The following is a 72,089-nucleotide window of genomic DNA, read 5'->3' on the forward strand; positions in this document are numbered from 1 at the left end:
CTTCATCCCCAGTTACTGGCTTAGACAGAATAGAGTGATGCTCCTCATTAAGGATTTTCCCATTCCTAACAGTCTGGATATGGACAGGTGTAACAGTAGACTGAGCTCCCAAGATACTCTTAAAATAAACTTCAAAAGCATCATTGATTTCTTCTCTGGTGTTACAAATCCGCCCATCCTTGTCATATATTTGGATCACTCTATTAAAACTTCTTCTTTTTTTGATAGCAGAATGGAAGTAAGAAGTCTTATCATCACCCTCATTCTCCCATTGCACCTTAGCCTTCTGAGCTAGGAAAGATTGTCTAGCTTTATCCATTAAGCTATAATCCTTCTGAATAGCTATCTCAGCAGCAACAAGATCAGGATCAAGGGGTGATTGTCTCAGCTTCTTCTGTATATCATTAAGGGCCATCAAAAGCATACTAGAATTATTCTCAACATCATTAAACAACTCCTTATTCAACATTTTCAGATCACCTTTTAATCTTTTTAACTTGGTAGCTACTCTAAACATATGGGTCCCCATCACTGGTGAACTCCAACTCTTCTCAATAATCTCCTGAAAAGTTGGAGCTATAGCCCACATATTATAATATTTAAATGCAGCCCCTTTTCTCCTAGGTGTGCCATCAAGATGAATTACACAAGGACAGTGATCAAATGTCCCTTCAGTCATAAAATGGGCATACGCATCAGGGAAAGCTTCTAACCACTCATCATTTATCAGAGTCCTGTCAATCCTGCTGTAAACTCTAGTGGCCACCTCTTGCTTATTGTTCCAAGTAAAAAAGGATCCCACAGCTTTCATATCAGTGATCTTACAGTCATGAGTGCAATCCAAGAAAGGCTTAACCTCAGCTTGAGTGATTTTAGAACCCAACCGCTCATTAGAGAAGAGGACATTATTGAAGTCACCTCCAATAACCCAAGCATCATCCACCAAACAGCTATAGTTTCTAAGATCCCTCCACAAGGCCCTCCTCTCAGCTATCTTATTGAAGCCATACACAAAGGTAACCCAGAATTGTTTCAGATTCCCTCTAGTAGTGACCTTCAAATGGATAGTTTGATCACTCATGTTTTTAATATCAACCTGATACACAGACGGATTCCATACAACCCAATCCTACCTCCAGAATGGCAAGAATTGTTAGTACAGATGGCCCAATTATTCCAAATATTACTCCTTACATTTACCCAATTTTTATTTTTAATCCTAGTTTCCAAGATACCAAATAAACTAATATTATTCAACTGAAGAAATCTTCTAATTTCTAACTATTTATTCAACTTATTCATACCTCTAACGTTCCAGTACCCAATACTATCCATTATCACTTAGAGCATTAGGTCCACTTCCAGGCACCACATCTTCCTGACTCACATTCTGAACAGGTTGACTAAGAGATTGAGTAGTCATCTCAGCTGGTGTGACACTCATCTCAAGAACATTCTTTTTCTCTTTAGCAGGTGAATCCACTGTTCTGTCAGTCTCTGAACCATCACTCTGTTTCTTGGCAGTGTCAACAGGCACCACATGCCTACTAATTCTGCTCACAGCCTTTGCAGGGGAAGGAGGTACAGGGATCTCTCTATGACCCCCTGTCACAGGCATACTCAGAACCATATGTGAGGCTTTCTTCCTCCACACTTTAAGTGCATCCTTGACCTTGTTCCTGCAATCAGTACCTTTGTGTCCAATTCCTTTGCATTTAGCACATGTTTGGTCGGACTCTCTTGAGAGGTTTAGTTTTCGGTACTTGTCGTTAGGAGCACCTAGACCAAAACACTATTTATAACTCCACAAACAACTCTACAATTAGTAAAGAGGCAAGTAAAGGTCGGATCCCAAGGGACGGGAATTGAGATGAGATTTTCAATTGCAACTAGCGGTGTCTAGGGGTGTCACAATTTGGGGTTTCAACAGAAGATCACTAAACTAAATAACAATAAAAGTAAACAAGCAAGATGATTAAAAAGGGATGTAAACAATTGATAAAAGGCACTAGGGTGTCATGGGGTCATAGGGGATTCATGGGAATTGATCATACAAATATATTCTCAAATTATAAGCAAGCAATTATTGTTGTGATGGATCGAGTTGCCTTATATCTTACAATCCTAGGAAAGTTTGGGTCCCGGAGCCGAATCGATTAGATTGTACAACACCTGCAAGTCGACTTAATCTTCCCTACTTAACTATGTGCATGGTCTAATGAGACTCGAGTTGGTTTATGTCTTACAAGTCTCATTGAAAAGATAGGTGATGGGTAAAAAATGCAAGGATTCATAGGCTCGCATTTCATCAAACATAACATGTGCATAAGTTGAGATCACAACAAGCAAACAAATAAACTATGAAAACATATTAATTTAAGCATGAATCATCCCCCATGTTGGTTTCCCCTAATTACCCATTAACCCTAGTTAAGGAAATTACTCACTCATTATCATGTTGAACATGCTAGCAAGGTTGTCAATCATACCAACAAAGTAAAACATGATGAATAAATGAAGATGATTAACAATAATTAAAAAGGGATTAAGAGAATTATACCTACTAATGATTCCAATAATAAAGCAAAGAATAATAGAAGTACTTGATGATTGATTGGAAGGTTGTCAATCTCCCAATAATAACCCAAATAATCTTCAATTACCCAAAATAAAAGATGAACAAAAGAGAGATTAAGGAAATGAGATTTGTATTAAGACTTGATTAAAATTTGATTACAAGATTAAAGAGAGATTTTGTTGATATAAACTATACTAAAGATTGATAAGAAGTACATGATTAGCTAATTAGACTAATAGGGTATTTATAGTGGGGATTAGGTACATAAATTAGGGTTTACTAAGGGCTTAAATGACGATTAAGTCCTTGAGGAATCGCCGGTCTCAAGAGAGACTCCGGTCTCCTTTTCGCCGGTCTTTGAAAAATATGCGCATCCTTCATTGAACAAGTAGAAGACGGATTAGCTGTCACACAATCCGAGCGTCCAGGGCACGGGACGGGAGAATTGTGGGTCTTTTGGACGAGCGGATTCTTGGGGTGGACGGGCGGATTGTGGTGGTTTTGGACGAGCGTCCAGCTGAGGAAGACGCTCGGATTGCTTGTCTTGGACGGGCGGATTGTGGGCAATCCGCTCGGATTGTAGATCAGCTTCCTCCTTTCTTCTTTTCTTCCTTTCTCTTCATACAATCCTTGAGGATTTCCTCGGAGATGCAAGGATCTTTTCTCATCATTGCCCAACTACTATAATATGTACAAAGGCCTTCTAGTCTTGTCTTCTCTTTGATGCTTGGTCATTGAATTCATTCAATTTAGCTCCATTTTGCCATGAAAAAGCAAGGTTTGCACTCCTTTCCTACCAAGGAAACAAAACCTCAAAGAATATGCAAAACAAAGGACTAAAGATAATAAATGACCCAAATATGCACTAAAAAGCATGGGAACAAGGCTAATTCGGGGACTAAATATGCTCAAATTATGGTCACATCAAATATCCCCAAACCGAACCTTTGCTCGTCCCGAGTAAAGAGGTGACAAAGACTAGGACCGTTATTTAAACTAACCTAATAGCATAGCTGATATGAGACAATTAGCGAGTCTCACTCCGCCCCTTCAACTCACAACAAGACAACCATGAGGTAGGATGCCTTCTTGCAAGGCAAGGTGGGTCTTGTCAAAATGGCGACACATCCAATCATTAAAGCACACAAAATCAAGTAATGGATGCATCTACAAAAGAATAGCCACTTTCCTCATCTAAGTGGCGGAAATTATCTACAAAGGAAGCAATTCAAGGGTACACACTCCTTCATAGATGCAATTTCTTCAAACTACTAAGCCTAGAAGGATACCAATAAATCACCTCCAAGTTGTGTCAAGCTAGAGTACCTTTGTCCTCAATCGTTAAATGCTTTTGTCAAGAGTAGACTCCCTATGGTGTTAGAAACACTGGAGGATCGCGGAATTCCCCCTCTTGCCTAGACAAGAAGAAGGGTAGTCCCCTCTCTACCATGCACAAAAATGGATACGATGGATAAAGGGATCGATAATATTTGAGTTTTATTTGGGAGTTTGCTTTGTTGTTTTTCCCCCCAATTTCTTGTGGCATATAACATTTGAGAACACTTTCTTTTGCCATTTCTTTTGATTTTTGGCAATTCAACACTTGACAACTTTTCAACTTTTCTTTGCATTTCTTTTTGAACATTTTCAATGTCACCCCATATGTAGTGAGGGTGCCTTATATTTGAAGCTTTAGGAGTCTATTTTTTCTCCTCTTTACATTTGATGCATTTTTGCAAACTTTCTTTCACTTTTCATTGCTTGAACTCAAATTTTTGAACAACTTCTTTTTGTGCCCATTCCCTTTGATGACAAAAATGAGTGGTAGAACATGGATAGATGATGGTTGCATGGTTTCAAGGGTCACCTTGGAATAAACGGTAGCCCAGGAGTTATCACACCACAAGATACTCTTGACTAGGCCTTAATCCATGGGTCAAAGGATACTAGCATGACACATCCTAGGGTGTTTTACAAGTATTCTAACAAGCAAAGTCTTAAGAAGAAAAAGCATCTACTAGGGCCTATATACACTTGTCAAGCTTCCCAAATAGACGGTTTCACAAAATTTTTTCTAACATGCAACTACATGCCATGATGCAACTAACATTTATACATCCCAAGGCATATGATTCTACCAACTAGTATGCCAAATAATCTAAATGCAAGTCCTAGATTCACATTGTTTATACCGCATCAATCAAAATAAAGCCACATAGCCATTAACATAGAGAGGAAAAAGGAGATTGGAAAGAGCATACCATGCGGTCTTCAATATCCTCATGTCTCGGATGTGGCGTAATCGATCAATGTGAACAAGGATAGAACAAACACAATATATACAACAATATTTACAAGACTACACTACAAAGGAAATGAACTTGTTTTTGGTTTTTCAATTTTTTAATTTTTTGATTTTTTCGAAATTTTTGATATTTTTGGATTTTTTGAATAAAAGTTAAGTTAGAATTTCCCATCCCCACACTAATATGGGTATTGTCCTCAATGGCCAATATGATAGGAAATTATGCAAGTATGATGCATGAATTCTATACTAAATGCAAGCTTTACTAAGCTACACTACATGATGCATGGGTTTTTGTTTATGACGGAGAGCGTAATTTAGATTACCTCCTGTTGCGTATGCATGTACTTCCCCAAACCAAAATAGACATTATTTCTAATGTCTTAAATTTTGGGGTAGTTCATGCACACAAGATACGATGCATGAAACAATATATTGTCATTTTGGATTTTTCAAATGGGAACAATAAAAAGAACACCTTAATGGAGCCGAGGTGTTAGTCCTCTATGTTGCTAGGACTCTCCAAACTATGATCAAGATAAAATAAAGAAAACAAAGAAAGAAGTAGACAAACCTCAAGAGGGTAGGAGCCTCCAAAGTTTGCTAGTCCTCCATCAAATCATCATTGTCATCATTTTCCTCCATAGAAGCGGACTCATCTCCACTCCCCTCTTCACTTCCTTGCTCACTTCCTTCATCATCTTCATTAGCCTCTTCTTCTTCATCTACCTCTTCATCAACGCCCTCATCATCAACGCCCTCATCATCGACATTCTCATCTTCACCCGGTCTTTCACCCCTAGATGTGCTTGGAAAGAAGACTTCCCTATCCGCCCAACTAGGCAAAGGACATGAAAGATCAAGTAGTCCTTGCCTAGCTAAATTAAGGATGGGTGGATATTGGGCCAAGTATGCATCTACTCGATCACTATAAGCTTGTTTGTGCATCTCTCTCATGAGGAGAGTCATGTAGTCATTGCCCACTTCAACATCTTCGGGTTTGAACTCTTAATATTTGAATGGATAGGGTGGTGTGACAATGGAGGAGGAGGGCTCTTCAATCTCGCCCCTTTGTTGACGGATGATGTACTCGACTTCCTTTGAGAGTGGAAGAAGGTAGTTTGTTCAATGGACACTCAAGCGGCAAATATTGGAAGGCAAAGTGAAAGATCTAGCATCATTGGTTAGCCACCCATAGTTGGTGTCAAGAGAATTATGCTTGACCCACTTATACTTGTTAATCATGGCATCCATGTCAATGAGATGACCCCCTTTGATCGTCACATAGGTGTTATCCTTGTTGAAATTTGCGTCAAAGTGCTTGGCCAAGAGAGTAACTAGACCTCCATTTACGATAAAAGTGGAGCCTTTCTTTCCACAATCAATATTGAGCCATCTTTCCACCAAAAGCCTTAGAGCATTGTAGGGCTTAGTGAATTCCCTTCCGACATTTAAGGCCGACTCAAGTAGAACACAATCGAGCTTTGTAAAGTGGTTAGTGTCTTTTCTTGCTATTATAGTATTCTCGATGACCTTGTGCCACACTCTAATGCCCGGATGGTGGACTAATAGAGCACGACAAGCATGAAAGCTCACAAATTTCTTCCCGGAAATTGCCTCCCAAAGAGGAGCGGGGTCATATTTTTAGGGCATCTTATGATAATAAGGTGTATCACTAAGGCCTAATACTTTACTCAAAACATCAAAGGTGATGCGCCTATTCACATTGGCAAGGCAAAACTCGATGTATGTTCTAGTCTCTACCTTAGTCAAATGAACTTAAGAATTCCAATGTAAGGGAGGGGTATGTCAATTCTCTTGTAGTAAATAATTTTCCCAACCCCATGGCTTCAAAGAAGGCTTTTGTTTGTTCAAGGACACCCAATTTGTTCAAGGCATCTTCACATATGAATTTGGTGGGTATAATGGCTTTCTTAGCATACTTGGCAAATGTATCCCTATGGGAGTTAGAAATGAAAATTACCTCCGGATAGTTTGATAATTGAGCAATTTCCGGGGTTGTTGATGTTGTTGCTTCCAAGGGAGGATTTTGTTGTTGTTGAACTTCCAAGTTTGTATTAGCAACCACCATAGCCATTGAAGCTTTCTTTGCTTGAAGGCATTGTTGCCTTTTTGAGAGTGCCTTTGCCTTGAGTGCCTTTGTTGCTCCTTTTGTTCTTGCCATTGTTGATTACACCAAGAAAAGGTTGAAAATATTCAATTTCTAATTATACCCAAATCGATTTTAAGATGAAAGGATTTGTCTTTGTATTTCAAAAATCGACTCAAAGGTTGAATATTTTGGTGCTTGGATTGATTATTGTTGTAAAAGGAGTGATTAATTGTTGTTGTAAGGAAGTTTGAATTTGATTTTGTTGAATTTGGTTGAGGAAATCTTGTTTTTGGTGATGGAGAGGATGAGGGTTTTGGGGTTTTTGGGTAGTGTTTGAATGTATGAATGAATGAAATTAATGTGGGAAGGGGTATTAAAACACCCGAAATTTTCAAAACTGCAGGGGGAAGACGAGCGGATTCCCTTCGGGATGCTCGGATTCTGCTCAATTTGGCTTCAGGAAATCTCGCCTAAAGACGAGCGTCTTTCAGTGAAGACAAGCGGATTCTGCAATACAAGACGAGCGTATTCCCTTAAAGACGAGCGGATTCTGTTACAGCGAATTTTCTTAATCCGCACTGGCAAAAAGACGAGAGTCTTCTTGAAAAGACGAGCGGATTCTTTCAGACGAGCGTCTTCTCAGCTTGGACGCTCGGATTATCATACAGACCAAAATTTTCAATTTTGCAGCTCATTTGGACGGACGGATTCTTCCACAGACGCTCGGATTCCCATAAGACGAGCGGATTACCCATAAGAACGCTCGGATTCCACCCGGTCTAACCGGATTCAGTTCCATCCGTGCACTTGCATATCCCGTGTCATTTTCATTCTTCAAATCCCGTGTTCTTCATTGTAGGGGCACCACGAAGGCATGAGTAGCCTAGGCAATCGCTATCCCCACACTAAGTTGAAGCACTACACATAAATAAAATCATTAGTCCCTCCCTCACTTCTCTCAAAAATGATAAATATCTTGATCGAGGCACAAAAATCCGAAAATGACAAACATGCAATGTAAGAATTAAAATGCAAGTTAGGGAGTTAGAAATATTTACAGATGGTGGTTTGGAGAGGACTTCACCAAACTCTCATCCTTAGTGAGATGTCATGGGGGCATGTCCAAGGTGTTGTTGATGTTACTCAACACCTTGAAGAAGTAGTCAAAAGCTTGTTCATTGTCATGATAAAGATCCTCAATAGATCTTTGCACTTGTTGTCCTTCGTGTTGGTCTTGATCGATAGCATTACCAATGTAGGGGTTGAAAATCCCTTCAAACTCATCGTCCCAAAGACCGCAAACTTCATTTACTTGGTCACTAAAGATCTCTTGAGTTGATAGAGACAACTCTCCCACTTTCTTGTTTTGGCCAACAAGGCCATCTTCTTCACTTGTCATGGGTGAGCTTTTCAAGCTCTCTTTGTCATAATTCCCTTGCTCTTTTGATGGAGCATCATCAACTTTATTCTTCCATTGGAATTCCGACTTCTTCCTATCATCCTTCCGGCTATAATGATCAACCATAAAACATGGTTCATGCAAACGGGGAGCTCTCATGGTCTTGTCAAGATTGAAAGTTATGCTCTCATCTCCCACTTCTAGAGTGAGCTCTCCATGCTTTAAATCTATCACTGCACCCGCGGTGTGCACGAAAGGTCTACCTAGAATGATTAGAATATTGGAGTCTTCTTCCATGTCAACAATGACAAAGTCCACCGGGATGAAAAATTTCCCAACTCTTACGGGAACATCTTCCCATATCCCTAATGGTGTCTTCGTCGATCTATCGGCCATTTTGAGTGTGATATTGGTGCATTTAAGCTCTCCCATCCCTAACCTTTTACTCACCGAATACGGCATAACACTCACACTAGCCCCTAGATCACATAAGGCTTTGTTGATCGTGGTGTCGCCAATGGTACACGGTATTGAGAAGCTTCCCGGATCTTTGATTTTTGGAGGTGAACTCCCTTGACGGATTGCACTACTCACCTTAGTGAAGGCGATAGTCTCAATCTTCCGGATCGACTTCTTCTTCGTAAGGATGTCTTTCATGTACTTTGCATAGGCCGGCACGTGATTGATTAATTCCGTGAAAGGAATCGAGACTTCCAAATTCTTCACAATCTACATACATTTTCCAAGTTGGTCATCAAATTTGGGCTTGGCTTGACGACTTGGAAAAGGAAGTCTAATGACAATGGGCTCCTTCTCCTTGGCCTTGTCTTCATTTTTCTTTGAAACTTCTTCTTTTGATGGTTCTCCATCCTTGGAGTTTTGCACAACTTCTTCTTTGTCACTAGCTTCCACAACTTCATCCTCAACTTGCTTCTTCGGTGCTTCATATCTCGTACCACTTCTCAAGTGAATGGCACTAACCGTTTCATGTCTTGGGGGATTACTTTGAGGTGGTAATTGCCCCTTTTGTCTTTGTGAGCTTGAAGATGCTAGTTGAGTCAATTGGGTTTCCAACATTTTGGTGTGGGCTAGGATGTTGTTGATGGTGATTTCCTTTGCTTGACTATCCTTTTGCATTTGAGTGAAAAACTCTTGTTGATTCTTTTGCATTTGGAGGACAGCTTTTTGAACATCAAAACCTTGGTCATTTTGTTGATTGTATGGAGTTTGATTTTGGTAACCATGGTTTTGGTTGTAAAAGGGTCTTTGATTTTGGTTTGTCATGGGAGGTGGGGTGTATGTTGGTTGAGGGTTTTGAACATTTTTGCTTTTGTATGAGAGATTTGGGTGGAATTTGGTGTTTTCATTGTAATAATTGGAATAAGGGGTACCAGTTTTGTATGCTTGAAAAGTATTCACTTGTTCATTTGTTCCTCTACATTCACTTTGTTCATGTCCCAAAGTTCAACAATTCTCACATATCCCACTTGGGATTGATGAGGATGCCGTCATGGCATTGACATGATGCTTAGGTGATTTTGAGGCTTCTTCAAGTCTAGCCATAGCTTTTTCAAACTTCAAGTTGATGGTATCAATGTGAGCACTAAGTTGAGCACCCAATTGAGCAATGGAGTCCACTTCATGCTTTCCTCCTCTAGTAGCCTTGCGAGGTCTACTATATTGTGAATTATGGACCGCCATTTCCTCAATCTTGTTCCAAGTTTGATTGTCGTCAACTTCGGTGAACATACCATTTGATCCCATGTTGAGAATGTTTCTTGAGTCTTCATAAAGACCATTCCAAAATTGTTGAACCAAGAACCACTCGCTAAGTCCATGATGAGGACATGAGCGACAAATTCCCTTGAATCGCTCCCAAGCTTCATACAAAGATTCTTCATCTCTTTGCTTAAAGCCCGTAATTTGAGCTCTTAGCATGTTAGTCTTTTCCGGTGGGTAGAACTTTTTGTAGAACGCTAGAGAGCCAACTTCTTCCAAGAGTCAATTCCGAGAGTAGCCTTATCAAGGCCTTTCAACCATTGTTTTGCGGTGCCAATTAGAGAAAAAGGAAATAAGACCCATCGAATTTGGTCTTGAGTTACACCGGTTTGAGAAATCGCATCACAATAGTCACAAAAAGTCTCCATGTGAGAGTGAGGGTCTTCACTAGGCATCCCCCCAAATTGGCTTCTTTCGACTAATTGGATAAATGCGGATTTGGCAATAAATTTTCCGGTTAAGTGTTGTGGTGTGGGAGTACCATTGGGTAGGTTCTCCTCGGTTGGTACGGAATGTGATGAAAATTTAGGCATTGTGGGTTGATTTTGTGTTGGATTTTTGTTGGGTTCTCCTCACCTTCTCTTGCAAAAGGGTTGATGAACTCAATAGTGTTTGGTTGAATATCTACAACCTCACCAATACCTCTCAAAGTTCTTCTAGCAAGTCTTCTATTGTTTGACAAAGTCCTTTCAATTTCGTGATCAAAGGGTAACAAGTTACCTTGTGGTCTTCTAGACATGCAAAATATCAAACAACTCGAAAATAATTAAAACAAACCTTGAGGAGCTTTACTTCCCCAAGGCAAAGAAAGACAAAACTAATAACAATTTAAGAAAATCTAAATCAAGCTAACACCGTCCCCGACAACGGCGCCATTTTTGGTCGGACTCTCTTGAGAGGTTTAGTTTTCGGTACTTGTCGTTAGGAGCAACTAGACCAAAACACTATTTATAACTCCACAAACAACTCTACAATTAGTAAAGAGGCAAGTAAAGGTCGGATCCCAAGGGACGGGAATTGAGATGAGATTTTCAATTGCAACTAGCGGTGTCTAGGGGTGTCACAATTTGGGGTTTGAATAGAAGATCACTAAACTAAATAGCAATAAAAGTAAACAAGCAAGATGATTAAAAAGGGATGTAAACAATTGATAAAAGGCACTAGGGTATCATGGGGTCATGGGAGATTCATGGGAATTGATCATACAAACATATTCTCAAATTATAAGCAAGCAATTATTGTTGTGATGGATCGAGTTGGTTTATATCTTACAATCCTAGGAAAGTTTGGGTCCCGGAGCCGAATTGATTAGATTGTACAACACCTACAAGTCGACTTAATCTTCCCTACTCAACTATATGCATGGTCTAATGAGACTCGAGTTGGTTTATGTCTTACAAGTCTCATTGAAAAGATAGGTGATGGGTAAAAAATGCAAGGATTCATAGGCTCGCATTTCATCAAACATAACATGTGCTTAAGTTGAGATCACAACAAGCAAGCAAATAAACTATGAAAATATATTAATTTAAGCATGAATCATCCCCCATGTTGGTTTCTCCTAATTACCCATTAACCCTAGTTAAGGAAACTACTCACTCATTATCATATTGAACATGCTAGCAAGGTTGTCAACCATACCAACAAAGTAAAACATGATGAATAAATGAAGATGATTAACAATAATTAAAAAGGGATTAAGAGAATTATACCTACTAATGATTCCAATAATAAAGCAAAGAATAATAGAAGTACTTGATGATTGATTGGAAGGTTGTCAATCTCCCAATAATAACCCAAATAATCTTCAATTACCCAAAATAAAAGATGAACAAAAGAGAGATTAAGGAAATGAGATTTGTATTAAGACTTGATTAAAAGTTGATTACAAGATTAAAGAGAGATTTTGTTGATATAAATTATACTAAAGATTGATAAGAAGAACATGATTAGCTAATTAGACTAATGGGGTATTTATAGTGGGGATTAGGTACATAAATTAGGGTTTACTAAGGGCTTAAATGACGATTAAGTCCTTGAGGAATCGCCGGTCTCAAGAGAGACTCCGGTCTCCTTTTCGCCGGTCTTTGAAAAATATGCGCATCCTTCATTGAACAAGTAGAGGACGGATTAGCTGTCACACAATCCGAGCGTCCAGGGCACGGGACGGGCGGATTGTGGGTCTTTTGGACGAGCGGATTCTTGGGGTGGACGGGCAGATTGTGGTGGTTTTGGACGAGCGTCCAGCTGAGGAAGACGCTCGGATTGCTTGTCTTGGAAGGGCGGATTGTGGGCAATCCGCTCGGATTGTAGATCAGCTTCCTCCTTTCTTCTTTTCTTCCTTTCTCTTCATACAATCCTTGAGGATTTTCTCGGAGATGCAAGGATCTTTTCTCATCATTGCCCAACTACTATAATATGTACAAAGGCCACTACTACAGAAATAGGCTTAGAGAACTGTTGGAATTAACATTAGAGAACGCTTTAGAGGCGTTCTCCAACTCAGTGTTCTCTAAAGCTTAGAGAACTGTTAGAAGAGGCATTTTGTATTCATAGTCATAGATAACGGCTAAAATGAGCTTTAAAGAACACCTGATAAGCGTTCTCTTTTCCTAGTAAAAGAGAACGGTTGGGTAAGCTAATAGTTCTTTATCCCTCTTGGCTTTTTAAAAAAAAAATATTGATGATATTTGAATAAAATTAATATATTTATTCTCATTAAAATCAAATACCAATACCAATACACTTGTTTCACATAGCACCAAAAAAAAAAATTACACTTGTTTCACCGAGCCAAAACAGCGAGCAAACAAACTAAGTCCGATTTCTGCGGTCATCAAGAGATCATCTCTAACAACTTGTACTTTGTCTCCGATTTCTGCGGTCATCTTAGCATAGTGCTCCTAGTCATCTTGGTCAAAAGGATCTTCAATTGACACAATGGGGTACTCAGCCACAAATGACTTGTAACCAATTTGAAAGGCAACTGAAGCATACCTCTTCCTTGAAGTTTAAGTCATATGACTTGTCCTCCATGTAGAACTCAGATGCAGCAACATCCATCCCAATAACCACCTGCGATAGAGAACATGTAAAAATAAGCTCACTGAATAAATTTCCTATGATCAGATTTGACAAACTACCACTGACGAAGTTATTTACCTTGCCGGTGTATCCAGCCTTCTCAATAGCTGTCTTGAGCAACTCAAGACCTTCCTTGTTCTCCTGAAGGGTCGAAAGCAGAATATGAATACAGTACACATAAATTACAAACTAATCACAAAAGAAAGAAGGAATCTACTGAGAGCACTTAAATCTGTTGATCTCAAAATAGAGCATATAATCTAGCTGAAAATTAATATAACAGTAGTAAATTGCTTGTCTTGAAATATTTGGCAGTTTTGCTACTTATGGCAAACCCAATAGAGCCTAGAATGGGCGAATTCAGGCCATCCCCAAATAGTCTACCTTGTCCATAATTGCGACCAACTCTTGCAGCTTCCTTAATCGATCAATGATTCTCAATTTTTGAACCTAAAAGCTAAGGGTACACAACACAGCCGCACATAGCTGATTGTATAATATTGACTTATACATCTTTGATTCTTTGAAATTACAGAAAGTCACACATTCAGGAGAAAAGCAAAAGGCATAAGAAAACATATATAGAGGATCGAATGAAAAACCCTTATAATCATCGGCGGAAAATAAATGTGTTCATCAATTACAATTAAAAAAAGTCATATTGAGGTAATATCAAACAAAATCAAATGAGACACGTCATATGGGTATATTATCCAATAAGTAGAATACTCAAAATTACACAAAAAAACCCTAAAAAAAACAATAATATTCATCGTATATACGGAATACTAAAAAGAGTAAATGAAATACCAGCAGAATGGATGCAAGAGGTGTAAAAGAATAAGACAATCCCCACACATGTGATCATCACTAGTCATGGAACGAAGGAAAGTGGTTTTATCCCCACCCAAAAGATCCATATCTCCCGAGGCCAAAACATGCGAGATTTTGGTATCTCATTTATATCTTCAAGGTAATCACGAATGATGTTTGTTTTCTGCACAATAAGGCTTGAAAATTACACAATGCAACATCATAGTTGCAGAACATCTCTGAACAAAGAAAGTTAAGCTCAGATGTACAAACAAGTAGAAATAAACCCATTGAATTCGATAGACTATCTGATGCCAGATCCTCCAAGCTAGAGTTATGTAACAGCTTTGATAGTCCTAGGCCAACAAGTCCTGCGACATAGTGGCAATATTCATCGTAATCGTCAACTGTTTCTACTTGAATTTCGTACAAAAAACTTATTAAGGTATATACTTACCATGAAATGACACATAAATACTCAAATACCAAAGAAATTTAGTTTCACATTCCCAATTAATATATGACATCATGCTTACATAATTACTTAAACAATCGCTAACTGACATGCTTTAGCTGCCTTGTGAGCAAAAAAAATGCTTTTAATTTATGTCAATTTTATTCCCCATCTCGGCAATGAATATCAACCTTTAAGGACCTTGGTTAGCTGGAAACAATTTTATGACATCTAAAATTTAAAGGACGAATAGATGACCTAGTTTTAAAGAAAAAAATCAAGAAGAAAATAAACGTCGAATCGAAATTCGTTGATTCATACTGGGAAATGCAATCTGCAATTGAATTCAGCTGGACAAACTACAATAATCCTTGGCTTGAAAGACGACGAATAAAACAGCTGTAAATTACAATAATCTCCCAATAAACAACAATCAACAAAAGAACGAATTGCTAAGGAAATGATTGAGACGGATGGAACAAGAATCAATTGCTAAAAACAAATCAAATTAAGAAGAAGAAATTGATGATAAACAAGCAACAACGGCAAATTTAATTGAGTTACAACAATCAAGTATGACTTACAAATCAAGCAAAGAAAATCAATAACAAATGCAAATAGAAATGAACTTAATAAAGCCCTATTTCTAGGGTTTATTGAAGTGTAAAATCCCCAAATCAACAATCAAGTATGACTTACAAATTGATGATAAACAAGCAACAATCGACTTTCCTTGTTCATGGTAAAATCCCCAAATTTCTAGGGTTTATTAAAGTGTAAAAACATCAAATAGGAAGCCAACCTGAAATTTTCAAAGAAGCATGTAAGTTTCTTGATTTATAACCACAATTCGAATCCGAACCTAATAAAGCCCTATTTTTGGATTAAGGTGAGCAAACCCTAGAATAATTTTCGAACCTGATAAGAATGTCGAAGGTGGTGATGCGGGCCATGCGGCCGACGACGTTAGTTAGGCGACCGGCGGCGGCTGTTCTTAACGAATGGCAGATCTGGTTGAGGGAGATAAGCGTAAGGACAGAACAAAGGGTTATTGTTCATCACTTGTGTTTTGTTAACTTATACTGTGTTAGAAGAGGCGATTGGGGACACATCAGGATTGGGTTTTACTTTATCTTTTTTAAACTTTATTGTTTTATTATTTTAATAATAAGTTTAGATAACTGTGAATATAAGAAGCGTTCTCTATTTATTTTTTACATAACGCTCACTTCAGGAAAGCGTTCTCTTTACTGTCAGAAAACGGTTCTTCAACTTAACCGTTCTCTATTATGTGTTACTTATTCTTATTTTTGTAGTAGTGGGCCTTCTAGTCTTGTCTTCTCTTTGATGCTTGGTCATTGAATTCAATCAATTTAGCTCCATTTTGCCATGAAAATGCAAGGTTTGCACTCCTTTCCTACCAAGGAAACAAAACCTCAAAGAATCTGCAAAACAAAGGACTAAAGACAATAAATGACCCAAATATGCACTAAAAAGCATGGGAACAAGGCTAATTCGGGGACTAAATATGCTCAAATTATGGTCACATCAATGTTACAGGCAGCCAGTCATATATCACCTTAATTGTCCTCTCCAAACCTGTTTCATCCTCAAACCGAATGCTCTCAGGGAACTTCTGATTCAATTGTACCTCAATCAGCAGACGAGCATATCCCAAAAAATTTCTTTTCTCAGTAGCCTCATCCGTCCTGAGTACCTTACCAATCAGACCCCCAATTTTTTTAAGGCATCCAGTCCCCCATAATTTCAGGTCCAGATCATACAGTTAAGTATGATCTCTGATGATAACAGTTCTCTATTATGTGTTACTTATTCTTATTTGTTATCAAACATCAAGTGTCCCTCATTCAAAACATCAAATCTCAGGGAACCGTCCTGCTTAACAATAGAGAAGGCGTCCACTCATAATAGAGAAGGCGTCCACTCTCTGATGATAACAGGTTTGTTATCAAACATCAAATGTCCCTCATTCAAAACTTGCTGTTGGTCCTTGATCGACTTAAACCTAGCAATGAAAATTCCATTGGGCATAAAAGAGAGTTTATCCAGGTTTACCCCTGTCCACACCCTACGTAAATACCCAGAAATCACATTCCAAGGTGGATTGGCCCCTACAACATACCCATACACCGATGGCGTCCAATAGTTGATTTCATCCTTAACATCCTCAAGAGTGATTTTAAGAAGGTTTACCTCTGGACATCCCACCGATTGCCAGTCAGTTGCATCAGCTTCCTCATCAATCAATTCCTCCTCTTCATCAATAGTTTCCAAATCATCGTCTAAATCAAGCGGGCGTAAAGCATCCTTGCCAAAATTCAGAACCCTAGCTCGATTAGAGGATGACGATGATTTGTTGTTATTAGTATTTTTTTGTTGTTTTTTTAAGGATTATTATTAAAAGATTTTTTTGATCGTGCCATTTTTACCTTGCAGCTTACGAAACTTAGATCTTTCTCTCTCTAGGTTTTCTCTCTCATCCTTCGAGTTTCCCTTCAGCTAGCTACACAAATTTAGAACGCGAAGATGTTCTTACTTATGTGACGATCTTGATACGTAAGTTGCCGGATGTTATGATATGGAGAATGTTGGCTTGTGAGGGACATGTGTTGGATAAGGAAGACATGTGTTAATGTGGTTGTGAGGGATAGTGGAAAAAGGAAAGAGAGGAATGATGAGCTAATCGAGGTAAGGAACATGTTTTGTGAGATATGGTGAGTGATATAGTCGTGTATTGACTATATAAAAGCAAGTGTTTATGGGCAAGAGTGATGTAAGGGTAAAGATATGTGAGAATGCAAAGGTTGATATGAGGGATGCGGATAGTGTTAAATTGGGATATGTAAGGGTTTATGGAGGGAGACAGTTAGGATTGTGTTGGTTAAGAATATATAGGTAATGAAAGGTTGTTATAGAGGGATTGAGAAGAAGGGTATATAGTGAACTTAGATGGAGCTATATCGCGACGTGGATTTGTAGAAATGACTGAGATTGGGAATTTGAATTATCAAGAGGTGAGCCAAGTGTATAATTCTTTGGGCAATTAATGGTATGAGGTGAATGGTTGGTTTTCTAGGGATACGAAATGGAGAGATAACTAATTAAAGGCTAAACGTTAGTTGTGGGGACTTTATGGTGACAAATGCGAGTAAATAATATGATGGGAGAGGATCAGTGATAAGAAAGAAAGAGAAGATATCGATATGAATTAATGGAATTTGAGTGGTGGAGCAACAAGAAGGTAATCGGATTATTAAGGAGTTAGGTAGAAGAAGGAAGAAGATAAATTATTACGTGGTATTATTGGATGGAGGTAAATTGGGAGAACGTTAATCAAAGTTATGGGACATGAAAATAAGGAATCAAGGAAAGGCAAGATAGCATTATGAAAGGATGTGAGTTAATAGTTATATAGGAATTCAGGACGACATGTTAGCTGTCGGTCTTGAGGTATTAAGGGAGTAAGAAGCTGGTAGAGTGTTTATGCGATATGAGATTTTGGTGGGAGGTTAGGTTACGACGCGATAAAGGATAGAATTGGAAATAATGTTGAGGTAAATTTTGTTGATGGATTTGATGTTCGTTATTTGGGATGATAACCAAAGAGATGAAACGGATTGTGATATTAAGAAATGATAGTAAGAGAGTAGTCACATGAAGGATGGTGGTGTCGTATTGTTGTCACTCTTGGTTGAGGATGATGTTACATTAAGAAAGTTAGTTGTCCTAATGGGGTTGATTCTGTGCAGACTGATCTGTAGGTATGGTTGTGAGGGAGTATAAGAGGTGGATATATGGGGTGTTCGCTAGAAGTTGGGTACTGATGATATGGCTACGTCCGCCGGGTGGTGATAATTTTGTGTATGAGAGGATGTGTTATGAAGGGCACCTGAGTTAAGTTCGGATTGGAGGTATTATCTATTAAGTGGTAACTTACGTGATCAGGATTGGCTAGTTAGATTTGATTATGGGTCCATGAGGTGTGTAAAACTTTGTGTGAGGTCCTGGCCTCACGAGTAATGGTGTGGCGTGATAGTTACGAGTCGTTATATGTGTGTTCCGCGTCATATGTTATACTTATATGTGTATGTATGATCTCTGTAAGTAATGGTGTGAGGTTCCGGCCTCAAGAGTCATGGTATTGATAATATTCCTAAGGTTGGTATTTGTGATCCTGTCAAATATGCTGCGTCGTTATCTGGTAGAGCAGTTTTAAGAAGTCTTGTGGTCAAGAAAGTTGTGCTGAGTCAGTGTTGTGAGATTGTAAAAGTTGTGATGGCTATCAATGTGGTTTTGTGCACTGTGCAAGGTAATTCGTGTTGTGATACGAGTATTTTCGTGTTGTCATAGATCGTTGTTTGTTTACTGCTATTTCTTGTCAGTGTCGGTCGGGCATATATGTAACACCCGCGAATTTCCCATTTTGACATTTAAAATTTATTAGACCGTTTAATCACTTTATTAAATACTTTTGAATTATTCAGTTTAGTTAATTTTATGTCAAACACGGTTTTTATAAAAGTAATATATAAAAGCTCGTTTATATAAAAATACGTATTATTATTAAATTATATTTTTAAGACATAATTTATATAAGAATATATGTATACGTATTTTTGGTCGGACAATAATAGTGACAGTAATAATATTAGTTTCCGTCTCAAGTTAATATAAACTCGAGATATTATTTCCGTCTGACAAGACCGTCACATGTTCACATGTGAGACTAGACTTATCTACTCTCGACCTATCCCGTGTCGACAACACGCCCCTCAATTTTGGCACCCAACTAAAATTATAATAATCACTTGACCAATACCATCCGGCCCCTTTTGTTTCCTTCTTTCTCATTCAAGTTGGAAATATCCAACAAACAACAACAAAAGAAAGGATAATGCATCAGCAGCATTCAAACAAGCAGAGTCCATAAGACGCCATTTTCGTGACCTTCTAATACAGATCCCGGCTCCATTTTTCCACCATTCCTCTTAATTTTTGCACCATTCTTCTCCTTATCTCTTCCTTCATCTTTTAAGGTAAGAAAGATATAGTCTTGTGGAGTTTTCGTCTCGACTCGTCTCATGAATGTAACGTTTTTAAGCTAATCTCGGCTGTTATTACGGTTTCTAGGTGAAGGCTTTGAGGACCCCGAAGGAAACTCGTTCATAATAGACCATTCTCTTGAAGATTAAACAAAGTTAAGGTAACGGTGATAGGTTACTCGACAAACGTCGGCAAACTCGTCTTCCTGCTCGACTTTTCTGTGTTTATAGTAAAAGTTTAGACCTTTATATGTTTCCTTAGGTATGAAATCAATTTTTGGTAGTACTTGTGGTTAGCTGGTATTGTGTCTCACGGTTCATCATTTGTTCCATACACGACTAAGTCTCGAAATTGTTGGTTGTTTGCCTTTAATTGTGCTTACGTGTTTGTCGAATTTATGGGCTTAGTTTAAGTAGGAAAATTGTTGGTATTCATCCCTGCTATAATCGTACTCAGCTCGTCTCGAAATTGTCGTTTACACTCCGTCTGAAATTGTACAAGCTGACTGCTCACCCTGCCTATTTTTCTTTCCCTCCGTTCACTGCTTGTTTTCATGTCATATTGCTGGAATTATCTGAGTATGCTCATGCCTGTCCCAATCCCGAGTTAATTTCGACTTAAAAAGGAGTCGAAATAAGAGCTTCTAAATGCAGATTTGAAACCGTTACTATACTCGTTTTGAACTCCATTTTGAGACGAATTAAACGGTCTCTTGGATCTGTTTTTCTTGCTATACCTTCATCTTAAAGTTGTCCCATGTGTACGTGTTGTTTCTCCGCCTTGAAAATTCAAGGTCGAACTGCCAGAGTCCAGCTATATGCCGTCCTTAGAACTGTTGTGCAGGTACATGAGTGAGGAAATGAACCAACTATGGTCACTTCATTTTCTTCCCCTGCCTACTGTGAATAGTGATGCCGTCCTTTTCTTCTTTTGTTTTGTTTTGTGAAAATTGATGTTGGGCTCACCAACATTTAATTCTTGGGCTCAAATTATGATAACTTTTGGACTCACTTCTCTCTTTTATTTGGACTCAATTTCTTGATGTTTAGTGGGCTCACCATTACTAAATTTTTGGGCTCATCTTGTCACATGTATTGAATTTGTGTACTTTCTGTAAATTTCCTCATGACGTAAATTATCCATTACCACTTGTTATATTTTATTTATTTTATTTAACCGGCACGTATAATTATGAAATGAAATGTTTATTTATATGTTACAAGCATGAAAAGGTTATTATAAATGATTACTTGTAAGAGTCGTATTCTTGTAGAAATGCCATATTACCATCGTACGTGCTTGACATACATTTTTGCCCTGCTTGTGTTGTTCTGGCAAGCACGGGTTTGACCTACTTGTGCTGTTCTGGCAAGTACGGTTTTGGCCTACTTGTCTTTGTTACGCAAGTACGGCTTTTGGCCACTTGTCTTTGTTACGGCAAGTGAGTCTTATCTTAGTCTTTCCGCCACTTTCGTCTTTGTTCGGCGATTGGGGTACTCGGTCTCCTTAGTAGTCGAGTCTTGGGTGCGTCTTTGTCTTTGGCGCACGTCGAATCGGGATGTACACCCGAGAATCTGCATATTTAGACTAGGACCGTATTATTATCGTAGTCCTACCCGGGGAAATTATAGTCTAAGAGTAATAAATGTCTTGCATTATTTGGATGGTTACTTTGGTCATATCTCCTTGAAATACGTGCTCGTGGCTAAGTGGCCGTGTCGGTTTCCTTGTCCTTCTTTTCCATTTATTTATTGTTGCTTATGCCTTACTTGTTTATTCTATCACTTCTTTTACTCTTGTTGGTTTAAACACGTATAATCCTATGTTTAGTTATGATTCGATTCACTCATGTCTTATCTAATATGATTGTTTGTTTTCGTTCCTTGTTATGTTCGTTTCGACATATTGTGGCTGGGAGAACCTTGAGTTACTCCCCACTGACTGTGGTGTTCATGTTTACATGAATGACAGGTTGTGAAGATGCTTACGTGGGGAAGACGTGTGGGATAGCGAGAACTAAACCCTTGGACCTTAGTTTCTAGTTTAGAAACCCTTTATATGTTTATTCGTGGGATATCTTTTCCCCGCCTTCTAGACTTGGGTTGTAATAACCTAATTTTGTCTATTATTGTATTTGTTTTATTTCATTTTGGCACCCGCACGTTAATCTTTAACTAATAACCAAAAAGTTTTTAAAATATCATAAATTTCCGCTTTAATTTATTAGTTATATTTTCCGCGTTATCGCGGGGTGTCACAGTTGGTATCAGAGCCTACGTTGCTCCCGACGCACACACGTGTACCCCAAATTTAAATTGAACTTGACCTTGAATAATAAATGAGAGATGGGTAGACTTAAGGACCTAAGGTGGTAGTCTGTAGTGTGTTTGCTCTTTCTTAGGTTCTAACATGTTTGTTCATTGTCATTTAATAATTGTTGTGCCCTTTGATCAATGACCGTGAACTTACCTATGTGGAGATCAAGACTTGGTGCTTAGTGCCGGAAACTGAAGGTTTGTTCAATCTTTGAAGAATGCTTCTTCTCCCTCGAAGATATTCCACCTTCTTTGTGTTCGTTGCCTTATTCTTTACCTCTTGGTGGCTATCTTTCTTCTAAACTCTCTTTTTTTCCTTGGAAGCTACTCTTGTTGTTAGAAATCTATGTCTCATTATTACAACATATTCTTATATGTTACAATTTAATTTAGTCATAAAATTAATTTGGATCTTATGCATGCAAACATGAATAAAGATAAATAAGAAATCGTTTTCCTTACATTGAGAAATCGGATATATGGGCACAAATGAGTTCTCCTACTCACTTGTTCTTGAGCTCTCCAAATATTGGATGAACAAAGGATTCAAGTATAGAATCCCTCCCAAGGAATAATACCCAAGATAACCTCTTAATAAAATTAATATTATTAATACTAGAACAATATTAATCTATATAAAATTGACCCAAAAATATTGATTTTGGTCTCTCAATTTCGGTTAAGAGAAGGGAGAAAAAGAAGTGATTTTTATCTCTCTAAAAACTCTATATTTTTAGATGATGGAATGAATGAATAATACACTAACTTATCATGAGTGTATTAGGTGAATAATATAGAAAACCCTTTGGTCTCTTTCACTAGGAAAACCGGGTAGGGTGGGGTGGCTTTGGCCAATGCATGATCAAGGTGCTCTTCACAAAAACAACTAGGTTTGAATGGCTAGTAATTAGGAAAAATGATTATGTTTTCCACTTAATTAATCAACATAATATTTAGCCTAATATACCCACTATTTCGGTCCATTTAAGATAAAATGGATTTCATTTTATCTTTGTCAATTTGTCACATGTCACAAGTCATGTAAAATTGTCATGTATTTTTAACGTATTAAAAATCAACGCATTAATAAAATACGTCATGTACAAAATCGACTTAGTAATTCATAATTACTTGTACCAAAATAATTTACCAATTATAAATCACAACATCTTGTATTTATAATAAATAATTCATTCAAATGCAATTGTTTCCTTAAACAATAATTTCATCTAAGTAATAAAACAATTCGATCACTTATACCGTATCTTATTTAATCAAATTATAATGAGATACGTAAATATTACTTCCAAAATCGTCCGTCAATTTTAAGTAATTTAATTAACCCGTATCGTCATATGATCAATTAAATAATTAATTAAGAGTGTTACCCTTTAGGTATGACCTAAGGGGATCAACTGATCACCACCGTCGCACGACAGTAATGTCAAACTCTAGTCAGCCAATCATTACTGATATGTGTGGACCAGTTGACAGTAAAATATTACTTCCCAAATGTATTCTTAAAATGAGACTTAAACATGTGATCATCGTGATCGACAGTTGTGAGCGCATTATTGTCGGAGGACACATATTCCAACAATCTCCCACTTGTCCTCGACAAGTGTGCGTCACCAATTCTCTTGTCCTATTACTATCTCCCACTCAATGCAAGGTGTCTTTCAGGTCGTACTTGCAAGTGATCATATCGAGAGTGGTTTCCTCGATCTGGAGAATAACTGATTGACCGGATTTATCTACCATAGATATCTTCCGAGCGTGGCCACGCATTTCCAGTTCATTACTCCTCGAGTGGCCCTGAGATATTGTTATAACCCTGACAAGGGGTGGACAATTCCTATCGCACTTATTCCCTTCAACTAGCCACAGCCATCATAACTCAAAATATGCCCATTTGACCCCATTTACGAAAGTCGTAGTAACACAAATCAAAGTTAATCTGAAACTGTGCCATCTTAGGTGAACAGTCTTTAGTCAAAAGAATCGACTCATTAGAATACTATAGTAGCTCTCGCCACAACCAGGCTATATAAATTTGCCAGAACTCTATAAGCGGTCATAAGGCCCGACAAGGTGTTCCTAACAGTCTGCCTATGTGATCGACTAGTCATCACACATGACTCCATGGCACTTGAACTTGCCATCAATCGCATCACATTCTAGTCACTTCGAGACGTCACCTCATGTAAGTAACTATGGGCGAATACAATGCTAATCCGTGTTCACTTTAACGGGGTTCAATTGTCTCTACAACCCGTTTGGATGTAACAAAGTATAAGGTGAGTTAATAATAACTCAAACGACAAATGTCGACATCACATTCAGGTAGTCAATATCATATTACAACCTTGTGATGCATATCGTAAGTGTGTAAACACTAGTCGATTTCAATAGAAGTTTAACATACCATGTGTCCATGTGTTCAAACTTCTTATATTGCATTATCCTTTATATTCATGTTATCTCTCATAGCATGAACCTTACCAAGTACACATATAGGTTCCCAACCTAGGTTTGGGTTCTTTATCTTGAAAGAACTTTCTGGTTTTTTATCACATAACCAACGAATTTGTGGTGGATGATGTAACTTGCACTTGTCAAGTGTTCTACCCACTCACAATGCACTAGGTATACGTTTTGTAGAGTCTTGCAACAATTTTCAAGATGATTAGCCTAGCACTTCTCATAAGTCCTAGCATATTAGAAAATATTAGTTTTGAGTAACTTCTTACTATAACTAAGTAACTTTCCAAGCTTCTTATTTCTCCTTTTAGCTTGAATAGCTTAGGATTTTCATAAATCCTTACGTGTGATCGAACTTCAATATGTGCAACCTCTTGTCACATAACAGAGTGTTCTGTCCAACACTGGAATCGCTCATTGGTTCTCCTCGAGAATTCATGTCGATTTTTCTATGGCTTGCTAATGATTCATTATGCTCTTATGCATATGATTCATTATTGGACATGTGCATGATTATTCTAATGGCGGAAACATTAGTAATTAATAATCATGTGATCAACCATTCTTAGGTTCAATGAATGACCATGACTGCTTATGGTAATTCTATTTACATCGATATGAATAACCTACGTTTCTTGTTGATTTGATGTGTATATCTCAATACTTATCCAACATCTCATGATGTGATTGGATTCATCATAGTCCATTTTCATCCAGAATTGAAAACTCAAATACTTCTTTGTGAAAGATAGTATTAGCTCGTCATTCTCAATGAGTAATGAATTATCAATTTTACAAGATGATTGCTCCCACTAAATTCCATGTCTTCACATGATAATTTCCAACTCCCACTTAATTCCACATGTTTCGCAATTGACTACTCAATCGAAACATTTCAAGAATTGAAATATATTTTGCTTTGCCAAGTTATTAAGATAAAACCATATATGTTCCCAGCATATCCTTTCAAAATACCTATTTTGAAAAGGTTTCAATCTTAAACTTATGGAAAGAGATTTTAATCTCTAACTCATTCATTTTAATAATGATGCGTAGCAAATGTCATTATTTAAATGCGTATTTCATTTAATTCACGTCCTTCTCAAAATACCCCTTTCGGAAGGAGGTTTAACCATTTCATTTTTATTGATGAGGTTAAGTAATGACACTAGCGTGGTTAACACTTAACTTAGCTCTTGTGTATATCGGCATATCATTCTTTGCAACTTTTAGTCATAAATCTCATTTATTTTCAAGGATGCAACTTTGTTTCATTTAGGCTCTTAAGTAAATATCAATATTTAAACTATTGGTCAAAAGTCGTTCATCAACTAGCCAAATCTCTTGTTAAGACTTTACATTAGTCATTTTTCTTCCAAAACTTTCTTTTGGTCTCCTCGTGTAGTTATCATGAGAACATATTCTTTTGATTACTTCACTTGGTCTCTTTTGTCATGTATATTTGATCTATTCGAGACCATAGAACTCATCTATTCGTGTACACTATCTATATAGGTTTACAAATCATTCTTTCTTGCGTAGATCTCATTTACACAAGTATACAAATTTGCATACAAATTTGCTTTGTGATACAAATTTGCTTTGTGTTCTTTGTGTCTTCATTTGTCTCCCACTCTATCTTTAGAATAAATACACTAGAGATTCAAAGATAGCTTATGAGACACAAATGATGATTTTGAAGTATAAGGAGGACTATCTCATAGGTTGACTAATAGTTTTAGATTTGATAAGTGTACTTGGTGATTGTCATTCCTTTAAGAGAGTTCATCAACTCAATCATCACTTTTTAATTGATCATACACAAGCCTTAAGCTTGTGGACATATAATGAATCCCATCATTATTGTTGTCTATTAGATCACTTTAAGTGGATGATCATATGTTTCTATGAGCAAGTATATTAAGACAAATTTTTAGAACACGGAAAAATATAATAAAACGGGTGACTTGGGTTTCAAACCAAGCCACCATAATCCAAAATACAACAATTGTTTAGAAAGGATCAAACATATCCATGTCGAACACGGAAATCAAAAGGTTCTAAAAATCCGAAACATAAATTAAAATAAGACAATAAAAAGCGAAGCTTCATGGAAGCTACTCCTAGCTTCTAGATGATTTCCCAAGCTTGCTTTTCCTTTCCCTTGTCCTTGCTTGGTGGAGGCCCTATTTACAATAATAAGGGGATACATTATCACAACTTTGTATCACAATACCATAGTTGAATTAGAAACATAAAAGAAAGGATAGTCATTTACCTACTGGAGTGATCTTTCCAGCTTTCATGTCACCAAGATACTTGGAACAATTCCTCTTCCAATGTCCAACACCATTACAATAATGGCATTTGTCAAGAGGACCCTTCTTGGTCTTGGAAGTGCTAGCTTCAAAAGTCTTAGCTTTGGTGAAGGTGGGAGCTTGCTTCTTACCCTTCTTTTCATTCTTCTTGAATTTTCCCTTGCTTTTGGTGCTTATGTTAAGCACATCCTTAGGTGGGTTAACATTTAACCCCATGTCTCTTTCGGCTTGCACAAGTAACTTGTGCAACTCTTCAAGAGACACGTCCTTGTCTTGCATGTTAAAATTCACCCGGAATTGAACATATGCCTTGTGATGTGACCATAATTAGCGCATATTTAGCCCCCGAATTAGCCTTGTTCCCATGCTTTTTAGTGCATATTTGGGTCATTTCTTATCTTTAGTTCTTTGTTTTGCATATTCTTTTAGATTTTGATCCCTTGGTAGGAAAGGAGTAAGAATCTTGCATTTTCATGGCAAAACGAGACTAAATTTATCGTATTCAATGACCAAGTATCAAGGAGAGACAAGACTAGATAGCCTTTGTACATATTATAGTAGAAGAGCAATGTTGAGAAAGGATCCTTGAGTCCCCAAGGAAATCCCCAAGGAATTTATGAAGAAAAGGGAAGAAAAGAAGAAGATATGTTGCTGAGTGACAATCCGAGCGGATTGTCACCAATCCGTCCGTCCCGCAGCTGCACAATCCGTGCGGCTTTGCACGAATCCGCTCGGATTCCACCTCCACAATCCGACCGGATTCCCTTGAATCCGTTCGGATTCCAACGCCAGATTCCGCCCGTCCCAACCTTATTCCGCCCGGATTCCAGCTCAGCACGGTTTCCTCTTCTCCAAGCTACAAAGAAAGAAGCCCTTCTCTCGAAAAATACCGGGTCCTCCTTGCTCAAATCTAAAAAGTGTAATTACTAGTTTAGCCCTTAGTTAACCCTAATGCATCCTCCCTAATTTCCACTATAAATACCCCATTAGTCTAATTAGAGGGCATGTTCTTCTTATCAATAATTAGTGTAGTTAATATCAATCAAATCTCTCTTTAATATTGTAATCAAGTATTAATCAAGTTTTAATCCATGTTTTAGTTCTTTAATCTCTCTCTTGTTCATCCTTTATTTTGGGTAATTGAAGATTATTTGGGTTATTATTGGGAGATTGACAACCTCTCAATCAAGCATTCAAGTACTTCTTTTATCTTTGCTTTATTATTGGAATCATTAGTAGGTATAATCTCTTAATCCCTTTTTAATTATTGTTAATTACTTTCATTTATTCATCATGTTTCATATTGTTGGTATGATTGACAACCTTGCTAGCATGATCAACATGATAATGAGTGAGTAGTCTCTTAGCTAGGGTTAAATGGGTGATTAGGGGAAATCAACATGGGGAATGATTCATGCTTAAATTAATATGCTTTCATGTTTTATTTGCTTGCTTGTTTTGATCTCAACTCATGCACATGTTATATTTGATGAAATGCTAAGCCTATGAATCCTTGCATTTACTATCATCTTTTATCTTTTCAATGAGACTTGTAAGACATAACCCAACTCAAGTCTCATTAGACCATGCATGTTGTTGAGTAGGGAAGATTAAGTCGACTTGTAGGTGTTGTACAATCTAATCGATTCGGCTCCGGGACCCAAACTTTCCTAGGATTGTAAGATATAACCCAACTCAATCCATCACAACAATAATTGCTTGCTTATAATTTGAGAACATGTTTGTATGATCATATCCCATGATTCCCCTATGATCCCATGACACCCTAGTGCCTTTAATCAATTGTTTACACCCCTTTAATTCATCTTGCTTGTTTATTTTCATTGCTATTTTAGTTTAGTGACCTTCTACATCAACCCAATTTGTGACACCCCTTAAACACCACTAGTTGCAATAGAAATCTCATTTCAACTCCCGTCCCTTGGGATCCGACCTTTACTTGCCTCTTTACTAATTGTAGAGTTGTTTGTGAAGCTATAAATTGTGTTTTGATTCGACCGTGACCCAACGACCACATCTTAATTTGTGAACACTAAGCGGACTCGCATCAAAAAATGGCGCCGTTGCCGGGGATGGTGTTTATTTGATTTAGATTTCTTTTTATTGTTATTAGTTGTGTCTTTCTTCGCCTTGGGGAAGTAAACTCCTCAAGGTTTGTTCTAATTGTTTTCGAGTTGTTTGATATTTTGCATGTCTAGAAGGTTACAAGGTGATTTGCTACCTTTTGACCGTGAAATCGAAAGAACCTTGACGAACAATAGGAGACTTGTTAGGAGGAATTTAAGAGGTATTAGTGAAGTTGTTCAACCCACTAGTGAGTTTGTCAATCCTTTCACAATAGAAGGAGAAGAGAACCCATTACACAATACCCCACAAAATCCACCTACAATGCCTAAATTCTCATCACACTCCGTACCCACCGAGGAGAATCTACCAAATGGTACTCCTACACCGCAACATCTAACCGGAAATTTTATTGCCAAGTCCGCCTTCATCCAATTAGTTGAGAGGAGCGAATTTGGGGGGATGCCTAGTGAAGACCCTCATTCTCATATGGAAACCTTTTGCGACTATTGTGATGCAATCTCTCAAACCGGCGTGACTCAAGACCAAATTAGATGGGTCTTATTTCCTTTTTCTCTAATCGGCACCGCGAAGCAATGGTTGAAGGGCCTTGATAAGGCCACCCTCGGAATAGATTCTTGGAAGAAGTTGGCTCTAGCTTTCTACAAAAAATTCTACCCACCGGAAAAGACTAACATGCTAAGAGCTCAAATTATGGATTTTAAGCAAAGGGATGAAGAGTCTTTGTATGAAGCTTGGGAGCGTTTTAAGGGAATTTGTCACTCATGTCCTCACCATGGACTTAGCGAATGGTTTTTGATACAACAATTTTGGAATGGTTTATATGAAGATTCCAGGAACATTCTCAATATGGGATCAAATGGAATGTTCACCGAAGTTGATGACAATAAAACATGGAACAAGATTGAGGAAATGGCGGTCCATAACTCACAATATAGTAGACCTCGCAAGGCTACTAGAGGAGGAAAGCATGAAGTGGACTCCGTTACTCAATTGGGTGCTCAACTTAGTGCTCACATTGACACAATCAACTTGAAGATTGAACAAGCTATGGCTAGACTTGAGGAAAACTCAAAATCATCAAAGCATCATGTTAATGCCATGACGGCATCCTCATCAATCCCAAGTGGGATATGTGAGAATTGTGGAACTTTGGGACATGACCAAGGTGAATGTAGGGGAACAAATGAACAAGTGAATGCTTTCCAAGCATACAAGAGTGGTACCCCTTGTTCCAACTTTTACAATGAAAACACCAAATTCCATCCAAATCTCTCATACAAAAGCCAAAATGTTCAAAACCCTCAAACAACATACACTCCACCACCCATGAGAAACCAAAATCAAAGACCCTTTTACAATCAAAACCAAGGTTACCAAAATCAAAATCCATACAATCACCAAAATGACCAAGGCTTTGATGTCCAAAAAGCGGTCCTCCAAATACAAAAGAATCAACAAGAATTTTTCACTCAAATGCAAAAAGATAGCCAAGCAAAGGAAACCACCATCAACAACATTCTAGCTCACACCAAGATGTTGGAAACCCAATTGACTCAACTAGCATCTTCAAGCTCACAAAGACAAAAGGGGCAATTACCACCTCAAAGTAATCCCCCTAGACATGAAACGGTTAGTGCCATTCACTTGAGAAGTGGTACAAGGTATGAAGCACCAAAGAAGCAAGTTGAGGATGAAGTTGTGGAAGCTAGTGAAAAGGAAGAAATTGTGCAAAACTCCAAAGATGGAGAATCATCAAAAGAAGAAAGTTCAAAGAAAAATGAAGACAAGGCCAAGGAGAAGGAGCCCATTGTGATTAGACTCCCTTTTCCAAGTCGTCAAGCCAAGCCCAAATTTGATGATCAACTTGGAAAGTTCATGGAAATTGTGAAGAATTTGGAAGTCTCGATTCCTTTCACGGAATTAATCAATCACGTGCCGGCCTATACAAAATACATGAAAGATATCCTCACAAAGAAGAAGTCGATCTGGAAGCTTGAGACTATCGCCTTCACCAAGGTGAGTAGTGCAATACTTCAAGGGAGTTCACCTCCAAAGTTAAAGGATCCGGGAAGCTTCTCAATACCGTGTACCATTGGCGACACGACGATCAACAAAGCCTTATATGATCTAGGGGCTAGTGTGAGTGTCATGCCGTACTCGGTGAGTAAAAGGTTGGGGATGGGAGAGCTTAAATGCACCAACATCACACTCCAAATGGCCGATAGATCGACGAAGACGCCATTAGGGATATGGGAAGATGTCCCCGTGCGAATTGGGAAGTTTTTCATCCCGGTGGACTTTGTCATTGTTGATATGGAGGAAGATTCCAACATTCCAATCATCCTAGGAAGACCTTTCCTACACACCGCGGGTGCGGTGATTGATGTGAAACATGGTGAGCTCACTCTAGAAATGGGAGATGAAAGCATTACTTTTAATCTTGACAAGACTATGAGAGCTCCTCGTTTGCATGAACCATGTTTCATGATTGATCATTATAGCCGAAAGGATGAAAGGATGAAAGGAAGAAATCGGAACTCCAATGGAAGAAGAAAATTGAAGATGCTCCATTCAAAGAGCAACTGAATTGTGACAAGGAGAGCTTGCAAAGCTCATCAAAATCAATCAAGGAAGAAGTGGATGGCCTCATTGGCCAAGAGAAGAAATTGGGAGAGTTGTCTCCATCTAAGCAAGAGATTTTCAATGATCAACTTAATGAAGTTTGTGGTCTTTGGGACGACGAATTTGAAGGGATTTTTAATCCCTACATTGGTAATGCCATCGATCAAGACCAACAACAAAGGCCAAGGTCTATTGAAGACCTCTACCATGATAATGAACAAGCCTTCGATTACTTCTTCTAGGTGTTGAGCAACATCAACAACACCTTGAACATGCCCCCTTGACATCTCATCAAGAATGAGAGTTTGGTGGAGTCCTCCCTAAACCACCACTTGTAAATACTTCTAACTCCCTAACTTACATTTCAATTCTTGTATTGCATTCTTGTCATCTTTGGATTTTTATTTACTTTGATCAAGATAATTGTCATGTTTGAGAGAAGTGAGGGAGGGACTAACAATTTCAATTGATGTGTAGTGCTTTAGCTTAGTGTGGGAATGACAATTGCCTAGGCTATCCATGCCTAGTAGTGCCCCCACAATGACGAACACAAGACTTGAAGAAAGAATAGAAGAATGGAAAGGGAAATGCAATGTGCATGGATGGAACTGAATCCGTGTACACAGGGGAAGAATCCGAGCGGATTCCAGAGAATCCGCCCGTCTTCAGCAATCCGAGCGTATTGCAGAAAATCCGCCCGTTCTGAACTGAGCTGAATTTTGAAAAATTCTTGACTGTAACTGAATCCGGGCGTCCTGAGCAGCAATCCGCCTGTCTTGAAAGAAAGACGTCCGTCTTTGCAGCTGAGGAAAACAAGCAAAATTTTCTGGACTGAAATCCGTCCGTCTTCAAGCAAATCCGCCCGTCCCGTGTCAAGCAAATCCGAGCGTCTTCTTCAGAATCCGCCCGTCTTTAGGCAAGTTTTGTAAAGCCCAGAAAGAGCAGAATCCGCACGGATTAGGCAGAATCCGCACGCATTGCCCCTGCAGATTCGAAAATTTCGGTCTCTTTAAAACCCCTCCCACCTTCATTCATTCATTCATTCATAAACACTACCCACAACATCAAAACCCTCATCCTCTCCATCACAAAAACAAAAACCCTCAACAACATTCACCAAAAACAAATCAAATCATCCTTCCAACAACAAATCAATCACTCCTTCTTCAATAAAAATCAAAACCAAGCACAAAATCTTCAACCTTTGAGTTGACTTTTGATTTCATAAAGGCGAAGCCTTTCACCTTCAAATCGATTTGGGTATACTACAAATTGAAGATTTTTCATTCTCTTCTTGGTTAGTTCATCAATGGCAAGGACTAAGGGAGCAACAAAGGCAACAAAGGCCCCAAAGGCTAAGGCACTCTCACAAAGGCAAAAGGCTCTTCAAACAAAGAAAGCATTGGCTATGGTGGTAGCAACACCAAACTTGGAAGTGCAACAACAACAACAACCTTCTATGGGAGCAACAACACCTTCTACTCCGGTAATTGATCAACTTTTGCATTATCCGGAGGTAACTTTTATTTCCGATACCCATAGAAATACCTTTGTCAAGTTTGCTATGAAGTCATTACAATCCACCAAATTTATATGTGAAGATACCTTAGAAAAATTGGGTGTTCTTGAGCAAACTAGAGCCTTTTTCAATGCCATGGGGTTGAAGAAATTGTTTGAAACAAAGGAATTGACATACCCCTCCCTTACCTTGGAATTTTTGAGTTCCTTGAAAGTCACCAAAGTTGAGAATAGGGAGAATATCGAGTTTCGTCTAGCTAATGTTATTAGACGCATTACCTTTAGGGAATTGAGTGAAATTTTGGGTCTTAGTGATGAACCGCGTTATTTCAAGAATTATGGAAAGTATGACCCCGAACCTCTTTGGGAGGCAATCTCCGGGAAGAAATTTGAGGATTTTCATGCGAGTCGTGCTCTTTTGGTCCACCATCCGGGCATAAGAGTATGGCACAAGGTCGTGGGAAACACCATAATTGCTAGGAAAGATACCAACCATTTCACAAAACTTGATTTTATTCTCCTTGAATCGGCTTTGAACATCGGAAGAGTACACACCAAGCCTTACAATTCTTTGAGGCTCTTGGTAGATAGATGGCTCAACATTGATTGTGGGAAGAAGGGCACAACCGTTATTGTCAATGGCGGCCTAGTCACTATCCTAGCCAAGCACTTTGATCCTAACTTCAATAAGGATAACAAGTACAAAGCAAAGGAGGGTGGCCATCTTGTTGATATGCATACTATGATACATAAGTTCAAGTGGGTTGCCCATAACCCCCTTAACACTAAGTATGGATGGCTCACTAGTGAAGCTAGATCGTTCACCTTGCCTTCAAAGATTTGTCGTCTAAGCGTCCACCGGACCAATTATCTACTTCCCCTTTCTAAAGAGGCCGAGTATATTATTCAACAACAAAAGGATGATCTTGAAATGCCCTCCTCTTCCATTGTCATACCACCTTACCCCTTTGAGTATGAAGAGTTCAAGCCGGAAGGAGTTGAAGCTAGGAAAGATTATGTGACTCTTCTCATGCAAGCAATGCACAAGCAAGCCTTTGAAGGTCGGAAAAATGCCTACTTGGCTCAATATCCACCCCTCCTACACTTAGCTAGGCAAGGACTACTTGATCCATCTTGTCCTTTGCCTAGTTGGGCGGATAGAGAAGTCCTATTTCCGGGTGCATCTAGGGTCGTTTTGGGTGACAATGAGGTTGTTGGTAATGATGAAGAAGTTGATGATAACATTGAGGAAGAAGCAAGTGAAGAAGAAAAGGATGGTGAAGATGATGATGAGAAAGATGAGGAAGAAAGTGAAGAAGCAAATGACAAGGGAAGTGGCAATGTGACCACTTCTAATGAGGAAAGTGATGGTGATAGCATGATGGAAGATTAGCAAGCCCTGGAGATTCCTACCCTCTCATGGTTTGTCTATTTCTCTCTTTGTTTTAAATATAATTTTGATCATTGTTGTAGTAGTCCTAGCACCATTAGAGGACTCACACCTCAGTACCATTGAGGTGTTCTCATTTTATTGTTCCCATTTTCAAAATCCAAAATGACAAATTAGTTTCATGCATAGCATAGTATGTGCATGAACTACACCCATCCTTGGACATTAGCAATAGTGTCTCACTCGGTTTGGGGAAGTTAATGCATACACAACGGGAGGTAATCTAAATTATCCTCTCCGTCATAACAAAAACCATGCATCATGTAGTGTAGCTTAGAGTAGATTGCATTTAGTGTAGAAATCATGCATCATCTTTGCATAATTTCCATCACTTTGGCCATTGAGGACAATGCCCATATTAGTGTGGGGATGGGAATTCTAACATTTAACTCTTATTCAAAAATCCAAAAAAATTGAAAAATCTTAAAAATCATAAAAATTTGAAAATTGAAAACCCAAAAACATGTTTATTTCCTTTTGTAGTCTTGTATATATTGTCTTGTATATATTGTGTTTGTTCTATCCTTGTTCACATTGACCGACTACGCCACATCCGAGACATGAGGATATTGAAGACCGCATGGTATGATCTTTCCAATCTCCTTGTTCCTCTTTATGTTAATGACTATGTGGCTTTATTTTGATTGATGCGGTATAACAATGTGAACTTAGGACTTGCATTTAGTTTATATGTCATATTAGTTGATAGAATCACTTGCATTAGGATGTTTATATTAGTTGCATCATGGCATGTAGTTGCATGTTAGAAATGTTTTGAAAAATGCCTAATTTGGAACTTTGACAAGAGCAACTAAGCCATTACAAATACTTGTTCAACTTAAGACTTTGCCTACTAGAATGGTTGTAAAACACCCTAGATAGTGTCATACTAGTGTCTTTTGACCCATGACCCAAGGCCTAGTCAAGGGTTTGCATGTGAGTCACCTATCCAACCCCGTGATGCGATGTGGACTTGGTTAACTTGTCTAGGTGACCTTGTTTGACCTTGTGGTAAGGCAACCCAAAAATATTTTCTATCAATAAGTTTGAAGTGCTCATTTCAAAGAAATTTTGTCATGTGGAAGTAATTTAATGCCAAGGAAACCTCAAATATTATGAATTGTTGAATGTTGAGAAATTTTAAGTTGTTTTGATGGAGGCGTACCACTTCGATGTGCTTTGGTGCGGGATCCATTGAATTGGGCCCCCATACGGTTGTGAATTCGGCCGCCCAGAGACAGAGTGACTATCACCCCGAAAAGCTATTGTCTAGAGGTTAACCGGTTGCCTAATAAGCGATTGGCGAAAGCAAAGGACACTAGCCCGGAAGGGACAAACCCCATCTTAAATTTTTGAAATGTGAAAGTCAAATGAGGTCAATTTTTGAATACTAGTCATATCCACCCGTTGTGTATAAAGATTTGAGCATTTCATTCCCAAAAAGCCTTTTGTCAAGCCACTTGGTCGAGTTTGGGACGATCCATGACCTTTACTTTTGTAGAGAATTCGAGACTTGTCATGTCATATGCTACTAGCATCATAGGGATCATCATTCCACCACCATCCGATCGCTCTTGACGAAAGCATTTGGAAATTGAGGACGAAAGTAGTCTAGTTTAACACCATTTGGAGGTGATTTAGTGCCATCCTCTTAGACTTAGTAATTTGTTGAACTAGTATTTGTGAAGGATTACATGCTCTTAAATTTGTTCCTCTTTAGTGCCTCCGCCACTTGATGAGGGAGTGGCTATTCTTTTTGTAGATGCATCCATTATGTGATTTTGTGTGCTAAATGTTTGGATGTGTCGCCATTTTGGCAAGACCCACATTGCCTTGCAAGAAGGCATCCTACCTCATGGTTGTCTTGTTGTGAGTTGAAGGGGCGGAGTGAGACCCGCTAATTGTCTCATATCGGCTATATTATTAGGATAGGTTAGTATTGGTCCTAGTCTTTGTCACCTCTTTACTCGGGACGAGCAAAGGTTCGGTTTGGGGATATTTGATGTGACCATAATTAGCGCATATTTAGCCCCCGAATTAGCCTTCTTCCCATGCTTTTTAGTGCATATTTGAGTCATTTCTTATCTTTAGTTCTTTGTTTTGCATATTCTTTGAGATTTTGATCCCTTGTAGGAAAGGAGTAAGAATCTTGCATTTTCATGGCAAAACGAGACTAAATTGATCGTATTCAATGACCAAGCATCAAGGAGAGACAAGACTAGAAGGCCTTTGTACATATTATAGTAGAAGAGCAATGTTGAGAAAGGATCCTTGAGTCCCCAAGGAAATCCCCAAGGAATTTATGAAGAAAAGGGAGGAAAAGAAGAAGATATGTTGCTGAGTGAAAATCCGAGCGGATTGTCACCAATCCGTCCGTCCCGCAGCTGCACAATCCGTGCGGCTTTGCACGAATCCGCTCGGATTTCACCTCCACAATCCGACCGGATTCCCTTGAATCCGCTCGGGTTCCAACGCCAGATTCCGCCCGTCCCGACCTTATTCCGCCCGGATTCCAGCACAGCACGGTTTCCTCTTCTCCAAGCTACAAAGAAAGAAGCCCTTCTCTCGAAAAATACCGGGTCCTCCTTGCTCAAATCTAAAAAGTGTAACTACTAGTTTAGCCCTTAGTTAACCCTAATGCATCCTCCCTAATTTCCACTATAAATACCCCATTAGTCTAATTAGAGGGCATGTTCTTCTTATCAATAATTAGTGTAGTTAATATCAATCAAATCTCTCTTTAATATTGTAATCAAGTATTAATCAAGTTTTAATCCAAGTTTTAGTTCTTTAATCTCTCTCTTGTTCATCCTTTATTTTGGGTAATTGAAGATTATTTGGGTTATTATTGGGAGATTGACAACCTCTCAATCAAGCATTCAAGTACTTCTTTTATCTTTGCTTTATTATTGGAATCATTAGTAGGTATAATCGCTTAATCCCTTTTTAATTATTGTTAATTACTTTCATTTATTCATCATGTTTCATATTGTTGGTATGATTGACAACCTTGCTAGCATGATCAACATGATAATGAGTGAGTAGTCTCTTAGCTAGGGTTAAATGGGTGATTAGGGGAAATCAACATGGGGAATGATTCATGCTTAAATTAATATGCTTTCATGTTTTATTTGCTTGCTTGTTTTGATCTCAACTCATGCACATGTTATATTTGATGAAATGCTAAGCCTATGAATCCTTGCATTTACTATCATCTTTTATCTTTTCAATGAGACTTGTAAGACATAACCCAACTCGAGTCTCATTAGACCATGCATGTTGTTGAGTAGGGAAGATTAAGTCGACTTGTAGGTGTTGTACAATCTAATCGATTCGGCTCCGGGACCCAAACTTTCCTAGGATTGTAAGATATAACCCAACTCAATCCATCACAACAATAATTGCTTGCTTATAATTTGAGAACATGTTTGTATGATCATATCCCATGATTCCCCTATGATCCCATGACACCCTAGTGCCTTTAATCAATTGTTTACACCCCTTTAATTCATCTTGCTTGTTTATTTTCATTGCTATTTTAGTTTAATGACCTTCTACATCAACGCAATTTGTGACACCCCTTAGACACCACTAGTTGCAATAGAAATCTCATTTCAACTCCCGTCCCTTGGGATCCGACCTTTACTTGCCTCTTTACTAATTGTAGAGTTGTTTGTGAAGCTATAAATTGTGTTTTGATTCGACCGTGACCCAACGACCACATCTTAATTTGTGAACACTAAGCGGACTCGCATCACCTTGACTTTGGATAAGGAGTGTAGAATCCTATCTACAATGAGCTCTTTGGGGATTTCAACCTTTTGAATCTTCAAAGTCTCGACTAGCTCCATTAATTTGAGCACGTGAGGGCTAACCTTTTGGCCCTCTTTAAAGTCGAGATCAAAGAATGCCGCGGCCGCCTCATATTGGACGATCCTCGGAGTTTGTGAAAACATTGTCACAAGCTTGGAATAGATTTAATTAGCGGTGCCCATTTTAAAGGCTCTCCTTTGGAGATCCGCCTCCATCGCAAAGATCAACACATTTTTCATTGCGGCGGACTCCTTGTGGTAAGCCTCAAATGTTTCCCTAGTAGCGGCACTCGACCTAGCATTAGGTTCGGGTGGAGAGGCCTCGGTGAGGTAACAAAGCTTGTCGTCACCTTGGGCGGCTAATTTGAGTTGGGCATCCCAATCAGAGAAATTTGACCCATTCTTTTCAAGTTTACAACGATCCAGGAAGAATCGGAGCCATGAAGTATTAGTGAGAGGTGTGGCGTTGGTGTTTGGAGTGGCCATTTGTTATGAGAAATAGATGCGATCTACAAAATGAGAATTGAAGGAATAAAACATATGTCGTTTTCAAAATAATAATAACACTCGTAAAAATTTAATTTAAACAAGCTTTATTGCATTTATCTAGTGACCTCTACCCAACTTTGATAAATGATTCCAAGACCCAAATTCATATTAACTTAGGCATCGGTAAAGCCGAAAACAACCCTTATCAATATAACTCGGTGGATTAACCTTTTAATCGATTCTACTTTTAGAACTCTTGGTCGAGAAATTTACATTAAAAATTTATCTTTAGCCCGAAACACATCCGGCAACCGTCGAGAATACTTTCGTTGAGTTCAACCCAAATTTCGAATAAATGTGTCCATGATCCAAATTTACATCAACTTGGGCATCGGTAAAGCCGAAAACAACCCTCATCTTTATAAATTCGGTGGGTAGACATTTATCACCCACTTCCCCTACGTAACAAGATTTGTACCCCGGTAAAGCCGAGTGCACTCCCTCACGAAATAGGTTTTCATGGTTTCTACTTTTTGGTAAAGCTATGTCTCAATTGTTTATTTTAGCGAGAGGTCATGTCAATTTATTATCTATCACGTTTTAAGTGAACTAAAGCGGTGAACTACGATAATTATAATTGACATGGTCGATAAACTCGATTAAAATGATGATGCATGTTTTAGTTATGGCGATTTAGCGATGCATGCGACATATAAATAAAATGCAAAGCATAAATTAAATCCTAGTATGGCCTTCCTAAAATAGTATATCTAATAAACTATTACAAATTCGGAAACCAACTCCATTGGTCCCTTGAACTTCGGTTTTGGCACGCATCTCGAGGTAACAGCGTCTTTAATGGATCGCCTTCTTGAGTGGCACCGTCTTCAAGGTACTCCGAAATAAATAAATTACATAACAAATTACATAATTTCCTATTATACATTTGTAATTAAAATAAAATAAATCTATTAAATTACAAAACGGTGATACGAGATCACAATAAATTACAACCGAATTGATATTCCCATATATTTCGGGTAATACCAATTAAAAACTAAGGCCATACTAAGTAAAATTACATAATTCAAAAATTACATAAAATAAAATTATGACAATCATAAATAAAATGCAGCATTATAATATGTATGAACATGCCTAATTTTATGCTAAATCGCCTTTGAGGAGCCAATATCGTATATTAATCGGTTTTTACGGATTTGCGTGATTCAACCTTTTAAAATCACAATAAATTACATAAAATTACATAAAATCACATTTATGTATTAGTTAATTACCCTAACCATCTTAGGACTCAAAATTAGTCTCCACTAACATATTGACAATAATTAACTTATATTTCTTAAAATTGTTCATAAATGGACTCAAAAATTACAATAAAATGCTATAAACTTCAAATAAATCACAAAAATTTCAAATAAATTAAAAATTTGAAATTTAAACTCATGAACATTCTGGAAAAATACCATGACACTCATAATGTTCAAAAACTTAGGTCAAAATTTCGAAATATATCGGGAAAAACAATGTTGCGGTTTATCGGATTTGTCAATTATAAACATAAAAACATGAGAAAAATTATATTTATCAACTTTTCAATTTTAGATCTGAAATATATGATAAAATGCAACATGTGACATTTTTCCTTAGTCATGAAGTATGTTTTAGCAATTTATACTAATTAAAGTCACTATTTATGTTATTTTTCATCAAAAATTCATAAATCATGCATAAAGACTTCATTATAGTCAATTATTTTACACACATCTTGTAAAATTTCATGTGACAACATACTAAATTTCTATGACCAGATTCGAAATATTACTCATATTAACCTATTTATCATTTAAATTCGATTTTTATCATGAAAAAACCATATTTCGAGCATAAGGACTCATAAAATTATGAACATTTACAGGTCATCTAAAAATAATATATGTGAAAACATATCCGAAAACCACTGGAAAAAACGAAGTTTAGTCCAAAAATGACATTTTTATCATAAAATCACATTTTAATGCCATTATTATATAAAATGAACAATAAAAATCCATAAATTAACCAAAATATCCTAAATACATTTTAGGATCAGAAGTTTTAACATGCATAATTGATTTCGTGATATATCATAATAAACACAAATTTGTTAAAGTTTTATTTGTTAATCGTATAACTCGGAAAAACTATAACCGATTTGCATGCAAACAACCTAAGGCTCTTGATACCGCTTCTTAGAAATCTATATCTCATTATTACAACATATTCTTATATGTTACAATTTAATTTAGTCATAAAATTAATTTGGATCTTATGCATGCAAACATGAATAAAGATAAATAAGAAATCGTTTTCCTTACATTGAGAAATCGGATATATGGGCACAAATGAGTTCTCCTACTCACTTGTTCTTGAGCTCTCCAAATATTGGATGAACAAAAAATTCAAGTATAGAATCCCTCCCAAGGAATAATACCCAAGATAACCTCTTAATAAAATTAATATTATTAATACTAGAACAATATTAATCTATATAAAATTGACCCAAAAATATTGATTTTGGTCTCTTAATTTCGGTTAAGATAAGGGAGAAAAAGAAGTGATTTTTATCTCTCTAAAAACTCTATATTTTTAGATGATGGAATGAATGAATAATACACTAACTTATCATGAGTGTATTAGGTGAATAATAGAGAAAACCCTTTGGTCTCTTTCACTAGGAAAACCGGGTAGGGTGGGGTGGCTTTGGCCATTGCATGATCAAGGTGCTTTTCACAAAAACAACTTGGTTTGCATGGCTAGTAATTAGGTAAAATGATTATGTTTTCCACTTAATTAATCAACATAATATTTAGCCTAATATACCCACTATTTCGGTCCATTTAAGATAAAATGGATTCCATTTTATCTTTGTCAATTTGTCAATTTGTCACATGTCACAAGTCATGTAAAATTGTCATGTATTTTTAACGTATTAAAAATCAACGCATTAATAAAATACGTCATTTACAAAATCGACTTAGTAATTCATAATTACTTGTACCAAAAAAATTTACCAATTATAATTCACAACATCTTGTATTTATAATAAATAATTCATTCAAATGCAATTGTTTCCTTAAACAATAATTTCATCTAAGTAATAAAACAATTCGATCACTTAGACCGTATCTTATTTAATCAAATTATAATGAGATACGTAAATATTACTTCCAAAATCGTCCGTCAATTTTAAGCAATTTAATTAACCCGTATCGTCATATGATCAATTAAATAATCAATTAAGAGTGTTACCCTTTAGGTATGACCTAAGGGGATCAACTGATCACCACCGTCGCACGACAGTAATGTCAAACTCTAGTCAGCCAATCATTACCGATATGTGTGGACCAGTTGACAGTAAAATATTACTTCCCAAATGTATTCTTAAAATGAGACTTAAACATGTGATCATCATGATCGACAACTGTGATCGCATTATTGTCGGAGGACACATATTCCAACACTTGTACCCTCCTAACTTGTCCTTTATTCCTTACTTGTCCTCCTTGACGCCTTTTAGATAGTTCTCTTTCTTTTGTGGGATGTTAATCTTGGTTGGATACTTTGGCTTTGTGGAGTTTGTTTGTATTTGACCCATAACCTTGGTTTAGTGGTTGTGATGTTAGAGAGACTTAGGTAGTGTGGTGAGACATACTTGGTAATTCTTATACTTAGTTCTTGACATAAAGTGAGCATAATTGATTAGTGGAATTCTGTGTGTAGGTGTGAATTGCCTATGTTACTAAGGTTATAGAACTTGGCTTTGTGGTTTATGTTTGGGATTGGAAAGGCTTGGGAAGTGTAGTGAGACGTGTCTTGGGATGCTAGTGCCTGGTACTTGACTTAAAATGGATGAGATTGAATGGTGGATTTGAGGATGTAGGATTGACTAAGTAAGTCGAGTTTGTGATGGGCTTTCGTAGTTGCTTTGGATATGAGGGTTTAATGTATCTGTTACCATGTGATAAATGCTAATTGTGGAATTATTAGTTGGTCTAAGTGAGTGATCTTGATTAATACTTGAGGTATGCTATGAGAGTGAGACTAAGCTACATTGTTGGGAAGTCTTAGCACTTGTTTTAGTAACTAGAAAGGATAATGGTATGGTTGACGCCAGTTGTTAGGTTAAAGAACATAGTTTAAATTTATGGTTTTAGAAATTTTGAGGTTGTATTGAGTACTTGAGATGATGGGATGACGATGTAGTTGAGTGTAGTTCCGCTTTTGGGAATCCGTAATAAGTAAAAGGATAAAAGGACTCGAGATCCTATGGATTTTTCAAACTTCAGTGATTAGGCATCTTTCTCAAAGAGTGTATAGTAGAGTGAACTTTTATGAAAGGAGTTTTAGGTTGACTTGTTACTACCTTACCCAATATGAGAACCTTGTGGAATATTTGAGGAACCTTTTCTGAGAATTTAGAGTTGGAATGAGGATTCTTGATTGAGGATTTTACCATTTTGAGAAACCCATGGTTGACACTAGTTGGATATGAGTATAGCTTGGTGGGAAGCCTTGACCTTGATCTTGTGGAAGTCGTTTGTAGATGTTTGAGGTTTTGCAGTAGTGAGATCACACCTATAGTAGAGTACCTTGTTTCATGGAATTACACAGGATGAGGTAACATGAGTGTTTTGAGGAAATCTTTGGGAGTGTTTTGGTCATAAGTTTTGTTGTTGGGAAGTTTTCGGAACCGTTTAGGCTGATACTGTTATTTGGGATTCGATTACTTGGCGTTTCCTTCTTGCCTAATTCCCTTTCTTATTTGACCACAAGTGTTACCGTTCATACCTCTCTTCCTCGCTTCATCTTGCTCCTCCCTTAAGTTTGATGCTAGTGACCTATAAAAACTCTACCCTTGACATTCTTATTGCTTTGACTTCAATTCTTACCCTATGAAATTCATCATAGCTCTTTTAATTAGTTAAGTTTGAACTCTCTTAACGTACTTTGTTTTTTTTTATGCTATCTAAGTTACTTTCCTTTTTGTACAACTTCGAAACTTTCAAGCTACCAACTTTGATTCGTTGTTAAAAGTTGATGTTACTTTTGCAAAACTTTGCCTATTTTAAAATTTTGAAAAAAATGAAAATTTAATTCAGCTCCCTATTTATTCTTTGAGTATAGACTTCTTTATCATGGTTTTAGGTTGCTAAACCCGTGATTTCTTTAAATTTTATCCAATTTCTGTTAACGATGATCTATTTATGATTTCTTTGTCAAATTTTAATATTACATTTTCAGGAAGTTAACTCCCTTTTGAGTTTAAAGGTGAAATCTTCATTTCTATTTTGGCTTTCACATGAGAAAATTTGAGTGGATTACGTTTTCCTTTTGCTTTTGACGTTGATCGGATGTTAGAACTCGTTATTGGAGACGTTTAATAACTTGTTCTACGCTTGTCAGCGAATGGTTTTTGTTTTAAATTTGTCTCTGACTTGGAAAGTTAGCGTTCTTGTGTGCACGACAAGAGCAATTTCGTTCCATGAATGAGACTTACACTTTTAAAAACTCTTCATTAATGTTTTTGAAAGTATTTTGGTTTTGATTTATGCAAATAATTTAATTTTCGATCGGGTTCTATCGGAAAATTTTAGTTGAAACTTTTGAAAGAATTTAAATTCTTACAAGTAAGTAACCTTTTAAATGGTTGGTTACCAATTTCAAAAAGCTCAGTTTTATTTCTATAACTTTTCATTTTTACTTTCAAGTTTCGAGGACGAAACTTTTTAAAAGATGGGGTGATTGTAACACCCGCGAATTTCCCATTTTGACATTTAAAATTTATTAGACCGTTTAATAACTTTATTAAATACTTTTGAATTATTCAGTTTAGTTAATTTTATGTCAACACGATTTTTATAAAAGTAATATATAAAAGCTCGTTTATATAAAAATACGTATTATTATTAAATTATATTTTTAAGACATAATTTATATAAGAATATATGTATACGTATTTTTGGTCGGACAATAATAGTGACAGTAATAATATTAGTTTCCGTCTCAAGTTAATATAAACTCAAGACATTATTTCTGTCTAACAAGACCGTCACATGTTCACATGTGAGACTAGACTTATTTACTCTCGACCTATCCCGTGTCGACAACACGCCCCTCAATTTTGGCACCCAACTAAAATTATAATAATCACTTGACCAATACCATCCGGCCCCTTTTGTTTCCTTCTTTCTCATTCAAGTTGGAAATATCCAACAAACAACAACAAAAGAAAGGATAATGCACCAGCAACATTCAAACAAGCAGAGTCCATAAGACGCCATTTTCGTGACCCTCTAATACAGATCCCGGCTCCATTTTTCCACCATTCCTCTTAATTTTTGCACCATTCTTCTCCTTATCTCTTCCTTCATCTTTTAAGGTAAGAAAGATATAGTCTTGTGGAGTTTTCGTCTCGACCCGTCTCATGAATGTAACGTTTTTAAGCTAATCTCGGCTGTTATTACGGTTTCTAGGTGAAGGCTTTGAGGACCCCGAAGGAAACTCGTTCATAATAGACCATTCTCTTGAAGATTGAACAAAGTTAAGGTAACGGTGATAGGTTACTCGACAAACGTCGGGAAACTCGTCTTCCTACTCGACTTTTCTGTGTTTATAGTAAAAGTTTAGACCTTTATATGTTTCCTTAGGTATGAAATCAATTTTTGGTAGTACTTGTGGTTAGCTGGTATTGTGTCTCACGGTTCATCATTTGTTCCATACACGGCTAAGTCTCGAAATTGTTGGTTGTTTGCCTTTAATTGTGCTTACGTGTTTGTCGAATTTATGGGCTTAGTTTAAGCAGGAAAATTGTTGGTATTCATCCCTGCTATAATCGTACTCAGCTCGTCTCGAAATTGTCGTTTACACTCCGTCTGAAATTGTACAAGCTGACTGCTCACCCTGCCTATTTTTCTTTCCCTCCGTTCACTGCTTGTTTTCATGTCATATTGCTGGAATTATCTGAGTATGCTCATGCATGTCCCAATCCCGAGTTAATTTCGTCTTAAAAAGGAGTCGAAATAAGAGCTTCTAAATGCAGTTTTGAAACCGTTACTATACTCGTTTTGAACTCCATTTTGAGACGAATTAAACGGTGTCTCGGATCTGTTTTTCTTGCTATACCTTCATGTTAAAGTTGTCCCATGTGTACGTGTTGTTTCTCCGCCTTGAAAATTCAAGGTCGAACTGCCAGAGTCCAGCTATATGCCGTCCTTAGAACTGTTGTGCAGGTACATGAGTGAGGAAATGAACCAACTATGGTCACTTCATTTTCTTCCCCTGCCTACTGTGAATAGTGATGCCGTCCTTTTCTTCTTTTGTTTTGTTTTGTGAAAATTGATGTTCGTCTCACCAACATTTAATTCTTGGGCTCAAATTATGATAACTTTTGGACTCACTTCTCTCTTTTATTTGGACTCAATTTCTTGATGTTTAGTGGGCTCACCATTACTAAATTTTTGGGCTCATCTTGTCACATGTATTGAATTTGTGTACTTTCTGTAAATTTCCTCATGACGTAAATTATCCATTACCACTTGTTATATTTTATTTATTTTATTTAACCGGCACGTATAATTATGAAATGAAATGTTTATTTATATGTTACAAGCATGAAAAGGTTATTATAAATGATTACTTGTAAGAGTCGTATTCTTGTAGAAATGCCATATTACCATCGTACGTGCTTGACATACATTTTTGCCCTGCTTGTGCTATTTTGGCAAGCACGGGTTTGACCTACTTGTGCTGTTCTGGCAAGTACGGTTTTGGCCTACTTGTGCTGTTCTGGCAAGTACGGCTTTTGGCCACTTGTGCTGTTCTGGCAAGTGAGTCTTATCTTAGTCTTTCCGCCACTTTCGTGTTGTTCTGGCGATTGGGGTACTCGGTCTCCTTAGTAGTCGAGTCTTGGGTGCGTGCTGTGCTGGCGCACGTCGAATCGGGATGTACACCCGAGAATCTGCAGATTTAGACTAGGACCGTATTATTATCGTAGTCGTACCCGGGGAAATTATAGTCTAAGAGTAATAAATGTCTTGCATTATTTGGATGGTTACTTTGGTCATATCTCCTTGAAATACGTGCTCGTGGCTAAGTGGCCGTGTCGGTTTCCTTGTCCTTCTTTTCCATTTATTTATTGTTGCTTATGCCTTACTTGTTTATTCTATCACTTCTTTTACTCTTGTTGGTTTAAACACGTATAATCCTATGTTTAGTTATGATTCGATTCACTCATGTCTTATCTAATATGATTGTTTGTTTACGTTCCTTGTTATGTTCGTTTTGACATATTGTGGCTGGGAGAACCTTGAGTTACTCCCCACTGACTGTGGCGTTCATGTTTACATGAATGACAGGTTGTAAAGATGCTTACATGGGGAAGACGTGTGGGCTAGCGAGAACTAAACCCTTGGACCTTAGTTTCTAGTTTAGAAACCCTTTATATGTTTATTCGTGGGATATCTTTTCCCCGCCTTTCTAGACTTGGGTTGTAATAACCTAATTTTGTCTATTATTGTATTTGTTTCATTTCATTTTGGCACCCGCGTGTTAATCTTTAACTAATAACCAAAAAGTTTTAAAATATCATAAATTTCCGCTGTAATTTATTAGTTATATTTTCCGCGTTATCGCGGGGTGTCACAATATAGACCGTTGTGTTGTTTCCCGATGTTCCTTACCAGTGTCGGTATGGGTAGGGTCCTATTAGTTTGTATAGAGTATGATATGAAAGAGAGTTGGGCATGGTTCTGTTGTTGTCATGGTAAAGTAATATTCTGTTAATGGGACACCGTTGTGAGAGGTTGTTGGAGTGCTTTTGATCTTATGTTAAATGAGGCATTGGTGGACATAGTTGTGGAAAGAAATAGTGGAACATGTGTGGTATTGAACTGGAACTGTAGGTGGTTTAACACCTTTTCTTGGGATAGCGAGTACGGAGTTTTGGGACTTAGCATCATGTCAAGTTAAGGGTGAGTTTTGTGGTAATAAAGGAGATGAACTTGAGAAGCTAATGTAAGTATGTGTAACACTTGAGGATTGTGAGATAAGATTGTGGAGATGAGTGTATATGTATATAGAAGTATGTCGTTTTGTGGTAATGTAGAAGAGATAGAGTAGTGTCTATACTGAGGATTTTATGATATATGTTATGGGAGTACAGAATAATTGGAGGCACGAGAACTGTTAGAGAAACAGAGTCCTGGATATAGTAATGGTTGTAGGTGTTGAGGTTATAGTGGGTTATCGTTGTCATGCGGTAGTAATGAGGATTATGGGAGGTATAGCAAAGGACCTAGTATTAGTGAGTTACGAGGACGTAACATTTATCTTAAGAGGAGTAGGATGCGACAAGAGAGTTTGATGGTCATACAGGTGGCAATTGGAAGTTGGAGTGTTGGTGTAGAATAAGGATGGATTTGTGTGATGGTCGATTTTATTACAGGTAATGGCAGTGCTCGTAGTAGTATGATGTTTAGGAGTGTGAGTAACGGATTGTGTGAGGATGTTTATGTGTGTGAGTAAACTTCGAGGACGAAGTTCGTTTGAAGGATGGTAGAATGTAACATTCCGTTTTGATGGTTGATCTTATTTTGTGGATTGTCTTGGTATTGAGTTGCTAGTGAGTGTTATGGAAGTGAGACAAGGTTGGCAACATTATATTGTGGTTATTCGATAATATTATGGATTCAGTATTAGGAGGTTATGTTGTAGTTGAGATGTTATCGTGAGCCGTGTTGTGGAAGTAAGCATGGTTGGTGGACTTAGTGTTAGGTGTCCAGGTTTTATAGGTTGGGTTGGAACATCGGGGACGAATTTCTTTTTAAGGGGGGAATACTGTAATACTACGGATTTTATAGGCTGGTACTCGACCGAGTATGGCCTACTCGGTCGAGTAGTGTGTGTCGTGTAGTCTGTTTGGCTACTGCCGAGGAACACTCGGCCGAGTATAATGAGTACTCGACCAAGTAGAGGATACTCGACCGAGTATACTCTATACTCGACCGAGTATCCGCTCTGGCGAGTAATATTTCAGCGGTTTGATTCAGAAGTAATTAGAGCGTTATATATTTTGTTAAGCAGTTTCTAAACACAAATTACAAAACCCAAATAATCGTGCAACGCTCTAATCACTCCGAATCTCTCCTTTGTGTGTGTGTGTGTGGAAATCATAGCAATCACTTTCAATCCTTTAATTCTTTGTCGGTAAGCCTCTAATTTCGTAAGTTCCATTAATTTGTCTTTTAGAGTTTTCCCCTAATTTGTGATTTGGGGAAAAGGGGTTTTGGCATGTGGTAATTGGAATTTTGTGATTGTTGTTGTAGGTGACGATGTGGTATTTGTTATATAATTGTATGGTTGATTGCAGCGTAAGCGGATTGCGAAAAGGTAGGGTTTCCCTACTCAGTCTCTGTTTGTTGATTTAAGATGTGGTTGCATTGTAATTGTTGTTATCTGCTATCATCGGAGTGTCGGTGTTGTGATGGTGGATGTGATGTTGTGGTGCAGTGATGATTGTGATTGTGATTGTGATTGTGTTGTGATGGTTGTGGTAGAGTCACTTGCGGGAGTGGCTTCACGCCCTAGTTCGCCCTCCATGGAACCCGTCACGGGAGGGGATGTGCACATTAAGGGACAGGATTATCGCTCGTTGATGAGCGGGATTTAGGTGGGGATTGGCAGCGGTCCCCCACTGGCGGCGAGGGCTACCTGTTGCGATGGGTAGTCTGGCAGGGCTACACACTTTGGTGTGTAGTCGGTTACTGTGTGAGATTGGAAGACTAGGGTTGGAGGATGATCAGCTGGTTACTTTGTGCACTTGTCCTATTTTGATTGAGCAGTACTGACCCCGTTGTTGTTTTGTAAAACCTGCGGTGATCCATTCGGGGACGGTGAGCATATTGTGACAGGTAATGCAGATGTTTAGCTATGGGACAGTCATGGGGAGTCATCACTCGAGTCTAGCTTCCGCCGTCAAGAGACTTAGCTTGCATTCTTTGTAATTATTAGCCATTTCACAGTTATACTTTGGTTTGGTTTTGGAAACATGTAATCGCTAACTCTTTATACGTTAATAAAGGTTGTTTGGAATTGGTAACTTTGATATACTAACCTCGGAAAACCGAGATGGTAACAGCCTTTCATGCTAGGGTAGTCCTTGGTAAGGTACCTTGGTATGAGGGGGTGTTACAGTTAGTGATGGTAGTTGGACGAGTGTTTGAAATATGAGGACTAGATGTTGGCATAATGATTATTTTGGCATGCGATGATTGGAGTCTGATATGACTTTTTGAGGTTGTAGAGTGTGTGGAGTTGATAATAACATTAATGATTTAGGATCTTTTCTTTGGTTTTAGTTTGAATATGGATCAGAGTGCGCAGCGGTAAGGTTTCCAAAATGAACTTTGTTGATGATCACTTCTAATTCTTACCTTCTCTTGATTTGATTTTGAATTTCAAGTTTCGTGGACGAAACTTCTTTTTAGGGGGTTGGATTGTAACACCCCGTATTTTATAATAATATTTTATTATAAAAGTATTTTATTAAATTAATTATTTCGAAGTGGATGGATATATTTTGGAAATATTTATATTTATCGTCTTCATTCTCTATTTTATTATTTCTCGTTTTAATCTACTTTTGGAAGGGTTAAAATGTCTGTGCACGATTTTAGTAATTTAATTTAATAATTTCTTTTCTATAATAAGCTCTCCTTGCGTTTTAATATGGTCCAATCGGATTTATAATCAGATAATCCATTGTATGAGCTAATGGACCCAAAGCCCATTAGTTAATCTCCTTATAAATAGAATTAACTCAGCAAGTAACTAAGTCAACCCTTGCTCCACTTTTCCTCTCTTTTGGTCTCTTTTCTCCCTTTGACTCCATTGTTGAATATCTTTCCTTCTCTGAAACTCATACACAAATTATATTTTCACAATCCTTGCTCTTATCTTTACAACATGTGAATCTCCAAATATTTTTATGAGAAGTATTTGTATGGACCTTTTGACTTACCTTTAAGGTCTCTTATTTTAATGGGTGAAAAAGAAGAAGAGTCTTTCATGACGTTTTCAAGGATTTCGATTTGTGCCTTTCTTTAAAGTCGATTTTTGGGACGTGAACACGTGTTGGAGACAAGGATTTGATGGTCGTGTCTTTTTGGAGGTTTTCATTAATTTGCATCATTAATAATCGCTAATAAGGTAACTAGGTGTTTCTCTTTTAATTGTGTTTATGCCAATTGATGTAATTAATATGATTTAATGATTGTTTTACATGATTGGTACATGTTTGATTATTTGTTGTCATGATTAAATATGTTTCACATGTTTGTATATGTTTTTATGCGTTAATTACATGTCATATGTTGCTTATGCGTTAAATATGGGTGTCATGAGCGTAATTAGGGTTTACGATCGAACCCTAATGGCGGCATGATAAGCGGCCAAGAGTGCTCTCCGAAGTTATAGCTAAAGCTAGTATAACCTTGATGATGATTCAAGTGTTATAGCTGAAGTTAGTACAACTTTGGGTTGTTACTCAAGTTATGGCTGTTTGAGGTATAACCTTGGAAATATGAATTCAAGGTTATAGCTGAACCTACTATAAAATTGAAGTGCGAGTCAAGGTTATAGCTGTAACTAATGTAACCCTGGGATTATGGCTCAAGGTTATGGTTGATGCTAGTATAACTTTGAGTTTCGTCTCAAGGTTATGGTTGAGGTTACTATAACTTCAAAGATATTCATTGAAGTTATAGTCGAGGCTAGTATAACCTCACGTTTACAGTTCATGTTATGGTTATGGTTAAGGTTACTATAACATTGATCATTAGTGCTTGTTTCGTATGTCAAGTTGTAATCAATTTTGGTATAACATTGTGTTTGCATGAGTCGTCGGTTACTCTATTCATATGATAAGTTGTACAGTCAGTTACACTGTTCTGCGAGTTGTGTCATGATGTTGTTTATGCATTTTGGTACAGTCAGTTATACTGATGTATAGATGACGATAGTATCAGTTATATACTATCGGAATGAACTAAGGCTACCCTTCGGGGATTTGTTATGGTCTATGTTCGGGATTGGTCAGAGGCAGTTCGTTAATCGCTCTGGTCCCCATGTGTCGTTCGGTGTACAGTTATTGCACCGAGAGGTCTGGCCAGGTCTTAGGCATATAGGCAATGGTTATACGCTATATATAGTGTGGATGCAGTTCGTTAATCGGTCCACTGTGGGTGCAGTTCGTTAATCGGCCCATACCATTGAATAGAGGCAGTTCGTTAATCGCTCTAACGACGTTCATTCTATACATTGTGCTTTGTTGTTTGGTCTGTTCCTATATGTCGTGGTTATGATGGAACTATGATTCGCATGATGTCATAATATGGTTTATGTCTTTGTGCGTCGTCACATGTTGTTTGACTTGGAGTTATCGTTTGATATGTTTATCTTTGTCATTGTTCAATGGTAAGTTGGTGTCGAGTTTGCATGAGTATAGATGGTCTCACATGTTTACTGGTTTTGCATTTTAATTGTTAATAATTGTTAGTTATATTCAATTGTTTTAAACATGACTAGGAGAGCATCTAGTTACTCCCGACTGATTGTCGACCCCCTTCTTAGGTTGTTCAGATTGTTGCTGACTGGTTGATGCTTGCTTGGGGAATATGCGAAGCGAGTTTAATAATAAAATAGGAGTTTGCTTTATGTTTTAAGAACCTTTGAATAATGTATTAGTTTTATTTTGGATTTAGTAGCGAACCGGATTGGTCAGGTGTTTCCGCCACCTTGACCCTTTTATCAGTATTATACTCTGATATTTCCTTTATATCGGGTTGTTACACAGTAAGCTCCCTACGAATACCATGCTCTTCACAAAAGTTATCAAATTCTTGCGAGCAAAACTCACCTCCCGTGTCTGTACGGAGTATATTTATGACCTTTCCCGAATGTTTTTCTACAAGCACTTTGAACTTTTTGAATACTTCAAAAGAATCAGATTTTAAGGTTAAGAAATATACCCAACTCATTCGGCTGTAGTCATCAGTAAACAGCAAGAAATAAGAACTTCCATTCATAGATGGAGTTTTCATTGGTCCACACAAATCTGCGTGCACTAGTTCAAGGCATTTAGATGCTCTCCATGATTGCCCAACAGGAAATGAACTTCTGCTATATATGCTTCCCAAGGACACACCCTTTACCTTCGACTTGTACTACTTTATCATCACCAAGGCATACTTCTGATTTTTGTGAGGTGTCTAAATCTATAATTGCTCTGATACCAATTAATCCAACACAAGATGTTTTGATTCTCTAAGTGTTACATGCATTGATGGGGTACATGTAACATTAGGTGTTTTAATGAATGAAACATTCATTTGTTAACACATTACATAAAAATCAAATGAATTACTTTAATTCATTTGTGCTATAACGTGAAGAGATTTTATGATGTAAAATGTAACGTCACTTCACAATGGCTATATAAAGGATTGAAATCCTTTGGAAAATATATCTCACAAAATTATAATCAAATAAGGTGACTAGTAAATAAAATTACAGTCGGGGTTTGAGGGTGAGAGGCAGTATAACGGGTGTTATAATACAATAATTTAGGAGGTTACTCTAGGGGTGATATTAGTGGCATTGACTAATACTACTGGAGGGCTAGAGGTTGTTATCTTATATTATTATGGATTTCGAATTGGTATTAATTCAGGACGGTTACGTTGTACTGGTACTATATTATTATAGTGGATTCTAATCGATTTGGCTAGTGGGTTTTACTTCCGGTTTAGAAGGTTTTCCCTTGGGTTTGACCCTAAAATATTGTCTCATCTTAATATTGCTTACATTTATTTAGTTTTACGGTTTACTTGTCGATTGGTTTCTTCCGTTGCGCGTGGGAGATTGGCGCTAATTTCCCAACAGTGGTATTAGAGCCACTAGGCTCGGTCTGGTGGCTGGTTTAATTGGCAAGGATGTCAAATATGGGGTCTCAATTCGCAGTACCAACATATGATGGTAAAAGTAGTTTCACCCTTTGGCAAAGAAGGATGAAGTATGTCCTGGTACATCTTGGCTTGGCTAGAGCCTTGAAAGGAGATATGGTAAGCCAGAGAAGATGAGTGATGACAACTGGGAAGTGGTTTGCACCAAGTGTGCAAGTACTATTAGGTTGTGCATCTCAGATTCAGTCATCAATTGTGTTCTTGATGACGACTCTCCATCGCTGATATGGGACAAGTTGGAGAAGCTTTACATGGCGAAGAGTTTGACCAACAAGTTGATTTTAAAGCGACGGTTATATCGGTTGAGGATGGACGAGGATGAAAATTTAATTGGGCATGTAAATGTGTTCAATGGATTGTTAGACGAGTTAAATAAGATCGAGGTGAAGCTTGAGGAGGAAGATAAGGCGTTACTACTCCTCAATTCTTTCCCGGACACATTTGAGACTTATGTGGATAATATTTTGTGCGTAAGGACACCATCACGGTGGAGCAAGCACAAACAACTTTATTGTCCTTCGATGCGAGGAAGAAGGACTAGGCTGGGGTATGGAGTGACAGTACGAGTACAATTGCAGTTGCTCGAGATGGGAGAGGTCGATCGTTTAACAGGGAGGATGGATCGAAGCATGGTAGGTCTTGGTCTAGGAACGCTTCTAGGAAAAATGATGTGATGTGTTTCAAGTGTGGTGACCTTAGGCATATTAGGCGGTTCTGTCCAAGGAAATGCGGGAATAAAGAAAACAAGGGCGACACCAACTTGGTTGCCAGTGAAGGAAGTAGTGGTTGTTTCCTTACTGATGGTAGTGACATATTTGCGGTCACAGATGTGAACGACATGTGTTCCAAGGAGAATGGATATTAGATTCTGGTTGTGTCAACCACATTTGCACCCGAAAGGATAGTTTTGATGAGCTCCAAGAAGGCGTGTCTAGGAAATTGAATTTGGCTGATAACTCAATAGTTAATGTCATGGGTGTTGGGGTGGTAAAAATCAAAATGTCAAATGGGGTGGTGCAGACTTTGGACAAGGTTGCCTATGTTCCAAAGTTGCGACAGAATTTAATTTCACTTAGTCAACTGGACTCTGAAGGTTATGGGTATAAAACTCATGGGGGAGTTTGGAAAGTGACTAAGGGTTCTATGGTCCTCATAAAGGGGGAGCTACGTCGTGGTTTATACCGTCTGGGTGGACATGTAATAAAAACCTCACAGGATAGCTGAAAACGGAAAAGTCGTGCTCGTGTTTCGTTTGCGGAAGAGGCGACGAAGGTAAATTGTTTTCAGGTTGCAGACCGGCGCAAAGGTAAAATTCCTGCTGGTAGAAAGGTGGAGAGCAAGAGGTATCTCTCCGGAGTCAAGTAATGCCATTGACTGGGTTTAGGCTGTACACGGTGCATTAGCCATGATAGATGGGTTAGGGTAAGGACCGGATACTAACTCGGGTGTGCAACTAGTGATTTTTCCCTCGGTGGTTGTCACTTGTGTTGGAGGGGGAGACTTGTTGGGTAACACCCAATTAATCCAACACAAGATATTTTGATTCTCTAAGTGTTACATGCATTGATGGGGTACATGTAACATTAGGTGTTTTAATGAATGAAACATTCATTTGTTAACACATTACGTAAAAATCAAATGAATTATTTTAATTCATTTGTGTTATAACGTGATGTGATTTTATGATGTAAAATCTAACGTCACTTCACAATGTCTATATAAAGGATTGAAATCCTTTGGAAAATATATCTTACAAAATTATAATCAAACAAGGTGACTAGTAAATAAAATTACAGTCGGGGTTTGAGAGTGAGAGGCAGTATAACAGGTGTTATAATACAATAATTTCGGAGGTTACTCTAGGGGTGATATTAGTGGCATTGACTAATACTACTGGAGGGCTAGAGGTTGTTATCTTATATTATTGTGGGTTTCGAATTGGTATTAATTCGGGACGATAACGTTGTACTGGAACTATATTATTATAGTGGATTCTAGTCGATTTGGCTAGTGGGTTTTACTTCCGGTTTGGAAGGTTTTGCCCTAGGTTTGACCCTAAAATATTGTCTCATCTTAATATTGATTACATTTATTTACTTTTACGGTTTACTTGTCGATTGGTTTCTTCCGTTGCGCGTGGGAGATTGGCGCTAATTTTCCAACAGTGGGTGTTACCCAACAAATCTCTGGCAAAAAGAAATTAATTCATAATGTGCTGTGTGCCTAGTTTAGCTCATAATTTATTGATTGTTGGACAATTGATGTCTATTGGGTATATGGTCTTATTTGATGATGATAGCTGCACAATATTGGTTAAGAAATCCGGGCAAACTGTAGTCACTATTAGTATGACCCAAAATAAGATGTTTCCTTTAGACATAGATTGTTTTGAAAAGAAGGTTTTTATGGCTAAAAAGTTATGTGAGTCTGATTTATGGCACTTACGATATGGTCACTTGCATGAAAATGGATTAAAACTCCTAAAAGGGAAAGATATGGTCTTAGGGTTGCCAGAGGTTGCTGACTTTGAATTTTGTGAGGTGTCTAAATCCATGAACAAACACTCTGAACCAGACATATGGTTTGAGCATCCACTATCAACAAACCAGACATCACCCGAGACTGCATTGTCATGAAATTGTGCCATAAAAAGAGTTTCCGCCTCTTCTTTTTCTGCAAAATTTGCTTGATTTCGTTTTTGATTTTGTGCCTTTATCCAAAAGTTCTCTTCTTTGTGACCGAATTTATTACAATTATGACATTGAATGGACGACTTTTGTCCATGTTGTCGCTGCCCAAAATGTTGGCCACGGCCTTTGCCACCGCCACGACCTCGACCGCGGAAATCACCTCTACCGTTTCCTCGTCCACCAAAATTATTATTGTCATTTTCTTTTGAAGACTCTCCATTCACCTGAAATGCCTTTTCTTCATTCTTTTCTTTTGAACGATTTAATCGTTCTTCATGAGCTTGCAAATAACTCATTAATTCATCAAAAGAATAAGTTGACATATCATGAGCTTCTTCAATCGTAGCGACAATAGAATCAAATCTAGAAGTAAGACTTCTCAAAAATTTTGGAACCATTGTTTTATTTGAAATATCTTTCCCATAAGACTTCATTTTATTCACAATTGTACTAGCTCTAGATAGGTAATCATGCACGGACTCATTATTTTGTATATTTAAAGTTTCAAAATCGCGGCGTAGCGTTTAAAGCTTAACAGCGATTACCTTATCCGAGCCTTTGAATTCAGTTTTTAAAATTTGCCATGCCTCCTTCGAAGTTGCTGCTAATGCAATTCTGGAGAAAATATTTTCATGAACAGATGATTGACGAAATAGGAGCGCTTTTACATCTTTTTTTCTATTTTCTTTCAATAGTTGTTGTTCGACATCCGAGTTGTCAAAACCATCTTCAACTAAATCCCATAGCTCTTGAGATTTAAACAAAGTTCTCATTTTAATTGACCAAAACTCATATTTAACCCCATCAAAACTGGGAATTAATGGTTGAGAACTGGTGGAGACTTCATTAGTGGCCATGACACTCTAAAAATTATTTTATGGGAAAACTCTGTATATTTCACTCACTAATTTTTTATTTGATCTTACCTGATTTAGACACAGAGGAGCTGCATTGCTCTTAAAATTTCTCTCTTGCTTATAGTGCTCTTGATACCAAACTTGTTGGTAAAGGAGAGAGTGAAAAATATAAAGAGTTAATTGTTTATTATTTGATTTATATTACAAGTAAATTAGAGGCCTTTATATAGTCTTACATATGACATTTTAACGTAGAAACTAAATATATAAAATAAATACTTCTACGTTTCTATCATAAACTAAATAACTTATTCTCAACATTAACACACTAACTCATAATACCAATAACTCACCTTTATACTAACGCATTATTATTGTAATAACTTATTTGAAGCATTATTCAACAAGCAGCAGCAACCAACATAGGGAGCAGGTTGTGCTAGGTCCATGTCGAGTAGCGCGTGCAAAGCCGTGGATCGCGAGCTCCTTGGTCTTCTATTGTTGATCTTTGTATTGGTTTAAGAAACTAGTGTTGGTGTCCGGGCTCTCCATGATTACCTAAGTTTTCAATTTAAATTTTACGGAGTAATTTTTATAAAATATAATTGCGTTTATTTGTCTAATTTATACATTTATCATCATTTAAGATTCATTTTTTATGACAATTCTTAAAATTATGATTAAGATAAAATTTATCAACCAAATTATGAGACAGGATTACCATACCATTGCTATTAGTTTCACTTTATTACCCTACATGTTATTATTATTAATTTTCCTATTTTCGTTGTTACTATTCTTATTTCTCTTAGGTCCTCCGGGAGGACACATTAATGGTCTTCCGTAAGAATTTTCCCCCTCATTATTACTACTATTACTTTTCCTACTTTCTTGCTACTACAATAATTACTTTAGTTACTTATACTACGATTACTATGACATTTTCCAAAATTATGGTTAATAAAACATTTATCAACTAAATTATGAAATACATTCATAATTCATTACTATTACTGTACTGTTGTTATTATACTTCAACTATTCACGTTATTACTATTTCTCTTTTTACTAATCTTACTACAGGGCCGGCTTTAAGCCGGTTCAACCGGTTCAAATGAACAGGGCTCCCAAAATTTTGGGGCCCCATAAAAATAGGAAGAAGAATAAAAAGAGAAGTACATTAAAAGGTGCTAATAGTGGCAGTAGTGCATGGTGGCTGAGTTCGTATTTTGTTTCTCACTCTAGCGGTTAAACCCGCATTCAATTCGCGGGAGTATCTCATTTTTGTTTCTTACTTTTTCATTCTTGGTTTTTCAATTCTTTTGTTAGTCAATACATACATACTTTCATTATAAGATATATAATTATATTTTTTGTTAAAATATGAAAACACTTTATCTATGTGCTTGAGTTAATTAAATTTGCAAACACATGATTATCCTTATCATTAAAGTTGTCAATAAAATACGAGAAATGCATTACTGGAACTGGGCTTCGTAAAAATAAAGTAATGCTAATTCTTTTATAAAAGTAAATCGTGACAAACATAATAAGGCAAATTTTACAAATTGGAGTAATTATTGTGTGAGATGGTCTAATTATGTAAAAAAAAACTTTTATTTGTTAGCATCAAAAATATTTTTTTTTAAAAAGTGAACTTGTTCCCTAGTGTGAAACCGTCTTATTTTATAATTGACCTTTATTTTTTCGTAAAATTAAAAATTAGTTATTTATATTAATGAAAAATCGACATACATAATAACAGCAGAATCGTAGTAAATAGGGCCCTGTATTGCAAATTTCGAACAGGGCCACCGAATTCTCAGAGACGGCCATGTGTCACTACTATTATTGTTATCTTCAATTCTCTTGTTGCTACGATTGTTAATTTCACTACTCCCACAACTATTACGGATAAAATAAATAAATAAATAAATAAATAAATAATATTAATATCAAAATGTTGTCATCTTTTTAAATTAAGGAAAGTCGCGTACTTTATGTATATAGTACTCCCTCTATCTCGGTCATTTGTTTACCTATTTCATTTTATGGTGTTTCAGTCAATTGTTTACCTTTTTGTTTTAGGAATGCTTTTGAGAACAATTTGATCATTCACACTCAATTAGATCCACTTATTATTTAATAATTGGTACTCTCCTCTTTCATTGGTGTTTGTGCCATAACCAAAGACAAACAAACGAGTGGGACGGTGAGAGTATTAAACGTAATTGCTAATTCATGGATGAGTTTTATTTTTTCAAGGACTTTTTTTTTCATTATTTCTTCATAGTATGCTCTTTGCCTAGAGACAAAAAAGTCTCTGAAATCACTCTTCCTTACAAATTTAATCAAATCCGTCAAATTACATAATTATGGATGCTAATTCGCATATCGATTAGTAATAATTCTAATTAATAAGTTTATAACTATATTATATCAAATTAAGAAATTAATTTACACTAATTAAATTAGGGTTTGTTTTAAGCTCTACGGGGTGAGGCACGGCATCCATCGTCGACATTCTAGTGAGGCACCAAAAAATCTCGTGTATGAAATCACTCTCGCTAAAGCCAAGCATATCAAGCAATATAAGTGCCCAGGCTGCACCACCAAAAGATCTCGTGTTTGAAAGCTAATGTGTTGACTAGTTGACCAAAACAAGGTCAAGTAGAATGTGTAATTGTCAAAAGCGTCATATTATCAACAATCCGTCTCCCTTGTGACGGACGCTATCCGTCAAAAATTGAAGACGAAGCGAATTCATACCGTTTTATGTACATATGGATCAAAGTAGCCCATATTGTGTGTGTATTATATTAATGCATGATTTGACAAGACACGTTAAAAAAATAAAAAGAAAGGGGAGTTCTCCCATGCAAACAGGGGCTGAAAGACTTTTTGTGTACAAGAGCCAGTCACAACTCACGAAGTCCCTTCCTCACTATTCAATTATAAGAATAAAAGGTAAACATTACGACATTAAGACCATCTCCAACCATGAGTTTTTCTTCTCCTCATCTCACCCTTTCTTATCACCTCATTATTTCTCAACTTTTCAATTTTACTCCTCAAACCATAATTTACCCTTATTCCTCATCTCAATCCCTTTTATTATTTATCTCTCTTACTTTAACATACCCAGCGATTAAAATATTTCTCAAATACCCACGTTTTGATACGTGTCATTGTGTTTCAATTAAATGCAAGTTGTAGAAGTATGGTGTGGAATGCAATTTGATGCAAGTGAAAGAAAATCCTAGAGATAGAGAGAGAAAGAATGTGAAGCCGTCATCCCTTAGGATCGTGAAAAATTTTATCGTTTGTTCATCAATGGCAAAGGAATCTGTACACAAGGGTTCGTCTACTAATCATAGCAATAAAAAATCTGTTACAACAAATGCAATAAGAAGTGAAAAAGTGAAGAAAGTACAAGGCCCTAATGTTGAGGAAGCACACAAATAACGTTTAATCCATGACATCACAGGTATCCCAACGATGCCTTTGGATGAGGGGACTGTGTATGACATTGATGAGGAAGTGGGTTCTGGAGAAGAAGAAGACTCTAATGGTGCTTGGTTCCAGAAACATGGACAGAAAATCCTGCAGGTTATAAAGGATGAACCTGTAGACCTTTTGCAGTTAACTGAAGAGGATGTTCAAGGTGAAATAGATTACTGGAAGCTAGAAGCTGGCAGTATATGGTTTTATTGTGGCTGCTAATCAAACATGGCAAGTTTTGGAAAGATTCCTGAAACGAATATGGAGCAAGTACACAGTTGACAAAATATCATTCTTGCCTAATATGGAGTTTTTCTAGCACGTTTTTATACTTAGGAAATTAAACAAGCCGTCTTAGGAAGTGGGCATTTTCTTTTTGACAATAAACCTATGGTTATAAAGCCCTGGGTGCCTGATATTGAGTTGACTAAAGAAGAGGTCAAAAGTGTTCTTACTTGGATTAGACTACATAATTTACCATTGATATTTTGGGGTAAAAGCCTTACTAAAATTAGCTAATCTAGCGGGGATGTATGTCAAGAGTGACACTGCCACAGACCAAAAAACCAGACTTGGCTTTGCTAGGGTGATGGTGGAGCTACAACTAGGTCAGTCCTTCCTAAATTCCATTAAATTCTTGGATGAAAAGCAAAATCTTATTGAGATCAGTGTGAAATATGAATGGAAACCTAGTATATGTCTCCAATGTAAACAAATAGGCCATGAGAAAGATAAATGCAGGAAAAACAGACCTGGTAAGCCTATCAAACCTATTCAGAAGGTATGGAAGCCCATCCAGAAGAAGATTGTTATTGCAAGGGAGCCCATATTCCCAACCCAACCTGGAACAACTGATAAGTCCATTTGATATAGACTTTATCTCCTTATTTTGGTTCTAATATATATGATTATTGCACTAACCTTGGTGATTTTATGAGCTAATATTGTATTCTAGTTGTATTTGCATGTTTTGTCACATTTTGTAGGAAGTTGATCTTTTAGAAGCTTATTTCAACACTTGTGCAAGTAACTAGAAGCAAGGCTAAGTAAAGAAGCAAACATTGGATCAACCTTGAAATGTTACATGGATTTGCATGCATAATTATATGGATTAAAATGAGAAATGCAAAATAAGGTCTTATGCAAAGTCAAGCCCAAGATTTGAAGTCCAACTAAGATGGAAACTTTGGATGCTTAGTAAAGCTTTGGATGATAATATCACATTTAACCGGATGAATTAAGATGGGATTAGTGACTCACATTGGATTCCCTTGGCATTTAATCAAGAAGTGAAGAGATTTGAAGCAAGTTTTGGGATGTTCATTGGATGCTCTTAGGATGCTCACTAAACATTTAACTGGAGGATTGAAGTTGAGCTAATAGCTCACTTAGGATACCTTTGGTAATTAATCAAGCAATTAAGAGAAAATACTTGGGGTTGACCCCTTGTATTTACTCTAAGTTTCACCTCTCATTTTCTATATAAAGGGTGTAGACTTCAACACTTTTTACACACCATCACACACATTTTTCCACATAGAATTTTATCTAAACTTCAGTAGTTAGATTAGCTTAGTGTAGTTTAGTTTTCATTAGTTTGTTATCATTTCCTTTAAGTATTACAAATTACAATTTCATTTCCAAGTTATTTCCTTTTGCACTGTTCTTCAATTCCAATTCCATTTCTATTGTTGAGGTAATTTATTTCTAGTATTATTTCTTTATCATTATGTTTATCATTTTGTTTATCATTAGCTTAATTTACATAATGCAAGAGTAGTATATCTTGTCTTGGTGATAAAGGGAGCCATGCATAAAAAGTATTTGTAACATGATAAATTAGGATGCTTAGTGATCACATAATAGTTTCTATAACATGCTTGTACCTTATTGTTAATCTTTGATTCTTGATCACAATCTTTGATTAAATTTTTTAATTCGTATTTATAAGTCGAGAGGCACGAAAATGAATTAGACTAAGCATGTGTAGTAGGACGACCTAGTCATGAACAAGAGTTTCTCTAGGACCCGGTCTATGGTTGACACTAATATCGATAGGTGGGTGTCTTTAAGCCTAAACAACTATTATTACTATCTAATCCGAGTTTGATATAAAACATTCATATATTTGCATGTGTGACCCGACTTCCCTAGACTCTTTCTTTATTATTGTTTTTACATCAACATAAATCAAATAAATCAACCAACCTCATCGACTCAATATAAAGTTCACTCCATAACAACTAATTTACAACTCCCATCTTCTAGTGGTTCGACCCCTACGTACTACATTCATTTCTGTCTAGGGTATTTATTTTTGCATAGGTGTGCGATAGCCTATCAACAACACATGAGAATACAGTAGTAAATATAAGTCAGCGAAAACAACAGGAACCAAAGGAGAGTATTGATATCACCCCTGTAATCAAAATGAATAAGGAAGCAGAAAGCTCAATATTGAAAGGATTCTAAAACCCTCTAATTAAACTTATTTAATTATTGATCTAGTTGCAAGCATAACATAAGATAAAATATGGAAGAATTTAGTTCCTTACATTGTAGGTAAGGCACGAAAAAGGGCACAAGTGAGGAATCCTTCCTCCACTTGTTCTTGAGCTACAATGTATATGGATGATCCTCCAAAATCTTCAAGTATTCATGTTGGAATACCTCCTCTTAGTTGTACCAAGACTATCCCTTAATACTAATTAAATTACTAAGTAGGTAATATAATTAGTATCCTTATATTGAATCTAAAACTAACAATATTACTACTATAGTAATGTAAAAGGATTTATTAGATTTTCTTAAACAATTTCTTTTTGTTCTAAAACTATTTTAGAGAGAGGTGAGAATAATGTGAATTGAGAGAGTTGTTAAGTGAGAAAAAGAAAAAGAAAAATCCCTCTAAAAGGGGAGAGGGCCAGATGGGAGAGCCTCACAAGGCCAATGCATGGCCTTCACCTTTAATTTTTCTCTTACCAAAATATATAGGGGTGTAGTCTATAGAAGGTTAGGTCATCATCATATCTTTTAAACAATTTAAAAACATTTTACAATAACCATAAACCACCCATTATTTCGGTCCATATCACAATGTATACATTCATTTTATTTTTGTCAATTGTCATTTTGTAATGTTGTGTGACATGTGACAATTCACATGTTATTAGTCTCACTAATTTACTTTTAACAAATTAAATGTTATTTACAAAATAGACAAATAAATTTTAACTAATTAAAAGGTAATTCACAATTACATATTATAAAATGCATCATGTTAATATAATCTACAACACTTTGTAATTAAGATTAACCATTCTCTCTTAATTGTTTCATAAACAAATTTTAGTAATACAACATTTTAATTACTAAAAAGAATCTTATTTAATCGAATTATAATAAGATTCATATTCGCACTCATAGACGTAAATTGTTCAATTTGAAAGAATTAATTAATCTGTATCAATATACGATTAATTAAATTATCTATTAAGGGAATCGTCCTTTAGGTGTGACCTTAAGGGATCAACTGATCACCACCGTCAAACGACAGTAATGTCAAACTCTTGTCAGCCAATCATTACCGATTAATGTTGATCAGTTGACATATATAAATGAATCATCCCTACACGTATTCTTATTGCGAGTTTCAATAATGTGATCGCACTATTGTTGAGGACACAAACTCCAATAATATCCCACTTGTCCGAGACAAGTGTGCGTCACCAATTCTCTTGTCCTATTACAATCTCCCACTCAATTTAAGGTGTCTTGCAGGTTGTTCTTGCTTATGATCACATGAAGAGTGGTTTCCTCGATATGGAGAGTAACTGCTTGACCGGAATTATCTATCGTAGATACTTTCCGAGCGTGGCCATGCAATTTTCAGTTCACTGCTCCTCGAGTGGCCTTGAGATTTTTAAATAACCCTGACAAGGGGGTGGACAATTCATATCGCACTATTCCCTTTGTTTAGCCACAGCTCATCATGACCCAAAAGATGCCCATTGACCTCATTTACGAAAGTCGTAGAGCATAACTTAAAGTCACAGAAACTGTGCCAACTTGGGCGAACAGTCTCTAGTCAAAGAATTGACTCAAAAGAATATCATAGTAGCTCTCGCCATGACCAGGCCATATAAATTACTAGAACTCTATAAGCGGTCACTGCCCGACAGAGTGTCCCTTACAGTCTGTGTATGTGATCGACTAATCATCTCTTATGACCCTATGTCACTCGAACTTTCCATCAATCGACTCACATTCTAGTCACTTAGAGACGTCACCTCATATAAGTAATTAGGGGCAATTACTATGTTAATCCAGTTCACTTTAATAGGGTTCAATATTGTCTCAACAACCTATTTGGATAAAACAAAGTAATAAAATAAAAGAGTTTAAAATAAAACTCAAACGATAAATGCGATTATCATATATGAACAATCAATACAATATTATTACTTCATATCTCATAATCTAATACAAATTAGGCATACACTTAAAACCCATGGAAACTACATGTTGGTCATGCGTAGCTTCCGGTAGAGTCTTGGTTAGAGGATCAGCAATATTATCATCTGTCCCAACCTTACAAATCGTTATTTCCTTCCTTTCAATGTAATCCCTAATCATATGAAATTTTCTGGGTACTGTCTATACTTGTTGCTAGACTTGGGTTCTTTAGCTTGAAAGATGGCCGCTCTGTTATCACAATAAAGTGTGATCAGATCTTTAGCAGAAGGAACTACTCTTAGTCCTTCTAAGAATTGCCTTATCCATACAGCTTCTTTGGCAGCTTCAGATGCTGCAATGTACTCAGCCTCCGTTGTAGAATCCGCAACAACTGGCTCTTTGAAACTTCTCCAGCTAACGACATCACCATTGATCATGAAAATGAAGCCAGCCTGGGACTTCAAGTCATCCCTATCAGTTTGGAAGCTTGAGTCGGTATAACCCTTCACACTCAGCTCGGTGTCACCTCCAAACACCAAGAATGAATCCTTAGTCCTTCTCATGTACTTAAGGATATTCTTGACGGCTACCCAGTGACTTTCACCTGGATTGGGTTGATATCTACTTGTCATGATCAAAGCATACGAGACATCGGTATGAGTGCATATCATGGCATACATGATTGATCCAACAGCGGAAGCATAAGGGATAAATTTCATGCGTTCAACATCTTCAGGTTCAGTGGGTGACTGAGACTTGCTCAAGGTAATTCCACTACCCATTGGAATAAAACCCCTTTTGGAGTTTTCCATGTTGAAACGTCGAAGAATTTTATCAACATAAGATTCTTAACTTAATACCTAATATGCATTGTGCTTCTCCTAAATCTTTCATCTCGAAATGATTGCCCAACCACCACTTGACAGAGGTAAGCATTGGCACATCATTTCCAATGAGTAGTATGTCATCCACATACAAGATAAGGAAGACGACATTGCTCCCACTGAATTTCATGTATAAACACGGTTCCTCGACACTTCGAGTGAAACCATTCTCTTTTATCACATGATTGAAACGATGATTCCAACTTCTTGATGCTTGCTTAAGACCATAGATGGATCGCTTAAGTTTGCATACCTTGTTAGGATTTTTCAGATTTACAAAACCCTCTGGTTGTGTCATGTACACTTCCTCCTCTAAATACCCATTTAGGAAAGCGGTTTTGACACCCATTTGCCATATTTCATAATCATGAAATGCGGCAATCCCTAACATAATCCGAATAGATCTAAGCATGGCCACGGGAGCAAAAGTTTCATCATAGTGTAAACCATGAATTTGGGTGAAACCTTTTGCCACTAACCTTGTTTTGTAGACATCATCATGCCCTTCTATGCCATTCTTTATCTTAAAGATCCATTTGCAATGAAGAGGTTTTACATCTTCAGGCAAATCAACTAAGTCCCAAACTTGATTTTCATGCATAGAATTTATTTCGGATTACATGGCTTCTTGCCATAAAGTTGAATTTGGACTAGAGATTGCGGCTTTGTAGGTCGCAGGTTAGTCACTTTCTAAAAGTAATACTTCTGAGTTGTCATCTTCCTCGATAATACCTATGTATCTATCAGGTTGGCGACTGACTCTACCTGACCTTCTGGGTTCGGAAGGAATAACGTCTGTGTTAGACGAGGAAGGAACATCTTTATGCGTCCTCTCTTCAGTTTGTGGCTCTTGAACTTCATCAAGTTCAAACTTTCTCCCACTCTGTCTTATAGAAATAAACTCATTTTCTAAGAAGACAGCCTAACGAGCCACAAACACTTTGTTCTCGTGACGGATGTAGAAGTAAAAGCTATATGTTTCCTTCGGATAACCTACAAATATACATCTTTGAGACCTTGGGGCTAGCTTATTGTCGGTCTTAACCTTGACATGAGCATCACAACCCCAAATCTTAAGGTAAGACAAGTTAGGGACCTTCCCTTTCCACATCTCATATGGAGTCTTCTCGGTTGCTTTAGTTGGGCTACGATTGAGTGAGTGAACGGCCGATTAAAGAGCAAATCCCCAAAAGGAATCATGTAAATCAGAATGACTCATCATAGATCGAACCATATCAAGTAAGGTTCGATTTCTCCTCTCGGCAACACCATTTAGTTGTGGCGTACCAGGTGGAGTGAGTTGTGACATAATGCCACATCCCTTTAAGTGTGAATCAAATTCATTACTAAGATATTTACCACCACGATCGGATCGAAGTGCTTTAATCTTCTTGTTCAATTGGTTCTCTACTTCATTTTGAAATTCCTTGAATTTATCGAAAAATTCACTTTTATACTTGATTAAGTAGACATACCCATATCTACTTAAGTCATCGGTAAAAGTGACGAAGTAGTAATAATTTCCTCTGCGGTGATAGTTATTGGTCCACATACATCGGTATGTATTAGACCCAACAAATCACTTGCTCGTGTCCCTTTACCACTAAAAGGATTACGAGTCATTTTCCCTAGAAGACATGATTCGCATATACAAAATGATTGAAAATCAAATGATTTAATTACACCAGTCGACACTAGTCTTTTAATGCGTTTTTCATTTATGTGACCTAATCGACAATGCCAAATGTATGATTCATTAGGGTCACTTGTTTTGAGTCTTTTTGATTGCATGTTATAGATATCTTTACTTGAGCTACAAGTTTCAAGAACATAAATGCCATTAATTGAAGTGCCTTGGCCTATGGCCAAGTCATTTCTAGAAATTAGACAACAATTGTTCTTAATAGCAAAAGAAAAACATTCCATGTCTAACATGGCAACGGAAATGATGTTCTTAGATAAAGAAGGTACAAAATAACAATTATGTAAATACAACTCAAAGCCATTAGTTAAAACAAGTACATAAGTCCCTTTTGAAATGGCGGCTACCCTAGCTCCATTTCCTAGACGGAGATCCACATCACCCTTGTTTAGCTTTTCCACGTCTCTAAGCCCCTGTAAATGATTAGAAAGGTGAGATCCACAACTGGTATCCAATACCCATGTTGAGGTGGAAGTAATATTTATATCGATAACAAAGATTTCGGAAGAAATATTACCCACTGGAGTGATGAATCCAGTTTTAATATCTCCCAAATACTTGGGGCAATTGCGTTTCCAATGGCCTAGGTCATGACAATAATGACACATTTCGAATGGTTGGGCACCCTTCTTTGGTAGTCCCACTAGCCACTTCCTCTCAAATTATAAACTTGGGTTCCTCGCCCTTCCTTACTCTCTTTTTAAACTTCCCATTACTCCTTTTAGTTTTAAGGACACTCTTCCTTGAACTCCCACTCAACTCTTCATTCTTCCTTGTTTCAATAAACAAGGAAGCCATAGAAGTAATGATGTCATCTTCATGAGATTCATAATTTAAGGGCAAAATTATTGGAGTGGGAGGAGTAGAAGTTGTGAGATAGCAAAGATTCCCATCTTCACCAATGCTAAAGCGTAATTCTCTAGTCGAATTGTGATCGTTGATGGAGCATTTTTCATCAAATGATTTAAGCCAAAAATCAATGGTAATAGGTGAAGGAGAATAATATGAATCCATTGCGATAAATAACTACAAAAGGAGATGAAGGAAATAATTAACATTTATCGTTTTACTTGCAAACATTTTTAACAAGGTTTATAATTATGCATTTATATAATGACCTCGCACCTAAATTATATAAATGATTCCGAGATCCATCTTCACACAAACATGGGCACGGGAAACCGTTATATCCCATACTTGCATAAATTTGGTGAATTAACTCTTTAATTGATTCTACCTTAGAACTCTCGGTCGATGAATTTCATAAATTCCATCTCTAGCCCCGGAACATAAGACTAGTCATTATATCCCGTTGAGTCCAACCAAATTTCGCGTGTAATAACGTTTTATTACCTCACTTACCCTATGAAAAATAAAAGTACCCCGGGAAACCGAATCTACCCCAAATGTCAAAGAGGTTCGTGAGTCCTACTATTTGGTAAGGCTAATCTCAATTTTAAATATGTGAGAGGTCTTGTCGATTTATTATCTATCATCTTAAGTGAACTAATTCGATGAATACTTGATAATTATAATTGATAATAGTCGAAAAGTCGATTAAATATGCATGTGAAGTTATGACGATTTGGCAATGCATGCAAACATAGCAAGCAAATGAAGTAAAGTAAATTTCCTAATATGGCCTATCCTAAAATAGAAAATCTTATATTCTATTACAAATTCGGAAACCAACTCCTTTGGTCCCTTGAATCTTCATGTGACACGTCTTCTAAGGACAAACACCGTCTTGATCGGAACTCTTTTCCGAATGGCACCGTCTTTTGGAAACTCCGGAGTTACAAATAATTAAATAATAAAATACATAGCAAATCCTATTATACATATGTAATAAAAATTAAATCTATTAAATTACAAAATGATGATGCGAGATCACAATAAATTACAACCGAATCAATATTCCCTTACATTACGGGTAATATTGATTAAAACTAAGGCCATACTAAGATAAAGTTACATAATTCAAAATTATATAAAAAAAAATACGACCTTCATCAATGAAATATGAAGCATTATAATATGTATCTAACATACCAAGTTATGTGCCAAATCACCCTATTTAAACTTATATCGTAAATATAATCCGGTTTTATGGATATTCGCGATCTTTAACTTATTAAAATCGTAAAATAATACTAAAATCTAATTTAAGTCCAAGTTAATTATCCTAACCTTTTAGGACTCAAAAAATAGTCATCACTCAATTTTTGACAATAATTCACCTTGATTCAACATTTATGCTCATTATAGACCTTAAAATCATAACTTTTATGAAATAAATCTAAATTAAATTTCAATAATTTCAAAATTTGAATTTCAAATTTTTGAACATTCTGGAATATATCCATGACACTCATAATGTCAAAAATCAAGGTTAATATTTTCGAATTTATTTCGAGAAAAATGTAGTTGCAATTTATCGGTTTTATCAAATAAAACATCTAAAGCATATGAAAATTAATCTAATCAATGTTCCAACTTTAGATCTGAAATGTGGGATATAAATGCAACCTAAAATAATTTTCTCATGCCATGTAATTCGTTTTAGCTATTTTTGCTAAAATAGTCACAATTTATGTCATTTTTACACTAAAAAAAAATTCATAAATCATCCAAAATGAATCGTGTTCATCTCAAATTTTACACACAGTGTGTAAAATGTGCATATGACAACATATTAAAATTTCATGGCCTGTTTTGAAGTTTAACTATTTTTAACCATTTTACCTCCATTTATGTCATTTTTATCATATAAAAATCATAAATCATGAAACATAAATCAAATTTATACAAAATATTACATAAAATAAGTAAAATATGCATGTGAGGTCATATAACAATTTCAAGGTCAGAAACTAAGTGTAACTATTTTTAGCATTTTAAATACCATTTTACTCAATAAAATGTTATAAAATCACTAAAAATCATTAAAAAGAGCAATGCAATACCATAAATCATCAAAATGACCTAAATTTATTTTAGGACCAAAATATACAACATGCAAAAATTTTCGTGACTTTATAATATAAATCACAAAATATCTAGTTTTAAATGTTTTAAATTTAACTCGGAAAAACTATAAACCGATTATGCATGCAACGACCTAAGCTCATGTTACCAATTGAAAGGATTCTAAAACCCTTTAATTAAACTTATTTAATTATAGATCTAGTTGCAAGCATAACATAAGATAAAATATGGATTAATTAAGTTCCTTACATTGTAGGTAAGGCACGAAAAAGGGCACAAGTTAGAACTCCTTCCTCCACTTGTTCTTGAACTACAATGTATATGGATGATGTGACGCCTCATGTTTTAAGTTTATTTTGTGATACATTTTCGTGTTTTGAGTTAATTTGGTTATACATTTTGATAAGAATGATATGGTTTGATAATGATTAAGAAAGTTAATTGTGTTGCAACGATAGTGAGTTGAAATAACATTCAGATGTGTTGATGGTTTAACGAGGCTTTTGTAGCATTTTGGGTGAACTTCGGGACGAAGTTCATTTTAAGGGGGGAAGACTGTAATACCCCGTAATTTCGTAAGCGTTTACAAGAATAATTTATGTAATTTGAATAATTAATTAAAAGGTTAAAAGGTTAATATTTAATAATTATGAATAAGACGGAATGATATAATAATAAAGTAATATATAATAGAATTGTGAGTCGGGATGACAATTGGGTAATAATAATATACGATAATTCATATAATGATAATAAACGATAATTATGTTATAATAATAATAATAATAATAATAATAATAATAATAATAATAATAATAATAATAATAATAATAATAATAATAATAATAATAATAATAATAATAATACTAATAATAATATTCATAATAATAATAGTAATAAGGTAATTACATAGTTTCCTAATTGCTCTCTTATAGATCTAAACCTACCCTATAATTAGAGATAAATTCCTTGCGCTAGTTTATATATGCAATCTGAAAATAATTGATTAAAGAGAGAAGGGAGACCTAAAGACGGAAAGAAGGAGGAATTTAGCAAAATCAATTTATAACCTCGAGGTAATACTTTAAGACCGTCTCATGTATATGCTTTGCTTTGCTATAACTCATAAACTAGGCCACCGTAGGACAAACCGTGACCGTGACCTTGACCGTGGGACACCAGGGATTGACCGGACCCACCGTTGACCACCATTGACCGATGGGAGAGGG

General features: G+C 36.8%; 2 non-coding genes across 2 annotated transcripts; one reads left to right on the forward strand and one right to left on the reverse strand.

Annotated features, from left to right (window-relative positions):
• Window positions 1-10,226: 10,226 nt before the first annotated feature.
• On the forward strand, window positions 10,227-10,333 carry LOC141593438 (small nucleolar RNA R71). Its single transcript, XR_012521520.1, has one exon. It is a non-coding gene; the product is annotated as a small nucleolar RNA R71 (small nucleolar RNA).
• A 19,151-nt stretch (window positions 10,334-29,484) lies between these two features.
• LOC141593695 (small nucleolar RNA R71) lies at window positions 29,485-29,591 on the reverse strand. Its single transcript, XR_012521765.1, has one exon. It is a non-coding gene; the product is annotated as a small nucleolar RNA R71 (small nucleolar RNA).
• Window positions 29,592-72,089: the final 42,498 nt, after the last annotated feature.

Source organism: Silene latifolia, chromosome 7, assembly GCF_048544455.1.
Source record: "Silene latifolia isolate original U9 population chromosome 7, ASM4854445v1, whole genome shotgun sequence".
NCBI lineage: Eukaryota > Viridiplantae > Streptophyta > Magnoliopsida > Caryophyllales > Caryophyllaceae > Silene > Silene latifolia.